We start from the raw sequence: 72,089 nt of genomic DNA, 5'->3' as shown, positions 1-72,089 counted from the left end.
AGCCTCAAACTCCCTGACCTGACCAATGGGTGAAATTCCCCTGCCGGATTTACCAAAATGTCCTCTTTGACTGGCAACCGGATAGGAGTCTCGAACGACAACTCCAGAAGATCTGGAAACCAAGCCTGGCCTTTCCAATCTGGTGTAATCAGAATCACTGTTGCTAGCTGACGCCTGACCTGCGCCACTGTGCGGGCTATTAAAGAGAACGGGGGAAACGCGTACTCCCTTGCTGGACCCCAGACCTGGAGAAAAGCGTCTGTCGCTGCCGCTTCTGGATCCGGCCTCCAACTGTAAAACCTGGAGAGTTTCCTGTTCAACCTGGAAGCGAAGAGATCCGTCTGACAGGGATCCCTGTGACGCATGATCTCTTGGAATACCGAGTCATCCAGCCGCCAGTCGCTGGAATCCCTTAGGTATCTCGAGTTCCAATCTGCCACCAGATTGAGATCCCCTGGCAAATGTTCCGCTTTCACGTTTATTCCTCTCTGGAGACAGATCTGCCAAAACCCTTTGGCTATCTCCGTCAGCTTCTGAGATCTCGTTCCGCCCAGTCGATTGATGTATCGGACTGCTGAAACGTTGTCCATCTTCAAGAGAATGGACGATTTTGCACCTTTCTGTGTCCAGCAGTGGACCGCGAAGGAGCCCGCTAGAAGCTCCAGGCAATTGATGTGGAGACCCAACTCTTCTCTCGACCATCTCCCGCCGAATATCGCCCGGCCATTCCAGGCTTCCATGTGGCAGTACCACCATTCTAACTCCAGCTTCGCTTCCTGGGATAGCTTGACTTTCTGTTCGTAAGAAAAACCTCTCCTGAGATGGCTGATCTTCAGCCTCTGCAGTGCTCTGTAATGCAGTGGCCCTGGGAATATCGCCTGTATCGATGATGACAGACGTCCTATAAGTCTTGCTATCTCCCTTAAAGAAATTTCGCGCTTCCTTATCATCCCTTTGATCTCCTTCTTGACAGAGTTGACCTTGGCTAGAGGTAACTTGAGAATACCCTGGGTTGTCTCTAAGTTGAACCCCAGAAATTCCATATCCTGAACTGGCTCTAATTGAGATTTCTCCCAGTTGATCAGGAAGCCCAACTGTTGTAGCAACCCCGTAGCTAGCTGGACCTGTTGGACTAACACTTCCCTGACCTGGCACATCAGACATATGTCGTCCAGGTAAATAATCAGTCTGATCCCCTGCTCTCTCAGATGTGTTACCACTGGCTTCAAAAGTTTGGTGAAAGCCCATGGCGCCGACGCTAACCCAAAGGGAAGACACTTGAACTCCCACCTCCGTCCCTTCCAAAGGAACTGAAGGAGCTTTGTCTGTTCTGGCCGAATCGGAATCGTTAGATACGCATCCCTGAGATCTATTCTCGCTAACCAGTCTCCCTGCTGGAGAACATCCCTTAGGAGGTGGATGCCCTCCATCTTGAAGTGTCTGTACACCAGAAAGTAATTCAAACTCCTCAGGTTTATTACTGGTCTGCCCTGGTGTCGCTTCTTGACTAAAAACAGATTGCTCACGAAACACCCTGACCTTTCTAAAGCTGGACCGATTGCCTTTTTTGCCCTTAGTAATTCTACCTCCTTGTCTAGAAGGTCCTCGTCTTCTCTGCTGAACTTTATCTGTCTCGGCCACACTTTCTGATAAGGCTCTTGCCAGAACTCTAACAGAAACCCTCTTACGGTCTGCCTTATCCAAGCATCTGAAGACAATTCTTCTTCAAGGAAGACTGGGCTCTGTCCATCGACACATAAGTACTGGCGAATTTTGCCATGACCTTTATGAACAGGTCCCTGAAGAGCTTGCCTCTCGCTGCTGTGGCCTGCTCTGACGTCGCCATCTCTCCCAGCCTGGAGTCCAGCTTCATCAGAATTGACCTTCTCCTTTCGGTCGCTAACGCTGTATTCGCGTTACCAAGCAGACAGATAATTCTCTGAGCCCAGCCAGATATAATATCCGGGTCCATGGGCTCTTTTTTGGCCTTCGCTTCCTCGGCTAGCTGCCAGATCTTGGTGACCGGTCCTAGTATGTCTAGTACCTTGTCCTGACAGGACCGCCAGGATCTGTCGATGCCCCTCTTTACGTCCCTGCCATACCGGCCCAGGAACGTCAAGATCCTCTCGTCGATCTCCGGGGTCTCCGCTACTCCGTCCGGGACCCTTGGTCTTGGGCATTCAGATTTCAGTTTGAACCTGGCCTGTTTGCTTAACGGTGCCTGCAGGCGCCTTCTAAGGTATTCTGCGATCTTCTCCGGTGGGTCCCATTCATTGGACCTGGGGTGGATAAGATCATCGGGATCGAACTCCCCCTTGAGCAGATCCTCTTCTTCCCTCCTGCCTTTTTTCTTAGGACGGCTTTCCTCCTCCTCCGGGGAGGTTTGGTCTTCTGAGCAGGTCTAAAATTCGGACCTCGAGCTGCTCCTACAGTAGTCGTCGTCCGACTCGCTCGAGCTAGAGACCTTTCTCTCGTGGGATCTCGCCTTCCTTTTCCCCGATCTGTGGGGTGAACCCGGGGGGGTATGGCCGCTACGGTCCCTGCGGGTTTTGTGTTTGCTTCCCCCTCTCTTTTTGCGAGCCTTACCCTGGGACAGATCCGCTAGGCTTCGCAAAATGCCCCTCTCTTCCCGGGGCCTTTCGGCACTCTGCAGAATCTGCACCGCCTCGGTCATACGGCGCCCGCTGACATGGGGGCCGTCCGAGTCGTCGGTGTAGTCGCTCATGTTTTGGTGCCCCTGTAGCACTGTTAAGGTGCCTTGTGCAGTTTGCTTGGGCTGCCCCCGTCAAAGATATGTATTAGTAGCTAGGCAAGACCTTGTGGTAATAACAGTCTTACCTGGGACTGAGCCTGTCAAGCAGAGGTGATAGCCTCTGCTCACCTCCTCCCCAGTGGCAGAATGAGGGGTTAGTGAGTTTGTGCTGTTCTCCCAGCTTACAATTTTCTGAGCAGGTTTGTAGCCTGCGATATCAACTTCAGCCACTAGGTGGCGTTCCAGTCTAGGCAAAGAGCCGTGCCTCTTCAGTCCACACATGGCTGCCCGTTCCGAAGACGGAGTTTGATGGGCTTTTCAAAAGTCGGGCTTGGAATATATTATCCTTTACGAGCTCCGTGAAACTCTGCTCGTACTTTTCTCCCAATACGTAAGTTCGCAGAGGTCCCGTCGCGCCGTTGCGAACTTCCGTGCCTGCAGTGCCTCCTAGAGGGAAACCGACGCCGGAACGAGAGTCCCGTCGCGTCTTCCTACGCGCTCGCCTGCAAACGCGCGCGTTATCAGCTTGTTAACAATACAGCATCAAAGTAAACATTTATCAATAAAATAAAGGTACTTATCTCGCTGCTCGAGCAGCAAAGAAAGAGGAAGGACTTTAGGAACATGGAGGTTTATAGGAGAGAACAGATGCTGATTGGAGGAATGGATCACATGTTTATCTATGGAAAACGGACTACAAATGTTACCCGGGTGTCGTTGGGATTTGTAGTTTATTTTGTTTTCCATGTTTGTTTGTTTCTTTTGGTTGCTGCACGAGTCTAGTAAAGAGAAGTTCAGAGCATAATCTGAGCCTCCGAGTCTTGACATAGAATCCCCTGTGATGAACCCGATAGAATCATCACTGATTTCCTGGTGGTGACCTCCTCCCATGTTGCCAGGGGACGGCAGCCACTACCTGATACTGACCCTGGAGGTGGCTATATGACGGAGGATCACATGGGTGGAGACAACCTCCAGGGAGATCACATGGCTTCATCAGGTGAGACATAGTGTCCCCCATTTTCTCTTGAAAAAAACCTTCATCTACCCAATTCCCTTGTGGCCTATTGTTATCGATCCACCCCTTCTACCATGAAGAATAGGGAAATCCTGCCTATCCAATTCTACCAAGGACCAAGATACTGGGATGAGGAACAGGGATTGAGCAGTGCAGAGCACAGGAAGCAACAACTACAGCAAGCACTGTATTGGTTATACCCTTACACCAGCACCCCAGAACTTTAAAAAGCACTTGAAGCAAAGAATAATGGTTGACTGCAGCTAGCTGGAGAGAGCTAAGTCTCTCTGTGAGGCTGAAACCGAAAGATGAGTGGCGGAGCCAGGAGGCTTGCCAACGAAGAGGGCAGAAGCTGCTGCAAAGCTAAGGCATGTCACACGAACAGATCACAACGAGGGACTGTTGGTCATTCAAAGGTGATTGCAAGCAGCCCTTTACCTACCCATGCCTGGAGCAGAGCTGCTGTGGCCAAGAGAAGCTGCAAGAGAGGAGAAACCCAGAAGGAAGCAGTTGGGAAAGAAAATCTAACTGAGACATGTCTGTGGTTGACCGCTGAACTTCACAACCATGCTAGCGAATACAGGAGAGTCTGCCTAGAAGCAATGGGGACCCCTGGGCCTATCAGTGGCCATACCGAATGAAAGCAAATGAAGCGCAAGAAACCAGAATGGAAAGAACAAATTAACTAAATATAACAAATCCTTACAAGCAGGCAAAAAACTTTTTTGAAAATGCGAAAAGGAACTCGAAATGGATAATATATCCAAAGGACATAGTGAACGACAAAGTGTACATGCAACTTTGTGAAAGGCTCAGATAACCTGTTCAACTACAAGTGTGTGGGATTCAGAACCCCTGGCAGGAGACTTCAACTGGCAGTCAAATGTATTAAAATGAGAAGTACTGGCAGGGGAATATACGAGGTAGTCACAGGAGTGTGAAAACAAGAAGAGATATATTCAAGAAGACAAATTTTATAAAATTCGAAAGGGGAGTTTTTGATAAAATGTGTTGCAAATTGTTCATTTTAAAGACTATTTATTGAGCAAAACTGGTCCAAACTACTAACCGCATAGTGAAGTAGCACATCAAACTGCTCCACATTGGCTAAACAAGTTGCCCAATTTGACCAAATACACTAGCACACACCAACATTTTGCATTTTTAGTTCAGGCCTGTGGGTCTAGTTCAAGCCTTTGGGTCACATGAGACCTAAAGACTTGTTATATGCAAAACTTTAAAGAGCAAGGAAGAATACAGGTTAAAGGAGTCACCTCTGGAGCAGAGACTTCTTATCAGCAAAGAGCATGTGTGTTGGAACCAGTTATTCTTATTTTGTGAACACTTTTCAAAACCTCCCAGAGGTTAAAGTCCTTTCCCGTTTCACCTTAGAGTTTAGTTTTAGTGTGAGGGTCAGCATAGAGGTTTGGACACAGGAGAGTATTATTTTGGACATTCTAACACTGACAGACCCTTAATTTTGGTTTAGTCAGGGACATTCTCTTATAGCAGGGTCTAAGAGGCATTTTCCTTTTCATTTAAATAAAAATATTTAACCAAAAACATGGCAAACTTGTGTCTGAGCTTCCTTCCTGACTCCTCAAAACTAAGATTCAGAATCCACAACCTTATGATAGTCAGCGCTTTTAATCAAATAAGATATAGGGCCTCATTACACGGTAGGCAGTAACCATGGCGCAATTAGCGCCATGGTTGCCGCCGGTATTTTACTGTGTCCGCCTTGGTGGATGGCGGAATTACCGCCCTACTCCAAGGTGAGCGGGGGCGGTAATTCCCCATTCACCAATGCACTTTCTCATTCCCATTTTTGCCCCCATAGGACATAATGGGAATGGGGAAGGCGCTAATTACGGTACCGCAAATTGCGGTACCGTAATTAGCTCCAAGGTCCCTTTGCGGCACCCTACTTTAACGGCTGGTAAAACCAGCCGTTAAGGTCGGGTCCCGCAAAGGGAACTCGTAGTAAGGCGGTAAGGGTTTACCGGTACCGGTGCCCTTACCGGTACCGGTAAACCCTTACCGCCTAATGTGTAATGAGGCCCATAGATTCGTTTTCAGGATTTTATTTCGGTAGATTGATTTCATCCCAATAGAAAAGAGAAATTCATGTTACGCACACCATCTCAATGTTAAAAATGGATGCAATATTGTTACAATGTTGCAGTTTTGCATGTATTTAGAACAGTTAAAAGAGGTTTTTTAAAGGTTACTCTTAGTGTTATCAAAATCAGGATGGAAATAGATCTATCTTGCCAAAGACTATGGTTGGATTTACCTACCAAACCCAAACTAAGGAAAGTCAAAGTCCAAGAGTTCAACTTTAATCTGGCTGTGTCCAAAAAAGCTATACTTTCCCTCACAACTAATATAGACAAAGTGTAGGGATGTCAGCAACCAATAAAACAGTGTTCAACACAAAGTTTGGAGCACTGTCCAGCTCACAGCTTTCTTTCAGCTCCCTAAAGAAGTTCCATCAACATTCTCAGGATTTCCTTAAAATCAGGATGATAGAGAATGAATCAGTACTCGAGGTTCCCTTCCCCAGGTTCCAAAACACAGTTTAAAACACAAACTATCTTGGGGCTCCATCCCTCAAGTCAATCAGTAGTACCAACCTCGGGGTTCCCTTCCCCAAGATGCACTTTCAATGTTATTGTTGTTTCCCAGTTTTTTAAAGTTCTGAGCCATGCTTGCACCTTTGTATGTTGTTAGTCTTCATTTCACAATGTGTTGACGGTAAGTTGCAGTTCATTTGGGTTCAGTTTAAAGTTCATCTCCAAAGTTCCATTCACTTTGGAGTCTAATACACATTGGGTTAACTTGCATTATTTAAGTTCTATTCACTTTGAGGTTCAATATGTATTGGTTTCTTTGATTCAAAGTTTGATAGATTTGCAGATTCAACGTACATGAACCTTGCTTGCATTAGAAGTTTCACTCACTCTTTAGCTTGCACACAATGGGTTTATTTAAATTGTAAAGCTTCACTCCTTTATAATCTTCATAGGTAAAGGTTTTCTTTTAGAGCGGTATTCAATTAAGTAGGAAGATACAGCTTTGCATTTGGTTCGACATTCAACATTTGTTTTCATTTAAATCACTTTGTTGTTATTTTCAGTTTATTTTGTTGTAATATGCTTTTGTGGTTTGCCTTTAAATGTGTCCAGCACTCAGAGACTTTTGAACATGTGTTTTGTGTATACATGAACACTGTGTAACAAAGTATTCTCAATTGTTCAATGATTAACAAGTTCTGTTATTCATTGGTTAGCAAGAAGGAGGATCAGAGACCTTCGACAATGTGTCTCACTATTCAAGCGACCACTCTGATACAAAATAACCTTGCGTGTAAGATCAAACAATCGCATTCCGGTTTTCTGCTCTCATAGAATCTCACTGTTTGCTTTATTGTGAGTTCTTGCAGCACAAATCCCTTAACCTTTGGATCTCAGCCTCAGGGCTCTGCCTGCTGCCCCTCAGGCACCCCTGGGTCAGCTTCTGTCCCCAGGAGAACAAGCATTTCAAAAAACAGAAAAAGTGGAAGCCTCCCTGCATGGATCCCCTTTCATTGTTCATTCGGTTCAACAGAGTGCCAGGGCCACTCCTCGCTGAACCGTTGGCATACTCCACATGTCCAGCTCCCCGCTGATTCTCTCGAAATCTCTGCTGCAATTCCACCTTCTCGGAACTCCAGCACTGCTTCCCCCATGAAATCACTTGACTGGGATTTTTATAGACCTGCAGCCCTATAACAGGCTGCAGATGCAAATGTACAATTAGCCCTGCCTGACCGTCATTAAGGAGACAGGCCTGACCTCTAGTACTGTAAGCAGGCCTCGTCCTCATCCCAGTACCAGAGTAGTAAAAGCGCCTAATCTTCATTACTTCCTGTTGCCTCTTCTTTGTCCCAGTACTGTTAGGAGTTATACATGAGGAAGTCAGGGGAGTTGACTCATAATACCCCATAAAGGTCGGGGAAGGGTTCGGTTGGTGATTAGCAGGAGAAGGGGGATACCATGTCTCTTACAAGGGCATCCAACTCCCAATCCCAAAAGACCCTGCACCCATATCACCCTCCCTCCCTTGTCGACCCCCATGGTCGGGATCCAAGAGCGATGGCCTTTCCCTGGCCACCTGCACAGAGGATCCATGGGGAATAAGAGTGAGAATATCTTCAGGTTTCTCATATGCACTTCCGCAATGTGGGTTGTACTGAGGTGATTCACATTGGAACCGGGAGAGAAAGTCCACATTACCTTGCTCTCAGCCCTTCTGCTGTTCCACTGTGAAGCAATATGGATGAATGTCCAAGACCCACTGCATTTCTCGAGGGTTAGATCCAAACTAGTGGAGAATGAACTGTCACCAGGTGAAACCTGCTGCCTAAGAGATAATACTTCAGGTAAATGATGGCCCTTTTAATGGACAGTGCCTCTAACTCAATGACTGAATAGTTGTTTTCTCTCTGGGGAAGAGCTTTCTACTGATGTATAAATCGGGATGTTCAAACCCATCATCATTTTGTTACAAAACAGCTCCTACAGCCGTTTAGGAAGCATCAATAGCAGAATGATTTTTTGCGAGAAGGCGGCTATGCCTACAATGGGGGTCTGGCATAAGGCCTGTTTCAGGGTAATATAACAGATCTCATCCTTTTGTTCCCATCTGACCTTTTAGGGCTCAGCATTTTTCAATCTCTGTCCGAGTTTGGATGTTTTACTAGAAGAATTTGGGATACATCTGCAGTAGTACCTGATTAAAACCAAAAAATATCTTAGATCTTTGTTTTTGGGGGTGGTGTTTCCTGGACGGCCCTTACATTCTCCTGTAGTGGTTGGACAGTGCCATTTTCCACAAAGAACCCTGGATATTTTACTGCTGATATGGACAGTTTACACTCTCTTGGATTCACGGTCAGCCCCAGTTTTCTTAACACTCTCATGATGGTATAGAGGTGGTATAGATGATCTTCTCATGTCTTGCTATGAATTACAATGTAATTTTGTAGGCTGTAAGATTGTATCCATAAGTCTCCGAAATGTTTCAGGAATACCACGTAGCCCAAAAGGTAGGACCTTGAATTGAAACCACCCTAAGGGAGTGGCAAAGGCAGTTTTTTCTTTATCAGGTCCATATAGAGGAACTTACCAATATCCCGTGTTGATAAATAGACAGCATTACCCAGGCAATCTATTAGATCATCAATACGAGGCATTGGGTAAGGATGAAAAGCAGAAATGGCATTCAATTTATGGAAGTCTATACAAAATCTCAAACCTCCATCAGGTTTGAGCACCAGCACGATAGGGGAAGACCAAGGGTAGGTTCTAGCATGGTTTTAACTTCCTGAATTATGGTTACCTTCCGGGCCTCAGGTAACTGGTACAGTATTAAATGTATGACTTTACCTGCGGGAGTGTGGATGTGATGAGAAACATCCTTCACTCTCCCAGGTACTTTCCGGAATACCTCAGTATAATGTCTTATAAGCTCATATAGATCTTGTTGCTGATTATTATTGAGGTCAGATGAAATGAGGGCCTACCTTTCTGTGTCCCCGGGTAAAAGATAAGATAATATTATGGACAGAGACACCATGGGATGTACTTTCCATTGTTAAAATGATAGATTTGTGTTTTAAGGCTGCAATCAGGTTGTGAGGTATCATAATTACACAGGCCCTATTGCTCTATCACTTCGTATGGTCCAATCCCATTCACTTTGAGGTTCAATATGTATTGGTTTCTTTGATTCAAAGTTTGATAGATGTGTAGATTCCACATATATGAACTTTGCTTGCATTTGAAGTATCATTCACTTTTGTGCTTGGCACACAATGGATTCATTTAAATTGTAAAGCTTCATTTGTTTATAATCTTCATAGGTAATGGTTTTCTTTCAGTGTGGTATTCAATTAAGTATGAAGATACAGTTTTAAGCTCTGCATTTGGTTCACCATTCAATAATTGTTAAAGGTTTTCATTTAAATCACTTTGTTATTTTCAGTGTATTTCATATGTGATATGCTTTTGTAGTTTGCATTTAAACGTGCCGAGCACCTTGAGACTTTTGAACACATTTTGTGTATACGTGACCTCGCCGCAACAAATTATTCTCAATTGTTCAATGGTTAACAAGTTCTATTATTTGCTGGTTAACAAGAATTCAGACCAGAGACCTTCAACAACATGTCTCATTATTCACGTGACCACTCTGATACAAAATAACCTTGCACGTAAGATCAAAAACTTGCATACTGGGTTTCTGCTCTCATGTAAACTCACTGGTTGCTTTGTTGCGAGTTCCCGCAGTGCAGATCTCTATGCCTTTTGGTCTCCATCTCAGAGCTCTGCCTCCTGTGCCACAGGTACTCCGGGGTCAGCTTTTGTCCCCAGGAGAATGAGCATTTTGAACACCAGAAAAAGACGCAGCCTCCATGCACAGCTCCCCTTTCAATGTTTATTCAGTTCCACAGAGCACCAGCTCCCAGTTCACTCTTCCATGAACCATTGTCATGCTGAACACATACAGCTCCCTACTGCTTCTATTGGCCTCTCTTCTGCTGCTCCACTTTCACCCATTCTGCTCCCCCATGACATCGCTTGATTGGGCTTTTTATACTCCTGCAGCCCTTTAACAGACTGCAGGTGCAAATGTACAATTAGTCCAACCTGACCATCATTAAGGGGACATGCCTGACCTCTATTACTCTCAGCAGGCCTCTTCCTCGTCTCAGTACCAGAGTGCCAAAAGCACCCAGTCTTCATTATTCCTGGTTGCCTCTTCTTCATCCCAGTACTGTTAGGAGTTATACATGAGGAAGTCAAAAGAGTTGACTCGTAATACCCCATAAAGGTACAGGAAGGGTTGGGTTGGTCATTAGTAGGAAATGGGAGATAGCATGTCTCTCCCAAGGGCATCCCACTCCCAGTCCCCAAAGACCCTGTACCCAGGTGATCCCCCCCTTGCTTGTCCAAGGTCAGGATCCAAGAGCAATGGCCGTTTTCTGGCCACCTGGGCAGAGGATCCATGGGGAATAGGATTGAGCATACCTTCAGGTTTCAAACAATACATTTGGCAACATAAATTGTGGGAATAGAATATGGGAGCACATTGTGCAACTTAGCACAATGAGATTTAAAAGCACAAATGTATGCAGTAGTATTGAACACACATATACATGCAAATAGACATGCATGCATACGTGTTTGGGAAAACTAAGTGGCTGGGGAAGAAAGTATCAGTTTGCATTAGGAACAGCTGAAACCTCATGGAAACGGCTATTTGGATCTGACATAGAATGAAGAACATGGGCAAAGGGTTTTCAGCTTAGAAATTGTTAAGCAAATGGCCGAAGAAGTTTTGCCCACTTGTCACTGTCAATCAAGGGGTAGTAGTTCAATTGGTAACAGGGTGACTGTTAAATGAATTAACAGGGAAATATTATAATGAAAATGGAGGCTCGATGAGTTGAACTGGTTGTAGTGCACAATGAAAAGGCGAGAGAATGCCAAGATTCAATATCTAGAGTGTAAGAATTCTTGGAGAATTGAGTAAGTGCTTGATCAAAATATCTTTTTGTTAACTCTCTGTAGCCTCATAAACGGTCCACACATAAACCATGCATGTCAGATCTAGCATTACAGGTCCATTACCAAGTCAAAGCTGTACTAAAAGTGTAGTATATACCATGCAAGGATTGGGTGACTTGCAGGAAGAAACCAAAGAAAAGGATTGGGCTTGCATCTGTAATGTCATGAGCATTGTATGTTCAAGGGGATGGTGCCATAGTGTAAGGCATCCAATGAGATTGTGGGAATTAGTATTCCTTGTATAGGCCCAACCCATTTGTATTTTAGGTAATGACTTATAAGGGAATATGAGGGAAATGTGAGAGTGTGTTAAGTCTTCTGGAAATGTATATCTCCAAGGAGTTGTCTAGCCTCTCAGCCAGCAGCCGTTCTAAAATGAACTTGGTTTAATGACAATGTGCATTCACTTCTTAAGAAATGGGCTATTTTAAGAGTACATAGTACAGTGATCCGAGGTCAGCCCTGCCATTTGGTGACCACTGGCGCAACCTCCAGCCCCCCAAGAAGTTGTGATTCTCCTGCCTGCGCATATTGGCTGCAGCACTTTTCAGAAGGGACCAGTTATTGTGCACATAGAAAATGAGTGGTTTGCAACCACCATATTGGTTAAAAGCTTGTCAGATTCTTAAAGCTTAAGGCAGGATGATTAAGAGGAGCACCTCAGAGGATGCATAGTTTCTGTGAGTGCACTTTGGCAGGAAACCGTGTTTTTTTTTTGTAGGGCCATGTATTTTATCATTTAGGGAATAATAATTGGGGATGAGTCAGATAGGGTGGTTGTTTCCGATGAGTGTTTGGCAGGAGTGAATGAATTGTTATATGAGTATTAGATTTTCACTGTTTTCTATTTTTTACTTAGTTTATTTAACGTATTGATGGGAATATTTCTGTAGTAAAAAAAAGAGTGTTGTAGTCAAGGGCACTGTAAAAGAGAGGAAAAGTTAAAAGAGGAATTTTGGGCCATGGCAGTGTAATAACATGCTGTCTTTTCTGTATTAACGTCTTGAGAAGGACTAGGGGAAAGGGATAGTGACCCAATTGTGGTATGACTAGGAAGTATATAAATGATTGGGGGACTTTTTTTTAAGAAATGTGGAAGGAAAAATTGGCCGATTAGGTTTTTGTGTTGCAGGTCAGCTGTAAGTTTTGGTACCACTAGTTTGTTGTATCTTGATTAGTTTAAGTATGGAGACTCCGCTCGATCATTTGTGCCATGTGCTTCCAGAGCATAAAGCAAACTTTTTAAAGTACTACAGGGAATGAGTACAAGTAACTAAGGGGAACATGTTTAAATCATGGCCAGAGGAAGTGACATTTGATAAAAGGATGTTAGAAAATATGCATACCTTTTTAGTTACGCAGTATAATATTTAGAATGATACAACAAATATGATGAGAAAAAGGGGATCCACAAGGGATATGGAAAGGAGGTCAACTATGATAGGTGCAGAAGGTTCCTCTGCGCCACCACCATATGGGTGCTATCCTTTGGTGCCCACCAAAGGATACTCCATTTCAAAGTGTGAGCCCCCAGCAACTATTGCAGTGGCTGTGGATAGACAAAGGCAAGAACCAACGCCTTTAGAGAGGGGCTATGGGAGATTGAGATTTGGGGGTTAGAGAAGAAATGCTGCATTTGTCAGCCCAGTTAGCAGAGAGGTTACAATTAAAAGAAAAGGAGAGGGTTACACCCCAAAAGGGAAGTTTACGGATAAAACCAATTGGAGAGAATGTCGAGGGGCCGACCAAAAGGTTAGTCGAAAGAGAGAAGGCTGACATTCTCAACAGGTAGGACTGATGAAAGAGGGCTGCAAGGGCTTTCAACAGCAAGCATAGAACATAGGTTGAAAAGGGAACTTGAAAACAAGAGGAAGAGATTGGGATGAAACTAAGTCATGAAGAGAGGAGGGGGAACTGGGACTACAACAGCAAGCCATGAAAGAATGTAAAAGACAAAAATTAGAGGTTCGATTTGAGAAATGGAAATAAGGGCAAGTACTTTTAAGACTGGATAAACGTCCACCAAGTATGCTCAGGTAAACTATGATGAGAATAGTGCTGCTTTAGTTCTAGGATTTGAACAAAAAGGGAGAGACATGGTTGCAGCAATAGAAGAGGAAAAGGAGGATTTGGAAGATGTGAATGGAGAGGGAGATCAGGGCGCTGAAGCCCTGACATTCCCCATAGCAGTGATCACCGAATCCACACCATGCGGTGGACACACCATGGTTACCGCATGGCGGTCATAACTAAACATGCAAGAATGCGAAAAATAAGAGCAAGTAAACTTCAGTTGCTTCAGAAACTACAAGGAAAAGCTATATTCCCTGGTTGCAGATGTACTGGAATAATGTAATGAAGATACTGCCCTCACTCACGGTAGGAGCAGGAAATTAGATCTACGATATAGGAAAACATACTACTGGGGTCATGTTAGCTATTGGGGACATGAAAAGCTTATTTCCAGCTTTAATTGTGGAACAATCAGACGACCTGTTGAGGAAAGAAGGTTACCCCAAATGTAGATTAGAATCAAATGAATATGATGGACCACCTTTAAATAATGTTAGGCCAGATGTGTGGAAGGGACTACAGGTAATGTACCCCGATACGCCAGATATAATGCAATTTTAGCTAAAACAATGAAATTGGAAGATTGGTGCTATACCTATACATATTCAGATAATTCAGAAAATGTGGACAGTAGAAACAGGAGAAGCATGGGATACAAACATAGCAATTCTTTATTATATGTTGAAAAAGGGGTTTCCTACATAGGTCCAGTATGATTTGAACAATGTTGTAGGGATATAGGCCAAGGAGTGGCCAGAGATACAGGAGCATATTATTTATTTTTCTAAAAGAAGATTGGAATGAGAAAAAGAGAATTCTGAGCAGACACAAAAAGCAGAGGCTAAGCTTGTCCAGAGGAAATGAGCTAAGATTAACCTGGAAGGAACAGTGACTACAGGGTCCGTGGATGGACAGCAAGGACTATCACAACAACCAGTTCAGTTTAATCAGGGTGGATGGATGGGTATGCTCCTGAGATAAGGCAGGGGGAGCATTCATAATGCTTAGAGGTGATTTGTCAAGAGGAGGGGGTGTATTTGGCTGGTTTGGTGGGATAAGGCCCCGGATGATTGGGTCAATGGGATGTCAGTATGGAGGGTTGTAAGGAGTGCAATGCTGGTCTTTTGGGAAAAAAGGACATATGTCAAGAAATGGTCAGAATAGATATATGGTTTTTCTTCCGACCCACATGCTAATCCAGGGGGGGCGTTGTTGGCTGATATACATGCAGTCCTTCACAACAGATGCAACCCCCAGCCCTGTCATATGACCCAGGATCTGTGCAAACATAGCAGGTTTGGGTTGGTCAGAACAAAATGACTGAACTTTCACTGAACTATATACCTCAGTCGGTCAAGCCAGCACAGGCATCAGTGCAGACATGGGATAAAAAAAAAATTACTTCAAGGAACAATGGAGCATTACTCTGGGGTGAGTTTTTTTGGAGGGAATCATTTCCCCCTCCCAGGGACCAATGTTTATCCATATTAGGAAAGCCCATAGAAATATCTAGCATGTCCATTCATGTCTGTTACTACTGATCTGGAAGAGGAACCCCATGTAGGTGTGAAAATAGGAAATCAAACTATTTGTCTATGATAGACACCAGAGTTGCATGCAAGGTGAATTTCTCTTATCAGGTAAAGCAATGTGCATGCTGGGACTTTCTAGGGCAGTCCCGGTGGTTCCAGATACAGAGGATCTTTGTATTAAGGGCGGTAATCAAAATGTATCTGCTACCTTGGTACATCATATGGATATATCAGTGAATCATTTGGATAGAGACATTCTCAGAAAACTAAATGTGGCCATCACATTCAACGGGAAAGGTATCGTATGCTTAACTGCAGGGTTGAACCCAGTAAAAAAAACAGTGCTTCTGCATGCATGTTACAGTGATAGGTGGGATGCCTGTGCATTCAGCTCTGTTCTTTTATGGGGTCATGGTTGTACAAATATAGGTCCCTGGGATTCAAGACAGTACTTGTCAAATAACATTTGAACTTTTGTTTCAGCCTGCAAATTCACAAGAGATAACACCAGGTACTGTTGTTACTATAACATTAGAGGTAGTGATTATCAAAAAAGGGGGAAAAAGGCAGTGAGGTTCTCTGAGGTTTCTGTGAGGACGGTGAAGCATGTTGCACAGGTCTCTACATTGATAGTCACAGGGCATATGATGAGCACGTCACTGTAAGGAAGTCATGGTATTAAACAGTGAAGACAGACACAAGTGATCAGAGTTCAAGGGTTTTATTGAACTTCAATGGATTGGTAGAATGCCTATCTAAACCTAAATCTAAAAATTGGAGCAAGCTTTGACCATCAAATAATAATAAAGCAGTCCTAGTGGAGTCTGTCAAAGATAAAAAGGCCTATACTAATAAACCTATTGCCAATCCTTACTTCTAAATACAAAATAGTGTGGGATTACAATGTATGCAAAAGAAAAGTGTTCAAGAAATGAAATGTCAGAATAATTGAGCAGTTGGATTCACTTCCCAACATTTTCAGCATGGGGAAGGCGGTATGTGCGGGCTTCACACACACTCTGGCTTCTTGGCCACCAGATAACAATTCAACACATAGGCATCAGGGCCTTCCGCCAAAGTCTCTCTCATAATGACAGTCTTGTATTTACAGCGGGCCCGATGTAACAAGCAAAATACAGAAGTTCCTCTCCTTTGTCAGGGTTTTCACTTTGACAATTTCAAGACTGGTCACTCTACTACCGGCTTGGACCATGGGTCCCCCTCGTTCAGTCTCAGAAACATTTTCTACAATATTCACAATTTGGTCCCCCTCTTTCAGTCTCAGACCATGGATTCACTGGGCTGGGCTCAGATCTTCTTTTCCACAATGTTCGAAACTTTTTCACCCTCATTCAGGCTTGGACATTGGATCCCCCTTGTCCAGGCTCAGATCCTTTTTGATATCCGAACTGAAGACTTTCGAATGTGTGATGGGTTTTGCTTAAACCGTTGCAGGACCACTTCGATTTACTTCACACAATTTACACTTCACATCAACCTTCTACTTGTGTTTCTCTTGTCAGGATACTGTACGGAGACCTTTGACTGAGCACATTCACAGTGCCGGACCACTCTGTCAATGGTATCGCATCTTTCCTTTTAATGTTCAAATATTCACCAGCAATTTAGCTTTACTCGTGTCTTTCATCACACGCATTTAACAGTTTTCATTCCAGTCCTCTTTTAACAATGTTGCTATTTGCAACCTTGACTTTAACAGAGACCGGTCTGGCATCGGTCTCCCCAACTCACTGGCTATTTTGTTCTCTGTTGCTTCTTTGTTCTTCGATCCAAGGATGATACCCTGGCATCTGCTGCTTCTCCCCGCCTTTGTCAGTTATGTGGGAGGACCCTCGGTATCTCAGAGTCACAATGCAGGATTGTTTAGCCTGGTTTCCTGGTCTTACGTTTTCTGCCTTGAAGGTTTCTTAAATGTAATGGATTCCTGCCAACAAGGTCAAGGGTGTTGCCTCTCTCACAAACCTCTTGTGCCTGACTGTCTTTCTCCCCTCGTTCAGCTGCCAACTCGAAAATGCTGTACCTTTGTGTGTTTTTCCTCACTCAGAGTGTGCTCTCATGCTCTGCCTTAAATCTGTGTGGGGATGTGTAATGGAAGTCAGGTGTGAGTGATTGTCGATAATTGCCTGACCTCACCTGACCATAGTATTGGGACATGTCAAGTTCATGCCTCAGTGTGAGTCTGTTTTCTCCCAGAGTGGATTGTCTGTGTAAAAGTGTTCATGCAAGAAAAGGGGGTGGGGGGTTCTTGTCATGATCACTGCTTCCAAGGGGCTAGGACCAGCCCAACGTCCTTGGAAGCAGGCCTCTAACCTTCATCCTAGGCACCAGCCGGTTCCCATTGGGACCTTTTGGACCCTGTCCTGGCGCCGGTGGCACCAGGCTCATCAAAATCACTGGTCCCGGCACTGGAAGCGCCGGGCTCATAACATGTATAAAGATGCTTGGGTGGACTTACCTGCAGCAGACCATGCTGCTTACTTACCAGCCATATGGGAATCCTCTACGAGCCGGGACTAGTTTCTTACCTGGGTGGGGCAGGCTCCACTCCCTGGATACAACACTGGAACTCTTCTAGAACAGGAACTCTTTTCTTTCCTGGGCGAGGCAGTGGAGGAAGACGCCTCATCACTCCAAGGCTATTTAAACCACACCCGATTGATGCAACGTGCTTCGCGTTATTCTGCATCTGCAGCAGAACGCTCACCGTGTCGGTTCCAGTCTTCATTCTTCCGATCCTGAACCTGTGAGAACAAAAGCTTACCTTTCTTGTATCCAGCCTTCAGAAGCACCTGCAAAGACAAAGAAACAACAGGTTAGCACAGCAACCTTCACTCGCAGTGCTTTCCTCACCTGATCCATCAGCAGTTACCAACTCTTCGCGCTGCTCCTCCGCCATTATAAAAGCCTGTGAAGACAAAAGCATAATTATTCCTGTGGGGAATTTACTTACCGGCACCCCTCGAATTCCGGTTTTCTTCAACGCTGCATTCCTGCACCTGAAAGAGTAAAGGAGAGACATTAGGCAGGCTATTTACTCACGCGCCATCGCGCCCTCCACAATTAGGCGCCTGCAAATACCCCGGCGTTTTCCAGAGTCTCTTCAGCATCCGAACTCATACCTGCAAAAGAAAAGAGACAGTTGGAGTGCATTTCGAAAGCAGGCAACAGGCACTTACTTACGCACTCCCAAGCGCTTCATTCCTATGCGCTGGCTCGAACTCCGGCTCTCTTCAAACCACCATCTTCCGCCTCAAGAGCCCTGCAAGACAAAAGGCACCATTTGAAAAGAACATTATACAGAGCCCTATTCCATACTAACGTGCCCACGCACCTAAAGACTGTAAGGACATTCAAGGTGCCCGGAAACTCACCGTTCGTGCAGTTAACGACGGTTAGCAATCCTCTGAAGTCAAGAGGCCTACGTTTCAACCCAGTGAAGGAACTGGTAACGGCACCCTGCACCAGACGCAGATGGAGAGTCCAGCATTCACCTATCTAAGGTGAGCACGTTGACCTTGGGGCTCCACGGAAAAGTGAGAGGGGGAGAGAGAGAGACACCCGACAATCCCAGGTCATTAACCCCATATTCTTTCACCTGCAGACATCTTACTCTTCGAGTTAGACACACAGTGCGAAGAGGCCCAGCCCCGGAAGCCAATCGAGTCCTGCACTTCACTTTTCAAGATACAGTTACCACCCTGCCAAGACCAGCGCCTCCGTGGGAATCAGGTGAGCGTTACAGAACGCGAAGCCCACCGCAAAACTCCTACCGAGGCGCAATGGAAACCTCAGATACCGATCAATTGGCCCAGTTACTTGGGGAACTAAAAGCGGAAGTACATGCAGCTCGTCAGGAAACGAACGCTCTAAGAAGAGAGCTGATTATATCCAAGGAGCGAACAGATGACCTCGCTAGGCAATTGCTACAAACGCAGGCAGGACAAACACCTCTGCCCGCTTCAGGAGGAAACTATCCTTCAGCATCCTCCACAAACCCAGTGCAAATCAATCTACCCGGTAATGTGCCCTTGACTCCGCCCAAACGCTTTTCTGGTGACCCAAAGAGATTTGCAGTGTTCATTAAACAGTGCCGCTTACACTTCTTATGTAGGCCAGCCGCCTTCCCAACAGATCAGGCCAAGGTGGCCTTCGTGCTTTCTTATCTCAGTGGCAGTGCCCCAGATTGGTCGATCCCTTTAGTCACTCAGGATGATCCGGTTCTTCATAATTTCCAGGCTTTCCAGTCCAGCATGGAGAAACTGTTCGCAAGACATTCACAAGGGCAGGCCTTGGACAATGAACTCCTTTCGTTACGACAGGGTAATCAAGACCTTTTGACTTACATCGCATCATTCAACAGACTTATAGTGGAAACTCAATGGCCTGAGGATAAGAGAATTACGCTTTTCTACAGAGGCCTGCGTGGAGAGCTCAAGGATGTGTTAGCTCAAGTTGTGAATCCTCCACAAGACTGCTCACACTATATTGACCTAGTTGTTCAATTGGACCACAGATTACAGAACAGGAAGGCTGATCGTTCCAAATTTGATACCCGAGTGTTTTCCAAACCGCAGACCTTAGCTAGGGGAGTTGACACTGTGGAACCCATGCAAATAGGGGGCATGAAAGGACCATTAACCCAAAAAGAGCGAGAAAGGAGAAGACAGCTGCAATTATGCCTCTATTGCGGAAACTCGGGGCACTTTCTTCGAGACTGTCCAGTGAAACCAGCTAAGAAGGCTGTAGGAGCTGCAGTTACCTGTACCACAAATTCTGAGCAGGGAAACGACCTAGCCCGACAAGTGTATAGGTCCTCTTGCCGAGCGTTAAAATCTGTTCCGTGACCTCGCATTTCGTGGTGCCTATGGTCCTCATTAGCCCTGAACGTCCGGATCGTTTGCATGCAATTGAAGCTTACATCGACAGCGGAGCAATCGGCAATTATGTGGACCGTGAAATGGTATCAAGGATGAATCTACCTCTTTGTCCTAAGGCAGTAAAAGACGTCATTACTACAGTGGATGGCACGGAGATAGCCTCCGGACCAGTAACTCACACCACCGAGGAAGTGACGTTAGTGAGCCAAGATGGACACCGGGAGAAAATCGTGTTCGATGTGATCAAGGCCCCTCAGTTCCAGATCATTCTAGGAATTCCTTGGTTAGAGAAGCACAATCCTCAGATCGATTGGCGAGCACAGACGGTTCAGTTTCCTGAATGTATCCCCACTTGTTATCCTCGGCCCGACGTTTCACTGGCAGCAATCTCTTCTGAGGTTCCCCATCTACCTCCTGAATACCAGGAATTCCAAGACGTCTTTCAGAAGGACCAAGCTAACTCCCTGCCTCCTCATAGGTCTTACGACTGTCAAATAGACCTGATACCCGGATCTACTCCTCCTTGCAGTAGGATTTATGCCCTCACCAAGCCAGAGAATCTCCACCTCAGACAATATCTGGACCAATACCTAGCTAACGGGTTTATCCATCCTTCAAGATCCCCAGCTTCTTCGGCTTTGTTCTTCGTTCCGAAAAAGGAAGGAGACCTTAGAACTTGTATAGATTACCGCGCCCTGAACCAAATCACCGTTAAAAACAGATACCCGTTGCCTTTGATCCCTGAACTCCTGGACCAAGTAAAAAACGCATGTATATATACAAAGTTGGATCTCAGAGGAGCCTACCATTTGGTACGAGTAAAAGAGGGCGATGAATGGAAGACGGCCTTCCGCACCAAGTATGGGCTGTTTGAATATCAAGTTATGCCCTTTGGACTATGCAACGCTCCGGACGCCTTCCAGTATTTTATGAATGACGTCCTCAGAGAACTCATAGATGTGTGTGTAGTTGTCTATATTGACGACATCCTCATCTATTCACCATCTGAAGAGGAACATCGGAAACACGTTAAAGATGTCCTCGAGAGATTTCGTCAACATAACCTTTTTGCTAAGCTTGAAAAATGCGTTTTCAACGTAACTGAAGTTGAATTCCTGGGATTCATACTGTCGCCTAACGGAGTCCATATGGATTCAAAAAAGGTCGATGCAATCATCAAGTGGCCTTCACCAACCTCTGTAAAAGGAGTTCAAAGCATCTTAGGCTTCGCTAACTTTTACCGCAGGTTCATTCCCGAATTCTCTCGAATAGTCCAGCCCATCACCGCTCTGTTAAAGAAAAACAAAAGTTTTGAGTGGTCTACAGAGGCGGAACAAGCTTTCCAAGACTTAAAAGCTAAATTCATCTCTGCACCTGTTCTGAAACATCGCCCAGAACTCCCCTACATCGTTGAAACAGATGCTTCTAGTCTTGCTATGGGGGCAGTTTTATCACAAAGGGATCCAGTTACACACCAATTACATCCTGTAGCCTTTTGGTCCCACAAATTCTCGGCTCCCGAGATCAACTATACTATTACAGACAAGGAACTTCTAGCTATCAGATCGGCCTTTAAGGCCTGGCGGCATTACCTTTTGGGAGCCAGACACACAGTCACAGTAATGACAGATCACCGCAACTTACAATATCTGAAGACGGCCAAAGCTCAGTCTTCCAGGCAGCTCCGCTGGGCTCTGTTTTTGGCTGAGTTTGACTTTATAATTACTTATTGACCAGGCAGTAAAAACGGAAAAGCAGATGCCCTCTCCCTGATGGGAATAGATGAACACTTGACCAATCCTGAACCAATACCCATAATCCCTGAACAAAGAGTTTTGGGTTTGGTCAGCGCTCAATCCCCTGAAGACATCGAGACAACGGTCAAATCACTCCTAACTCCGGCAGAATTACAGGACTGGCAACTCAAGGGGAAGGACTTCTCAGTGGATCAAGACCTACCATATTTCCGAGGACGATTGTACTTGCCCTGTGAGAAAATACAAAAACAGGTAATCTCCTGTTATCATGACTCATTAATGGAGGGCCACCCTGGCATTACCAAAACCATGGAAAAGGTCAAAAGACATTTCTGGTGGCCATCATGGAAGAAGGACATTAGAGACTTTGTAATCTCCTGCGGTGTGTGTGCTCAGAATAAAAGCCAGAAGGAGAAACCAGCCGGCCTCTTACACCCGCTTGACATCCCTCCCTGTCCATGGCATACCCTGTCCATGGATTTCATCACTGACTTACCTCCGTGCTCAGGGTATAATACCATTTTAGTAGTCGTGGATCTATTCTCCAAGATGGCTCACTTCATTCCCCTAAAGGGCCTACCTTCAGCTTCAGTGTTAGCCCGAGAATTCCTAGAAAACATTGTCCGGTTACACGGTTTTCCCTCGGTTTTGGTCTCCGATAGAGGAAGTCAATTCATCTCCCACTTTTGGCGAAGTTGCTGTCGCTTAGCCCAGATTGATGTGAGACTTTCAACTAGTCACCATCCCCAAACTGACGGACAAACCGAGAGGACAAATCAAACTCTGGAGCAATATTTACGTTGCATGCTCCAACTAACTGAAAACCCTTGGAAGGACATCCTTTGGATCGCTGAATATGCTTATAACAATTCGATCCATTCTGGAACCGGGAAGACTCCCTTCTTCCTGTTATACGGAACCCATCCTAAGACCTCTAACCTGGATCCTCCCCAAAAACTCGAAACAACTGCTGTGGATCACTTGCACTCGGTGATCACTCATGCTTTTAAAGAAGCCACTGCCCATCTGCAAAGAGCTAAAGCACTATACAAAAAAGGAGCGGATCTACACCGTAAAGAGGCCCCTCACTACTCTGTGGGAGATCAGGTCTGGTTATCCACTAAGCACCTGCCTCTAAAAGGACCCCGCACTTTCATCCCGAGATACCTAGGACCCTATCTCATCTCTGCCATAATTAATCCGGTGGCTGTCAAATTGGAATTTCCTTCTCATATGAAAATACATCCAGTAATCCATGTCTCCCTACTAAAACCAGTACAACCAGAAACCCGATTGACCAAACTCCCAGAACCTGTTCTAGTGGATGGAGAACTTGAGTTTGAAGTAAAGAACATCCTAGACTCCAAAATCTCCAAATCTAAGTTATACTACCTGGTTGATTGGAAAGGATACGGCCCCCAGGAAAGGTCTTGGGAACCCTCAGAACATGTCCATGCACCTCGTCTGGTCAAGAAATTCCATCTAAATCACCCCGACAAGCCAAAACCCCCGGAGAAGACGCGCTTGGGAGGGGCCTTGAGGGGGGGTGCTGTCATGATCACTGCTTCCAAGGGGCTAGGACCAGCCCAACGTCCTTGGAAGCAGGCCTCTAACCTTCATCCTAGGCACCAGCCGGTCCCCATTGGGACCTTTTGGACCCTGTCCTGGCGCCGGTGACACCAGGCTCATCAAAATCACTGGTCCCGGCACTGGAAACGCCGGGCTCATAACATGTATAAAGATGCTTGGGTGGACTTACCTGCAGCAGACCATGCTGCTTACTTACCAGCCATATGGGAATCCTCTACGAGCCGGGACTAGTTTCTTACCTGGGTGGGGCAGGCTCCACTCCCTGGATACAACACTGGAACTCTTCTAGAACAGGAACTCTTTTCTTTCCTGGGCGAGGCAGTGGAGGAAGACGCCTCATCACTCCAAGGCTATTTAAACCACACCCGATTGATGCAACGTGCTTCGCGTTATTCTGCATCTGCAGCAGAACGCTCACCGTGTTGGTTCCAGTCTTCATTCTTCCGATCCTGAACCTGTGAGAACAAAAGCTTACCTTTCTTATATCCAGCCTTCAGAAGCACCTGCAAAGACAAAGAAACAACAGGTTAGCACAGCAACCTTCACTCGCAGCGCTTTCCTCACCTGATCCATCGGCAGTTACCAACTCTTCGCGCTGCTCCTCCGCCATTATAAAAGCCTGTGAAGACAAAAGCATAATTATTCCTGTGGGGAATTTACTTACCGGCACCCCTCAAATTCCGGTTTTCTTCAACGCTGCATTCCTGCACCTGAAAGAGAAAAGGAGAGACATTAGGCAGGCTATTTACTCATGCGCCATCGCGCCCTCCACAATTAGGCGCCTGCAAATACCCCGGCGTTTTCCAGAGTCTCTTCAGCATCCGAACTCATACCTGCAAAAGAAAAGAGACAGTTGGAGTGCATTTCGAAAGCAGGCAACAGGCACTTACTTACGCACTCCCAAGCGCTTCATTCCTATGCGCTGGCTCGAACTCCGGCTCTCTTCAAACCACCATCTTCCGCCTCAAGAGCCCTGCAAGACAAAAGGCACCATTTGAAAAGAACATTATACAGAGCCCTATTCCATACTAACGTACCCATGCACCTAAAGACTGTAAGGACATTCAAGGTGCCCGGAAACTCACCGTTCGTGCAGTTATCGACGGTTAGCAATTCTCTGAAGTCAAGAGGCCTACGTTTCAACCCAGTGAAGGAACTGGTAACGGCACCCTGCACCAGACGCAGATGGAGAGTCCAGCATTCACCTATCTAAGGTGAGCACGTTGACCTTGGGGCTCCACGGAAAAGTGAGAGGGGGAGAGAGAGAGACACCCGACAATCCCAGGTCATTAACCCCATATTCTTTCACCTGCAGACATCTTACTCTTCGAGTTAGACACACAGTGCGAAGAGGCCCAGCCCCGGAAGTCAATCGAGTCCTGCACTTCACTTTTCAAGATACAGTTACCACCCTGCCAAGACCAGCGCCTCCATGGGAATCAGGTGAGCGTTACAATTCTTGAGTTTCTAAATATCCCACCAGTTAGGATGGGATAATGGAGCTACAGGGAACAGAGGGATACCGCGTCTCACCATCCGGTGTCCCACTACCACTCCCCGAGGACGCCTCACTCAGGTGATCCTCCCGCACTGGTCCACCCCTAGAAACTGGATCCAAAAGTGATAGCTGTGTCCAGGCCACTTGAATGACTGATCCCCAGGGACTCACTGGTGAGACACCTTCTGGTTTCTCACACCACTTACCAATGTAAGTATTGCAGCAGATGCCCAAGAATCTGCAGAGATTCTGAGCAATGAGTTTAGGGAGTCCCTTAGGGCCTTAACCAAAGCTGTCAGAATAATATCTTCAGAGGGTGGGTTCATTCATCAACAGTCGACTACAACGAAAGACAGCACCAACTGATCGGAATATCCCCTGGGATTGCAATTTCATTCAACCTTTTGTGAAACAGTGGAATGAGGGGAGATGTCACAGCCCCTGCAGGGCGATTTTTCCCACTCTGGCATCAAACAGACTCCAACACAGGAGGAGGATAAAAATGTAAGCTAAGTATGGCCTAGGAAATTCCCTTTCACGCCAGTCTACCAGTAAAAGACAGATAAAAAATGTTGAGGATATTAGATAAAAATCAGAAGAAAAACGAATACTATGATGTTTTGTTATGCAGGTTTCCTTTTTCCTTCAGTTTTCTGTTCTAACAAATCAGGAAGAACAAATTTTAATATTTATAAGTTGTCTAGGGGTATGGAGTTTAATAAAGTATTGTTACGGTCACCAAGAGACTGGCAAACAGACTCTTTAAAATTGTATGATGAACCTATTTTTCATTTTAAAAAAAGTGAACATGAATGGTTTCGCTGCAGTGAACATCTGCTATGGAAATATGACGGAAGTGGGGAGAGGGAAATCTGCAGGATCTTATATCTGCTCACTAATTCCCCATGCTTCTTGCATACCTAGGTTATTTATTCCAGATGAAAGAGAATCTAGAGTTGCACTGTATTTGGTGCATCTAGCCTGGTGTCGGTTGAGAGGGCAGTTTAAATGGCAGTCTGTTGCAGCTTCAGTAATTCCTATTGATGAAGAGGAATGTGTTAAAAAAAGATCGTAATGAACAGAAAAATACTGTACATTGTACCAAAAGTGCTCAACTGAAGGTCCTATTGTCGTAGATAACCGATGGAAGCAAGGGGTGAAGCTGGTGGAATGAAGGGCTTATCTGAAGATATGGTAGCACCGGTTGGTGAAAAGTGTGAAAATATCTACAACGGTCACATAAGACGTCTTACATGGCTCAAGGTGCCACAGAAACATGTTAAGAATCAGCTACTTAAATACTTTTCTCAGTGTTTTAAGGGCGATGGCATGGTGCCTGTGGGCACCAATGAAAACTGCAGTCACATAATACACCTTGCTGACCTGGCTGGAGGAACATCTACATTATTAAACACTGTATGCACTTGTGGAACACACTATTATCGACAATTGCCTCCAGTCTGACACAGGTGTGAACAGTTTCACTATACTGCATGTGCTCATTTACGTGGTTCCGGAACAACACTTGACATTTGGAAATATGGTGTCAAAAACTGTATAAGTGGCGACCTTGCCACCTGTGCTCCTTGCATCCTTTGAGTTTCAAGATGAAAACAGTGTGTCATTCTTTTCTGAGACTATGAATATGGAATTTTCTAGTAGGGTTACACACTCAAATTATGTTTCAGCAGCACCTACAGAAGCACTTGACAGAACTCCTGAGCAGTACAGACATTTTAGCACGGCTCAGATGGAATTTGCCTTATTCCTGGTGCTGGGTGTTCAAACCATAGCAAATGCAAAATGGCTCCAGATTACCGGATGAAACAGTGTTTGTAAGTGAATTCTTCAGAGTTAGCATTCGGTGCCATCACGGAAGAGATGCATGCTTTGAGGTTTATGGCATTACAGAATCACTATGTCCTTGACCTCCTCACTGCTCTTTGAGGCAGGGTTTGTAGCAAAATGTATAGCCCATGCTGCACCTTCACACCCACATACGATGTAGAGAATGAGACACTTGACAGACTCTTACCGCATTGCATAAACTGAAAGAGGCCTTGGAATGTGAAGCTAGCATTACATCAGATTCTTGGAATTAACTTGTAGTTTGCATGGATTGTGTCATGCATAAGCCTTGCAATGAAGATCCTGATGCCAGTCATCATTTTTGTACTGTGTATTGTTTGTTTTTGTCAAGTTTTTTTCTAGATGCTGCACCTTTAACATGCCACGGACTGTTCGTATTATGTCTTCCAACCTATCCAAGGCTAGGGCAACAGCCATTTCATGGCATGTGGGTACTAAAACTGTATATTGGGAATTGATTAGGGGTTCACATTTGAGTCTAGGAAATGTATTTGTTAATGAACTAACTAAAGGGGGAAATGTTGGGGTAGATCAATTTTATTCAATTAGAAAAGAGAAGTTCATGTGCATGCACCATTTTATTGTAAAAAATGGATATGATATTGTTACAATGTTGCAGGTTTGCATACATTTAGAATAGTTAATTGAGGTTTGTTAAAGGTTACTTGTGGTGTTATTTTGTGTCAAGTGTAATACATTTTAGATTTGTATACATGTAGCAACCTAAATTGTGTAAATATAATATGGGAGCATATTGTGCAACTTAGTAAAGGTTTCATATGCGGTAGCCTTGAACACACATACATAAACATAGACATGCATGCATTCTTGTTTGGTAAAACTGACTGGCCAGCGAATAAAGTATCAGTTGACAGAAACAACAGCTGAAACCACATGAGAACGGCTATTTGGATATGAAATCGAATGAAGAGCATGGGCCTAGGGTTCTCAGCTTGGAAATTGTTAAGCTAATGGGCAAAGAAGCTTCAGCCCCAGGGCACTGTCAATTTAGGGGTAGTAGCTGAATTTGTAACAGGATGACTGTTAAATGGATTAGCAAGAAAGATTATTATGGGAACAGAGATCAGATGAAGTGTACTGGTAGTAGTACACAATGAAAAGGCAAGAGAATGCTGAGAATAAATATCTAGAGTGTCAGAATGCTCGGTGAAATTAGTTAGTGCCCGATCAAAGGAGCTTTTTTGTTACCTCTCCATAGCCTCATAAAGTATCCATAAATAAACCATGCTTGTCAGATTTAGCATTTCAGTTCCTTGACCAAGTGGAAGCTGTACTAGAAATGTGTTGTATGCCATGTTAGGATTGTGTTTCTTGCAGTGAGAATCCAAAGAAGAGGGTAGGGCTTGTATGTGGGATGCCATGAAAATTGTATATTCAAATGGATGGTGCCACAATGCAAGACAGTCAATGGGAGTGTGTGGATTATATTTTCTTGTATAGGGTCAACCCATTTGTATTTTGGGAGTGACTTGTTAGTGAACATCAGGGAAATGTGGCAGTGTGTTAAATGCTCTGAAAATGTATACATACTATATCTGTTCTGTGGTTCAGGGAGAGCCTCCGGTTAGTTTAATCTCCAAGGAGTTGTCTAGATTCTCTCCTATTGGCCGTTCTGAAATAACCTTGGTTTAATTATAACGTTTGTTCACTTCTTGAGAGGTGGGCTATTTTAGAGTACAAATAGACAAGTCAGCCCTGACAAATGCTGTTTTATGCTCGGAGCCAGAGGAGGATTCCAAAAAGACCAAGCTAGAGGATATATGTGCCATTCCATGATGACTGGGTGCTAACCACAGGTTTGATACTGGAGGTAGGATCTTAGCTAGGTTCATGTTAGAATATGCAATGGTTGAGTTAAATGAAAGGTTTAAAGATGTCAGAATAGCAACATGCACCTTCAGGAGAGGGGTAAATCACGAAGTGATCGATTATGTGTTGGAAGTTTGTTTCTTTTTTAAGAACACATGTCAATTTAAAATAGAACTGAGAGCAACCACTTTCCCCTTGAGCAAGGAATTGGCTTGCAGAGTAAGAACTATAATTTCAATGTAGATACAGCCAAACAAGGATTGTGACACTGGCACAAATCAACTAAAGTGGATATTATGGAATTAACAAGTGAAAATGGTATAAAACAAGGGGCCTGGAGTGTGACAAATAATGAAGGTAACTATTATGATTGTATTAGTCTGTTTGAAGATCTACTTAAAAACTATCGAGTTGTCATGAGGCAGAAGGTTCCAGCAATAGTATCAATGTGCCAATATTTGTATGATGCACCATGGCTCCCCTCAGCTTCCTCTTCTCCCATTCTCACCCCGGATTGTCTGTCTGCAATGCAGGAGCGGTGTACAAAGTTCAAAACCCTCTGCATTGTCCACAGGGCCTTCTGGGGCCTGGGGCCTCAATACCTTCAACTCTCTCTTCCTAAATATCTTCCTTCTCAAGTTCTTCACTCATCCGCCTCCAACTGCCTCAGGGTCAGTCACTTCTCCAAGAAACACATTGGTGGTAGATCTCTTTCTTCGGCTGGGGCCTCCCTCTGCAACAGCCTCCCTGCCTCTCTGAAAATTGAGGAGAACCATCTCTGGTTCTGGAGGCACCTCAAGACCTTCCTGGTTGAAACTGAAACTGGCCTTGGTATAAGGGCGGAAACCCGGTAGACTGCTGTCCAACTATAAATTGGCAGGGTCTACTCTGTCTAAATCCAGGTGGATCAGTATCAATTTATAAATGAGAGAAAGAGGTACATGTACAGGTGCTGGTCACAAAATAATTTGACCTACAGAAGGGACCTGACACATATAAAACATTACCACACAATTAATAATAAATCGATAAGTTAAAATACATGATTAAATTCAGTGGTCCACAATACAAAGATTAAAAAACTAAAAAGAAAAACATAGGAATACATAATAGGCAATCAATTGCTAATAAAAACTAATTAAAGAAAATAATTGTATACACTCCGGGCAACCTGTTGTGTATCAAAATCCAATTGGATTAATATGCCATTTTTATAACATCTCTGTTTTCAATCCAGAGGGCTGTCTCGACATGTTTCTGTTCACAAACACAAGTGATGAACATTCATTAGGAGAAAACTGTTTCAATGGAAAACCTAGTTCTTATGGATTCACAGACTTGATCTGAGTCAATTTCATAGCACCTGTAGGTTAAAAATATAAAGACAAAGTGGAAGCTGACGAATAGCTAATTTAATTTGTAGAGTTCAAACTTAATGAACTAGAGAACCAAAATAGGTGGATTACCTTATGGTATACTCGTGGGGGTTCACAACTTCAAAAAAATTCAGTTGAAAGTAGGGGGCAGAATCAATCCTACAAAGTATTAGAATATAAGAAAAGCAGCTCAGTCAACTTTTACTGAAAAGCAATATCCGTGCTCACAATACTAAAGCTGAACGCATAAACAACAACACACAGTGAAATGCTGGCGCTCATGAGTGTCTGGAAAATCACTCACCTGCCAGTTGAACTATGAGGCAGGTCAAGAGAGGTTAAGCTCAGGAAGAATATCGAGTGTCATCTCGAAGTATGGCGCTCCACAAATATTAAGTAGGCCAATCAGCGAACACAATAGGTGTCCTGCAAAAAGATGGGATCACAGGCTTGACAATAGAGACATCAGTGACTAGCCCACCAGGTGAATCGACGGATGGATAAGGGGAGAAAAAGTGCAAAAATTAAGTGCCAAAATTAGGGGCGGTGGAGAATGACGGTTTTAAGCAAATATGCCAGTGTTGGAGGCGGATGAGTGAAGAGCTTGAGAAGGAAGATATTTAGGAAGAGAGAGTTGAAGGTATTGAGGCCCTAGGTCTTGCAGTCCTGTTCTGGATGTACACCGCTCCTGGATTGCAGACAGCCAATCCGGGATGAGAATGGGAGAAGAGGCGGCTGAGGGGAGCCATGGTGCATCATACAAATATTGGCACATTGATACTATTGCTGGAACCTTCTGCCTCATGACATCTCGATAGTTTTTAAGTAGATCTTCAAACAGACTAATACAATCATAGTAGTTACCTTAAAAAATAAACAATCTTCCAACACATAATCGATCAGTTTGTGATTTACCCCTCTCCTGAAGGTGCATGTTGCTATTCTGCCATCTTTAAACCTTCCATTTAACTCAACCATTGCATATTCTAACATGAACCTAGCTAAGATCCTACCCCCAGTATCAAACCTGTGGTTAGCACCCAGTCATCATGGAATGGCACATATATCCTCTAGCTTGGTCTTCTTGGAATCCTTCTCTGGCTCTGAGCATAACACAACATTTGTCAGGGCTGACTTGTCTATTTGTACTCTAAAATAGCCCACCTCTCAAGAAGTGAACAAACGTTATAAATAAACCAAGGTTATTTCAGAACGGCCAATGGGAGAGAATCTAGACAACTCCTTGGAGATTAGACTAACCTGAGGCTCTCCCTGAACCACATAACAGATATAGTATGTATACTTTTCCAGAGCATTTAACACACTCCCACATTTCCCTGATGTCCACTTACAAGTCACTATCCAAAATACAAATGGGTTGACCCTATACAAGAAAATATAATCCAGACAATCCCATTGACTGTCTTGCATTGTGGCACCATCCATTTGAATATACAATTTTCATGACATCCCAAATACAAGCCCCACCCTCTTCTTTGGATTCTCACTGCAAGACACACAATCCTAACATGGCATACAACACATTTCTAGTACAGCTTCCACTTGGTCAAGGAACTGAAATGCTAAATCTGACAAGCATGGTTTATTTATGGACACTTTATGAGGCTATGGAGAGGTAACAAAAAAGCTCCTTTGATCGGGCACTAATTTCACCAACCATTCTGACACTCTAGATATTTATTCTCAGCATTCTCTTGCCTTTTCATTGTGTACTAATATCAGTACACTTCATCAGATCTCTGTTCCCATAATCATCTTTCTTGCTAATCCATTTAACAGTCATCCTGTTACAAATTCAGCAACTACCCCTAAATTGACAGTGCCCTGTGGCTGAAGCTTCTTCGCCCATTAGCTTAACAATTTCCAAGCTGCGAACCCTAGGCCCATGCTCTTCCTTCTGTGTCATATCCAAATGGCCTTTCTCATGTGGTTTCAGCTGTTGTTTCTGTCAACCGATACTTTATTCGCTGACCAGTCAGTTTTACCAAACAAGAATGCATGCATGTCTATTTTCATGTATGTGTGTTCAAGGCTACCGGATATGAAACCTTTACTAAGTTGCACAATATGGTCCCATATTATATTTACACAATTTAGGTTGCTACATGTATACATATCTAAAATGCATCACACTTGACACAAAATAACACCACAAGTAACCTTTAACAAACCTCAATTAACTATTCTAAATGTATGCAAACCTGCAACATTGTAACAATATCATATCCATTTTTAACATTAAACTGGTGCATGCAACATGAACTTCTCTTTTCAATTTTAATAAAATTGATCTACCCCAACATTTCCCTCTTTAGTTAGTTCATTAACAAATACATTTCCTAGACTAAATGTGAACCCCTAATCAATTCCCAATGTACTGTCTCTCATTTATATATTGAAACTGAAACTGCACTGGTCACCTGGCTACCCTCTGTTCTCAGGTCCAGGTCCCCTCCCCACCAATTGCACACCTGCACAGCCCCCTTCCAGCACTTGACACCTGATATCTGCACTTACCCTTGCACCTGCCACCAGCAGGCCGCACTTCATATTTATTGTTCCTATTTATTGTTTCTATTTATTACTGTTTATCCTATTTACTGCACTTCCTCTCCCCTTACACCTTTCCCTTTGCCCCTCCGCTGAAATTGCGGCGATCTCAATGTCACCTGGCCAAGTAAGATCGTTGTCTCTGTCTTCCCTCTGTTCCCCTCCGTAGCCTCGTCGCGCCTTGAAACACTTGTGTATGGGCACGCTACAAATGCATTATCATATCATATTATATCAATGATCTCTGCCTTAATGGCAGTAAAACAAAGATCCTCCTCTTCGGCTCTGCAGCACCTTCATTTCCTTTCTGTCTGTGGCCGCCCACTCTGGGCCCTTTTCCTTCTCCTCCCTTTAAGGCTAGGAACCTTGGGGTCATCTTCGACTCCATACTCTCCTTCTCTCCTCACATCTCTATCAGCCCGATTCATGAAATTAATGTGAGCTGAAAATTCCCGCGCAAGCGTGCGAAACCGTGCGAATCGCAGTGCAGGTGCATAAATCGCAGCAAAACCCGCGCACATCGATTCATGGAAGTCCGTGCGCGAGTAAAATGTGGGATGTGCGCTGAAAATCTGCGTGGTGCACGCCGGCGCACAGGTCATCTAACGGCATGCGCTACGGCCACAGCGAAAGTGCACATAAGAAAAAACTAGGCGTAACACAGGGCGTGACACACGGAATGGGGAACAACGCGTGAAAATGTGGGCGTCACGGGGGAAGTACAGGAGGCAAGTGCGCGGAAAGGCCACACGCTCGCCTACAACACGTATTCATGGAATGGAATAGGGCAAACCAGCGCACCGGCGAAGACGCGCACAGGCCTAAACACGTACGCCACACGAAGGCAGGCGGTAGCGTCCCTGCGCATGAAAAAAATGTGCGACAAAATGTGTGCTAACAAAAAGCACGTATATACAGCTCTGATGATTGTCCCATAATGTGGCCCTCTATGACAAATGATGTGCAAAGGGGTACGCAACAAACACAAACACCCGCTGTGTCAAAAATAACGTGTGCGTGTATTTCGGGGGTGCACGGGAAGTTTCACACGCGAGTGGCCTTGGGCGAGCGGGGTACGTGTATTTCGGGGGTGCGCAGGAAGTTTCACACGTGACAGGCCCTGTGCGAGTAGGGTATGTGTATATCTGGGGTGCAGGGGAGTCCTACACGTGAATTGGCAGTGTGGGTCCTCCCATCCACCATGGGCATGCCCCCCAAAAAAGCCACATGTCACCTTGCACTACTGAACCCCAACACATGACCCCCTCCACCCCCACCCCTCAGCAGTGCAGTGCACCTGCCAGCAGGCCCCCACTCATGTCCCACTCATGTCCCCTTGCACCCCCAACCCCCAGCAGTGCAGGGCACCTGCCAGCAGGCCCCCACTCATCTCCCACTCATTTCCCCTTAAACCCCCACCCCCCAGCAGTGCAGGGCACCTGCCAGTAGGCCCCTACTCATGTCCCATTGCACCCCCACCCCCCAGCAGTGCAGGGCACCTGCCAGCAGGCCCCCACTCATGTCCCATTGCACCCCCACCCCCCAGCAGTGCAGGGCACCTGCCAACAGGCCCCCACTCATGTCCCACTCATGTCCCATTGCACCCCCACCCCCAAGCACTCAGGAGCACCTGCCAGCAGGCCCCCACTCATGTCCCCTTGCACCCCCAGCAGTGCAGGGCACCTGCCAACAGGCCCCACTCATTTCCCACTCATGTCCCATTGCACCCCACCCCCCAGCAGTGCAGGGCACCTGCCAACAGGCCCCCACTCATTTCCCATTGCACCCCCACTCCCAGCAATGAGGGGCACCTGCCAGCAGGACCCCATTCATGTCCCACTCATGTCCCCTTGCACCCCCACCCCCCAGCAGTGCAGGGCACCTGCCAGCAGGCCCCCACTCATGTCCCCTTGCACCCCCACCCCCCAGCAGTGCAGGACACCTGCCAACAGGCCCCCACTCATGTCCCATTGCACCCCCACCCCCCAGCACTGAGGGGCACCTGCCAGCAGCCCCCCACTCATGTCCTCTTGCAACCCCACCCCCCAGCAGTGCAGGGCACCTGCCAACAGGCCCCCACTCATGTCCCCTTGCACCCCCACCCCCCAGCAGTGCAGGGCACCTACCAGCAGGCCCCCACTCATGTCCCATTGCACCCCCACCACCCAGCAGTGCAGGGCACCTGCCAACAGGCCCCCACTCATGTCCCATTGCACCCCCACCCCCCAGCAGTGCAGGGCACCTGCCAACAGGCCCCCACTCATGTCCCCTTGAGCCCCCACCCCCCAGCAGTGCAGGGCACCTGCCAACAGGCCCCCACTTATGTCCCACTCATGTCCCATTGCACCCTCACCCCCAGCAGTGCAGAGCACCTGCCAACAGGCCCCCACTCATGTCCCATTGCACCCCCAGCACTGAGGGGCACCCGCCAGCAGGGCCCCACTCATGTCCCAATCATGTCCCCTTGCACCACCACCCCACAGCCAGCACTGAGGGGCACCTGCCAGCAGGCACCCACTCATGTCCCACTCATGTCCCCTTGCACCCCCACCCCCCAGCAGTGCAGGGCACCTGCCAGCAGGCCCCCACTCAAGTCCCCTTGCACCCCCACCCCCCAGCAGTGGAGGGCAACCAGCCAGCAGAGGCCCCCACTCATGTCCCACTCATGTCCCCTTAAACCCCCGCCCCCCAGCAGTGCAGGGCACCTGCCAGCAGGCCCCCACTCATGTCCCATTGCACCCCCACCCCCCAGCAGTGCAGGGCACCTGCCAGCAGGCCCCCACTCGTGTCCCATTGCACCCCCACCCCCCAGCAGTGCAGGGCACCTGCCAACAGCCCCCCACTCATGTCCCCTTGCACCCCACCCCCCAGCAGTGCAGGGCACCTGCCAACAGGCCCCCACTCATGTCCCCTTGCACCCCCACCCCCCAGCAGTGCAGGGCACCTGCCAGCAGGCCCCCACTTATGTCCCATTCATGTCCCATTGCACCCCCACCCCCAGCAGTGTAGGGCACCTGCCAACAGGCCCCCACTCATGTTCCCTTGCACCCCCACCCCCCAGCAGTGCAGGGCACCTGCCAACAGGCCTCCACTCATGTCCCATTGCACCCCCACCCCCCTGCACTGAGGGGCACCTGTCAGCAGGCTCCCACTCATGTCCCACTCATGTCCCCTTGCACCCCCACCCCCCAGCAGTGCAGGGCACCTGCCAGCGGGCCCCCACTCATGTCCCCTTGCACCCCCACCACACAGCACTGAGAGGTACCTGCCAGCAGGCCCCACTCATGTCCCACTCATGTCCCCTTGCACCCCCACCCCCCAGCAGTGCAGGGCACCTGCCAGCAGGCCCCCACTCATGTCCCCTTGCACCCCAACCCCCCAGCAGTGCAGTGCTCCTGCCAACAGGCCAACACTCATGTCCCACTCATGTCCCATTGCACCCCCAACCCCCAGCACTCAGGAGCACCTGCCATCAGGCCCCCACTCATGTCCCCTTGCACCTCCACCCCCCAGCAGTGCAGGGCACCTGCCAACAGGCCCCACTCATTTCCCACTCATGTCCCATTGCACCCCCACCCCCCAGCAGTGCAGGGCACCTGCCAACAGGCCCCCACTCATTTCCCATTGCACCCCCACCCCCAGCAATGAGGGTCACCTGCCAGCAGGACCCCATTCATGTCCCACTCATGTCCCCTTGCACCCCCACCCCCCAGCAGTGCAGGGCACCTGCCAGCAGGCCCCCACTCATGTCCCCTTGCACCCCCACCCCCCAGCAGTGCAGGGCACCTGCCAACAGGCCCCCACTCATGTCCCATTGCAGCCCCACCCCCCAGCACTGAGGGGCACCTGCCAGCAGGTCCCCACTCATGTCCTCTTGCAACCCCACCCCCCAGCAGTGCAGGGCACCTGCCAACAGGCCCCCACTCATGTCCCCTTACACCCCCACCCCCCAGCAGTGCAGGGTACCAGCCAGCAGGCCCCCACTCATGTCCCACTCATGTCCCCTTGCACCCCCACCCCCCAGCAGTGCAGGGCACCTGCCAACAGGCCCTGACTCATGTCCCATTGCACCCCACCCCCCAGTACTGAGGGGCACCTGTCAGCAGGCCCCCACTCATGTCCCACTCATGTCCCCTTGCACCCCCAACCCCCCAGCAGTGCAGGGCACCTGCCAGCATGCCTCCACTCAAGTCCCCTTGCACCCCCACCCCCAGCAGTGCAGGGCACCAGCCAGCAGGCCCCCACTCATTTCCCACTCATGTCCCCTTAGACCCCCACCCCCCAGCAGTGCAGGGCACCTGCCAGCAGGCCCCCACTCATGTCCCCTTGCACCCCCAACCCCCAGCAGTGCAGGGCACCTGCCAGCAGGCCCCCACTCATGTCCCATTGCACCCCCACCCCCCAGTAGTGCAGGCCACCTGCCAACAGGCCCCCACTCATGTCCCCTAGCACCCCCACCCCCGAGAAGTGCAGGGCACCTGCCAACAGGCCCCCACTCATGCCCCCTTGCACCCCCACTCCCCAGCAGTGCAGGGCACCTGCCAACAGGCCCCTACTCATGTCCCCTTGCTCCCCCACTCATTTCCCACTCATGTCCCATTGCACCCCCAGCCCCCAGCAGTGCAGGGCACCTGCCAGCAGGCCCCCACTCATGTCCCCTTGCACCCCCACTCCCCAGCAGTGCAGGGCACCTGCCAACAGGCCCCTACTCATGTCCCCTTGCACCCCCACCACCCAGCAGTGCAGGGCACCTGCCAACAGACCCCACTCATTTCCCACTCATGTCCCATTGCACCCCCAGCCCCCAGCAGTGCAGGGCACCTGCCAACAGGACCCCACTCATGTCCCCTTGCACCCCCACCACCCAGCACTGAGGTGTACCTGCCAGCAGGCCCCCACTCATGTCCCACTCATGTCCCCTTGCACCCCCACCCCCCAGCAGTGCAGGGCACCTGCCAGCAGGCCCCCACTCATGTCCCCTTGCACCCCCACCCCCCAGCAGTGCAGTGCTCCTGCCAACAGGCCAAAACTCATGTCCCACTCATGTCCCATTGCACCCCCACCCCCCAGCAGTGCAGGGCACCTGCCAACAGGCCCCCACTCATGTCCCCTTGCACTCCCAACCCCCAGCAGTGCAGGGCACTTGCCAGCAGGCCCCCACTCATGTCCCATTGCACCCCCACCCCCCAGCAGTGCAGGGAACCTGCCAACAGGCCCCCACTCATGTCCCCTTGCACCCCCATGCCCCAGCAGTGCAGGGCACCTGCCAACAGGCCCCCACTCATGTCCCCTTTCACCCCCACCCCCCAGCAGTGCAGGGCACCTACCAGCAGGCCCCCACTCATGTCCCATTGCACCCCCACCACCCAGCAGTGCAGGGCACCTGCCAACAGGCCCCCACTCATGTCCCACTCATGTCCCATTGCACCCCCACCCCCCAGCAGTGCAGGGCACCTGCCAACAGGCCCCCACTCATGTCCCCTTGAGCCCCCACCCCCCAGCAGTGCAGGGCACCTGCCAACAGGCCCCCACTTATGTCCCACTCATGTCCCATTGCACCCTCACCCCCAGCAGTGCAGAGCACCTGCCAACAGGCCCCCACTCATGTCCCATTGCACCCCCAGCACTGAGGGGCACCCGCCAGCAGGGACCCACTCATGTCCCACTCATGTCCCCTTGCACCACCACCCCCCAGCCAGCACTGAGGGGCACCTGCCAGCAGGCACCCACTCATGTCCCACTCATGTCCCCTTGCACCCCCACCCCCCAGCAGTGCAGGGCACCTGCCAGCAGGCCCCCACTCATGTCCCATTGCACCCCCACCCCCCAGCAGTGCAGGGCACCTGCCAGCAGGCCCCCACTCGTGTCCCATTGCACCCCCACCCCCCAGCAGTGCAGGGCACCTGCCAGCAGGCCCCCACTCGTGTCCCATTGCACCCCCACCCCCCAGCAGTGCAGGGCACCTGCCAGCAGGCCCCCACTCGTGTCCCATTGCACCCCCACCCCCCAGCAGTGCAGGGCACCTGCCAACAGCCCCCCACTCATGTCCCCTTGCACCCCACCCCCCAGCAGTGCAGGGCACCTGCCAACAGGCCCCCACTCATGTCCCCTTGCACCCCCACCCCCCAGCAGTGCAGGGCACCTGCCAGCAGGCCCCCACTCATGTCCCACTCAAGTCCCCTTGCACCCCCACCCCCCAGCAGTGCAGGGCACCTGCCAGCAGGCCCCCACTCATGTCCCATTGCACCCCCACCCCCCAGCAGTGCAGGGCACCTGCCAGCAGGCCCCCACTCGTGTCCCATTGCACCCCCACCCCCCAGCAGTGCAGGGCACCTGCCAGCAGGCCCCCACTCGTGTCCCATTGCACCCCCACCCCCCAGCACAGTGCAGGGCACCTGCCAGCAGGCCCCCACTCGTGTCCCATTGCACCCCCACCCCCCAGCAGTGCAGGGCACCTGCCAACAGCCCCCCACTCATGTCCCCTTGCACCCCACCCCCCAGCAGTGCAGGGCACCTGCCAACAGGCCCCCACTCATGTCCCCTTGCACCCCCACCCCCCAGCAGTGCAGGGCACCTGCCAGCAGGCCCCCACTCATGTCCCACTCATGTCCCCTTGCACCCCCACCCCCCAGCAGTGCAGGGCACCTGCCAGCAGGCCCCCACTCATGTCCCATTGCACCCCCACCCCCCAGCAGTGCAGGGCACCTGCCAACAGCCCCCCACTCATGTCCCCTTGCACCCCACCCCCCAGCAGTGCAGGGCACCTGCCAACAGGCCCCCACTCATGTCCCCTTGCACCCCCACCCCCCAGCAGTGCAGGGCACCTGCCAGCAGGCCCCCACTTATGTCCCATTCATGTCCCATTGCACCCCCACCCCCAGCAGTGCAGGGCACCTGCCAACAGGCCCCCACTTATGTTCCCTTGCACCCCCACCCCCCAGCAGTGCAGGGCACCTGCAAACAGGCCTCCACTCATGTCCCATTGCACCCCCACCCCCCTGCACTGAGGGGCACCTGTCAGCAGGCTCCCACTCATGTCCCACTCATGTCCCCTTGCACCCCCACCCCCCAGCAGTGCAGGGCACCTGCCAGCGGGCCCCCACTCATGTCCCCTTGCACCCCCACCACACAGCACTGAGGGGTACCTGCCAGCAGGCCCCACTCATGTCCCACTCATGTCCCCTTGCACCCCCACCCCCCAGCAGTGCAGGGCACCTGCCAGCAGGCCCCCACGCATGTCCCCTTGCACCCCCACCCCCAGCAGTGCAGTGCTCCTGCCAACAGGCCAACACTCATGTCCCACTCATGTCCCATTGCACCCCCACCCCCCAGCACTCAGGAGCACCTGCCATCAGGCCCCCACTCATGTCCCCTTGCACCTCCACCCCCCAGCAGTGCAGGGCACCTGCCAACAGGCCCCACTCATTTCCCACTCATGTCCCATTGCACCCCCACCCCCCAGCAGTGCAGGGCACCTGCCAACAGGCCCCCACTCATTTCCCATTGCACCCCCACCCCCAGCAATGAGGGTCACCTGCCAGCAGGACCCCATTCATGTCCCACTCATGTCCCCTTGCACCCCCACCCCCCAGCAGTGCAGGGCACCTGCCAGCAGGCCCCCACTCATGTCCCCTTGCACCCCCACCCCCCAGCAGTGCAGGGCACCTGCCAACAGGCCCCCACTCATGTCCCATTGCACCCCCACCCCCCAGCACTGAGGGGCACCTGCCAGCAGGCCCCCACTCATGTCCTCTTGCAACCCCACCCCCCAGCAGTGCAGGGCACCTGCCAACAGGCCCCCACTCATGTCCCCTTGCACCCCCACCCCCCAGCAGTGCAGGGTACCAGCCAGCAGGCCCCCACTCATGTCCCACTCATGTCCCCTTGCACCCCCACCCCCCAGCAGTGCAGGGCACCTGCCAACAGGCCCTGACTCATGTCCCATTGCACCCCACCCCCCAGTACTGAGGGGCACCTGTCAGCAGGCCCCCACTCATGTCCCACTCATGTCCCCTTGCACCCCCAACCCCCCAGCAGTGCAGGGCACCTGCCAGCATGCCTCCACTCAAGTCCCCTTGCACCCCCACCCCCAGCAGTGCAGGGCACCAGCCAGCAGGCCCCCACTCATTTCCCACTCATGTCCCCTTAGACCCCCACCCCCCAGCAGTGCAGGGCACCTGCCAGCAGGCCCCCACTCATGTCCCATTGCACCCCCAACCCCCAGCAGTGCAGGGCACCTGCCAGCAGGCCCCCACTCATGTCCCATTGCACCCCCACCCCCCAGTAGTGCAGGGCACCTGCCAACAGGCCCCCACTCATGTCCCCTTGCACCCCCACCCCCCAGAAGTGCAGGGCACCTGCCAACAGGCCCCCACTCATGTCCCCTTGCACCCCTACTCCCCAGCAGTGCAGGGCACCTGCCAACAGGCCCCTACTCATGTCCCCTTGCACCCCCACCATCCAGCAGTGCAGGGCACCTGCCAACAGACCCCACTCATTTCCCACTCATGTCCCATTGCACCCCCAGCCCCCAGCAGTGCAGGGCACCTGCCAGCAGGCCCCCACTCATGTCCCCTTGCACCCCCACTCCCCAGCAGTGCAGGGCACCTGCCAACAGGCCCCTACTCATGTCCCCTTGCACCCCCACCACCCAGCAGTGCAGGGCACCTGCCAACAGACCCCACTCATTTCCCACTCATGTCCCATTGCACCCCCAGCCCCCAGCAGTGCAGGGCACCTGCCAACAGGACCCCACTCATGTCCCCTTGCACCCCCACCACCCAGCACTGAGGTGTACCTGCCAGCAGGCCCCCACTCATGTCCCACTCATGTCCCCTTGCACCCCCACCCCCCAGCAGTGCAGGGCACCTGCCAGCAGGCCCCCACTCATGTCCCCTTGCACCCCCACCCCACAGCAGTGCAGTGCTCCTGCCAACAGGCCAAAACTCATGTCCCACTCATGTCCCATTGCACCCCCACCCCGCAGCAGTGCAGGGCACCTGCCAACAGGCCCCCACTCATGTCCCCTTGCACTCCCAACCCCCAGCAGTGCAGGGCACCTGCCAGCAGGCCCCCACGCATGTCCCATTGCACCCCCACCCCCCAGCAGTGCAGGGAACCTGCCAACAGGCCCCCACTCATGTCCCCTTGCACCCCCACCCCCCAGCAGTGCAGGGCACCTGCCAGCAGGCCCCCACTCATGTCCCCTTGCACCCCCACCCCCCAGCAGTGCAGGGCACCTGCCAACAGGCCCCTACTCATGTCCCCTTGCACCCCCAGCAGTGCAGGGCACCTGCCAGCAGGCCCCCACTCATGTCCCATTGCACCCCCACTCCCCAGCAGTGCAGGGCACCTGCCAACAGGCCCCCACTCATGTCCCCTTGCACCCCCACTCCCCAGCAGTGCAGGGCACCTGCCAACAGGCCCCCACTCATGTCTCCTTACTCCCCCACCCCCCAGCAGTGCAGGGTACCTGCCAGCAGGCCCCCACTCATGTCCCATTGCACCCCCACCCCCCAGCAGTGCAGGACACCTGCCAACAGGCCCCCACTCATGTCCCACTCATGTCCCATTGCACCCCCACCCCCCGGCAGTACACAGCACCTGCCAACAGGCCCCCACTCATGTCCCCTTGCACCCCCACCCCCCAGCAGTGCAGGGCACCTGCCAGCAGGCCCCCACTCATGTCCCCTTGCACGCTCACCCCCCAGCAGTGCAGGGCACCTGCCAACAGGCCCCCACTCATGTCTCCTTGCACACCCACCAGTGCAGGGCACCTGCCAGCAGGCCCCCACTCATGTCCCATTGCACCCCCACCCGCCAGCAGTGCAGGGCACCTGCCAACAGGCCCCCACTCATGTCCCCTTGCACCCCCACCCCACAGCAGTGCAGGGCACCTGCCAACAGGCCCCCACTCATGTCCCACTAATGTCCCATTGCACCCCCACCCCCCAGCCGTGCAGGGCACCTGCCAACAGGCCCCCACTCATGTCCCCTTGCACCCCCACCCCCGAGCACTGAGGGTCACCTGTCAGCAGGCCCCCACTCATGTCCCCTTCCACCCCCACCCCCCAGCAGTGCAGAGCACCTGCCAGCAGGCCGCCACTCATGTCCTCTTGCACCCCACCCCCCAGCAGTGCAGGGCACCTGCCAGCAGGCCCCCACTCATGTCCCTTGCACCCCCACCCCCCAGCAGTGCAGGGCACCTGCCAACAGGCCCCCACTCATGTCTCCTTGCACCCCCACCCCACAGCAGTGCAGGGCACCTGCCAACAGGCCCCCACTCATGTCCCACTAATGTCCCATTGCACCCCCGCCCCCAGCAGTGCAGGGCACCTGCCAACAGGCCCCCACTCATGTCCCCTTGCACCCCCACCCCCGAGCACTGAGGGGCACCTGTCAGCAGGCCCCCACTCATGTCCCACTCATGTCCCCTTCCACCCCCACCCCCCAGCAGTGCAGAGCACCTGCCAGCAGGCCGCTACTCATGTCCCCTTGCACCCCCACCCTCCAACAGTGCAGGGCACCTGCCAACAGACCCCACTCATGTCCCACTCATGTCCCATTGCACCCCCAGCAATGCAGGGCACCTGCCAACAGGCCCCCACTCATGTCCCCTTGCACCCCCACCCCCCAGCATTGCAGGGCACCTGCCAACAGGCCCCCACTCATGTCCCATTGCACCCCCACCCCCCAGCACTGAGGAGCACCTGCCAGCAGGCCCCAATCATGTCCCCTTGCACCCCAACCCCCCAGCAGTGCAGGGCACCTGCCAACAGGCCCCACTCATGTCCCACTCATGTCCCATTGCAACCCCACCCCCCACCAGTGCAGGACACCTGCCAACAGGCCCCCACTCATGTCCCCTTGCACCCCCACCCCCCAGCAGTGCAGGGTACCAGCCAGCAGGCCCCCACTCATGTCCCACTCATGTCCCCTTGCACCCCCATCCCCCAGCAGTGCAGGGCACCTGCCAACAGGCCCCGACTCATGTCCCATTGCACCCCACCCCCCAGTACTGAGGGGCACCAGCCAGCAGGCCCCCACTCATGTCCCACTCATGTCCCCTTGCACCCCCACCCCCAGCCGTCCAGGGCACCTGCCACCAGGCCCCCACTCAAGTCCCCTTGCACCCCCACCCCCCCAGCAGTGCAGGGCACCAGCCAGCAGGCCCCCAATCATCCCCCACACATGTCCCCTTGCACCCCCACCCCCCAGCAGTGCAGGGCACCTGCCAGCAGGCCCCCACTCATGTCCCCTTGCACCCCCAACCCCCAGCAGTGCAGGGCACCTGCCAGTAGGCCCCCACTCATGTCCCCTTGCACCCCCAACCCCCAGCAGTGCAGTGCACCTGCCAGCAGGCCCCCACTCATGTCCCCTTGCACCCCCACCCACCAGCAGAGCAGGGCACCTGCCAGCAGGCCCCCACTCATGTCCCCTTGCACCCCCACCCCCCAGCAGTGCAGGGCACCTGCCAGCAGGTCCCCACTCATGTCCCATTGCACCCCACCTCCCAGCAGTGCAGGGCACCTGCCAACAGGCCCCCACTCATGTCCCACTCATGTCCCATTGCACCCCCACCCCACAGCACTGAGGGGCACCTGCCAGTAGGCCCCCACTCATGTCCCCTTACACCCCCAACCCCCAGCAGTGCAGGGTACCAGCCAGCAGGTCCCCACTCATGTCCCACTCATGTCCCCTTGCACCCCCATCCCCCAGCAGTCCAGGGCACCTGCCAGCAGGCCCCCACTCAAGTCCCCTTGCACCCCCACCCCCCCAGCAGTGCAGGGCACCAGCCTGCAGGCCCCCAATCATGTCCCACACATGTCCCCTTGCACCCCCACCCCCCAGCAGTGCAGGGCACCTGCCAGCAGGCCCCCACTCATGTCCCCTTGCACCCCCAACCCCCAGCAGTGCAGGGCACCTGCCAGTAGGCCCCCACTCATGTCCCCTTGCACCCCCAACCCCCAGCAGTGCAGGGCACCTGCCAGCAGGCCCCCACTCATGTCCCCTTGCACCCCCACCCACCAGCAGAGCAGGGCACCTGCCAGCAGGCCCCCACTCATGTCCCACTCATGTCCCATTGCACCCCCACCCCACAGCACTGAGGGGCACCTGCCAGTAGGGCCCCACTCATGTCCCCTTGCACCCCCAACCCCCAGCAGTGCAGGGCACCTGCCAGCAGGTCCCCACTCATGTCCCATTGCACCCCACCTCCCAGCAGTGCAGGGCACCTGCCAACAGGCCCCCACTCATGTCCCACTCATGTCCCATTGCACCCCCACCCCACAGCACTGAGGGGCACCTGCCAGCAGGCCCCAATCATGTCCCCTTGCACCCCCAACCCCCAGCAGTGCAGGGCACCTGCCAACAGGCCCCCACTCATGTCCCCTTGCACTCCCACCCCCCAGCAGTGCAGGGTACCAGCCAGCAGGCCCCCACTCATGTCCCACTCATGTCCCCTTGCACCCCCACCCCCCAGCAGTGCAGGACACCTGCCAACAGGCCCCCACTCATGTCTGTTAGGGAGAATTCTCTGTTTAGGCTAAATTTCCTAACCTAGTGAGTCCCCCAGCAGCTTTGCTGGATTTCGGGAGTTTGTTTTTTTCCATCCTGCCAAGAGTGAGACTCTTTTCTCCCACTCTTGGACATGTATGTGTGTAATTCCTTTGAATGTCAATGTGTTCTATGGGCTATGGGGTCTTTTACTCCATAGGGTCTCATATGTTTTTCTATGTGTGTTACAGCGCTCCCTATGTGCCGTAGCACTGGGGCTTCCTAGCGGACCCCCACCATATACTCCATACCCGGGGACTGACTACTGTCTCCCCGGGGATGTAAAGTCACCATTGGCTTTACTAGACCTAAATTTACTAACAGAACTAGTACAAACCATTTTATTGTGGACGTACTAGTAGGGGTAATTTGATTACTCCTGGATCTGTTACTCGAGGGGGCACTGTCCCGTCCCCCCTCGTCGAGTTTTGTCTGCTAGCAGTGGAAACTACTTGTTATGTTCGACCCCGAACCTAACCCTATGGGATTCGTCCCATTGTTGGAGATTGATACTTTTCCTCGTTAATCTCTAATGTACCACCGGTCTACTTATCGTAAATAAGTTTATCGGATGGTATTTTCTGCCAGAACTCGGTTTTTAAAATGGCATCTGTGTTCGTCTCTGTGACTCCTAAACCAAAGGTTGAGCCCTTTGTTCCACTTTTGGCGGGCTCTGTACAGAGACCCTCCAAAGTGGTGCCATTCTGTCTGGGTTACCACAGGGGTGTGGGGGGTGGTTTAGGCACGCTGGACCAAGTTGCCTTGCCAACTCTGGTCGCAATCTGGAGTGATTGGCCCAAGTGGTGAGCCTCCCCGCTCACCACTTAGCATGTGTTGATTGACAGCTAGGCTGAATGAATGGGGATTTTCTGCATAAAAGCAGGGCTTTTGGGACTGGATCTTCAGAAGTCGCCACAAGACTTAAGAATCCGACGAGGGTAACGCTGAGCCGACCTGCAACGACGACACCTCCGATGGAGCCCTGCTGAGCCGACTCACCACTTCCCGACGACAGAGGAGATCTCCTTGCCGGAGTGTCTCTTCCCCTGACTGGTGGGAACAACCAGTCCCCTTTGCTTTTTATTCGCCTCAGGACGCAGTGGTCGAATTGCCCGTGCAGCGCACCTCGGCAACCGGTTAGCCACTACCCCTGTACCGCGACCAAAAGGTGGTGCCTTGTGATGGAGCACTCCGCGGCTGGTCTCTTCCCTGGTGGTGCATCGGACTTCACTTTTCTTCGACAACGAGAACCTCTCTACTCTTGGCAAAGACCCGACGTGCATCCACCACCAGGAACAGCTGCCCCCGCCAGAGCTGCCCTCCACAACAAGGTACCGTGTCTGCCTGGCTTCCCTTTCGATCGGTTCGAGTGAGGTGTCTTAATCCTCTCCTTTGCGTTGGGTCGTCTCTAAGCTTTTCTCATTTATTGTTCTGAACTGGTTCAATCTGCCGATAACAATTTGCTACAAAGACTTGAATGCATCTCCACTAGAGACGTTTTGGGACATATCGCCTTGCCTCTCTCCGAGTGGGCCTGGCCTCTGAACTTTATGATCTATTGTGGTTCTTGCCTTCTTACCGTACATTTTGCCCGTGAAGTATTGAACTGTGTTGATTTCGTAACCTGCCTATCTTTTTCTCTCCCGTCCTAAGTAATATTAGAGTGCCATCTAGGTTGAGGTATACACCTCTGTCTGTAAATAAGTGGTGCCGGTAGAACCTAGACTTGTCGAAATATTGCTAGGGGGATTGATCGTTTCTTCTTTGTAGAGTAATTGTGTTTGATCTGTTTGCCGTGAAAGTGCCATAGTGTTTTTCATAGATGTTTCGTTATAAATAAATACCTTAAAATCTTTACACTAAGCCTTGTTGCGTGTTTGCTTGTCTTGCTGGGAAGAATTGCCCTATTTTGTATACTCCACATACTGCTCAACTCTTCTTGAGGGAAGTCTGACTGCTCAGCCACAGCTACCAAGTGAATCTGTGTGGTGCAGACTGCTACCAAGTGGGTTCACCGCCACACACCTGTAGTCCTAAATCTTTTGCAGTGGTCCTAGAGGGAACTGAACAGGTTTCCGCCTAACAATGGTGTACAGCGGTGGGATTTGTATCAAGTATGCAGTTTAGAGTGCTTTTCGACACTGTAGGATAACTAACCACAAAACTTTGCACAAAAAGCAACTTTCAAAAAACATGTCTACGATGGAAACTTACAGTCAAGAGCCCTTGTCAGGTGAAAATACTGAGAGTTTGCGAGCTCTCTGTAGGCAAGAGAATCTTTCTGTAAGAGGCAAGAAGTTAGAACTAATCGAGAGATTGCTGGCCAAACAAAGTCTGGGTACTGGTTCAGAGGAACCAAGCTCTCCAGCAAATGTAGATAACAGTAATGGTGTTGATCTAAATCATAATTCTGATGATAGCGATGAAGAGGCTGACGAGGACGGCGAAGCTAACGAAACTGTCTCCCCTGCTCCTCTACCCGCCTTACCAGCTGTGCCTACGGGGCCCATACCAGGTCCCACGAGTAACCCTGCTTATTTTGAACTTGAAAAAATGAAGCTCGAATTAGAATACAAACGGTTCTTGGCTCAATCTGAACGAAACCAAGAGCTCGAGTTCAGACGGATGAATGCCCAGGCTGAGCAGAAGCAAGCTGAGTTAAGACTCAGGGAAATAGAACTTAATCACGAGTTAGAGATGAAAAAGTTGTCTATGGAAAATGCTTCTCTCTCCTCTGGTTCCTCTAGGAGCTCCAGTCCCAAAAGACCCCGGATGCCGAAGGAATTAGTGGGTATGTATGAACCGAGATTGGATGTGTTGGATTGGTTGAAACTGTTTGAATACAATCATGGGCTCCAGGACATCACCGGGAATGCTTTACTTCCCTGGTTGTTCTCTAGGCTCCCTCCTGTTGCGAGTGATGTGGTAATGGAGTTGGGGGAGTCGGATAAGACGGATTACGAAAGTGTGAAACTAGCTTTAATAGCTAGATTCGGGAAGACCCCTTCCCAGTATCTTAAGAGGTTTAGAACCCTCAAAAAGCATGATGGTACCCCTTGGGCTACCTGGGTGAGTGAAGGGTTGAAGAACATAGAGGGATGGATTAAGGGTTACAAAGTGAACACTTATGAGGGTATGAGGAATCTTTTTATGTTGGAGTCTATTTATGATGCCTGTTCTCCTGAGCTCAGACAGCAGTTGGCTGATTCGAAGGAATTGGATTCCCGGGAGCTAGCTAAGGCTGCTGACTTATGGGTTGCCAACCGGGCTACTCATTAGGATTCTGGGGCAACTCAGAAAAAGGATGAGGGAAAACAGCCTAAAAAAGACTCAAAAGAGAATTCTAATAACTCACATTCCAAAGAGGGACCCAAACAAAACCAGAAGGGTAAGCCACAAGGAAAACCAATGCAGAATAGTGGGCCTTCTGGTGCCAAACCGGAAGGAGGTCAGAACAAGCCACCATTCCAGAAAGCATTCGGTAAATGCTTTGTTTGTGGCTTGACTGATCACGTGAAAGTAGATTCCAGATGTAAGGGTAAACCTTCAGGGGTCCAGCTTGTCTCCTTAGCCTTCGCTCCAGAGGAGGAAGTCCAAATGGCAAGTGGAAACTTTCTACTGCTAGCTGACGAACCCATTGGAGTCTCAGCCAGCGTTTCTTTAGTATCTCTGGGGTTGTGGGAACAACAGAATTTAGATGTCTATAATTCTATCCCCGATAATACTAAAGAGTATTATAAGGACAGTGTCCAGGTGAATGGTCAGGAGACTCCTGCCATTAGGGACACTGGGGCCAGCATAACTGTGGTGGATAAATCGTTTTTTTCAGGCTGAGGATGTTGCTAAGGCACCCAAACGCCTCACCAAGTTAGCTGGAGGGCCTGTGCAGATGCTTCCCCAATTACCAGTTCTCATCCAGTGTAACGACATGACTGTGAAGATACCTGTCAGCATACAGAGTGAGGTACCAGGACGCGTACTGTTGGGTAACGATTTGAAAACTCTCGGAGTTGTATCGCATACTCCCAGACCTCCTAGTAAACGGTTACAGGAGCTAACCAGACCTGCAAGAGAGAGGACCATGCGCGGTACTCTCTAGGAGATGATGAAGAAAGAAATCACTCCTGCTCCACTGGAATTGTCGGCCGCTGTCTCCAAGAAATCAGAAGCGAAAGGGAAACCTAAGCCTTCTGTCCCAAAAACAGCAGCCAGCATTCCAGTGCAGCCCACACGGACTTCCCCGCGGTTGTCCAAAGTTACACCCGTAACTCCACCTCCAGCCGAGGCTGAGAGGGAGGTACAACCCTGTGTGGTAGAATTAGACTCTGAGGAAGAGCTAATGGAGGGCCAGGAACTCATTGGAGATCTGGATCCTGTTGACCATCCTGAGCTGCAGTCTTTACTGGCAGAAGGTGGATCCAGCAGGGCAGACTTCAGTAAGGGACAGAGAGAATGTCCAACTCTGGAAGGTCTTCGCCACCAGGCAGAAGCTCAGGCTGAAGGGCAAGAGCCTGGGAAATACAGGTTGCACTGGGAAGATGGCCTCTTCTACAGTGAACCGACCGAGTCTGCACCTGGAGACTACAAACGACTTGTAGTACCCCAAGAGAACAGACCACAGTTCTTGCAGTTAGCCCACGAGATTCCTTTGGCTGGTCACTTGAGTTTCAAGAAGACTAAGGAAAGGCTCTCTCTCTACTTCTATTGGCCGAAGATGGGGGCCGAAGTAGAAAAACACTGCAGGAGCTGCCACACCTGCCAGATCTCTGGTAAGGTTGGCTCCAAGAATGTGGCACCTTTAGTGCCTCTCCCAGTTGTGGGAGTCCCATTTGAGAGAGTAGGGATTGACATTGTTGGTCCCCTTGATCCTCCAACCTCCTCAGGCAACAGCTTTATACTTGTTGTAGTAGACCATGCTACTAGGTATCCTGAGGCAATTCCTATGAGGACTGTTACAGCTCCGGCTGTGGCTAAGGCCCTCCTTGGTATTTTTACTAGGGTCAGGTTTCCTAAGGAAGTAATCTCTGACAGGGGGTCAAACTTTATGTCCAACTACATGAAAGCCATGTGGAAAACCTGTGGAGTTACTTACAAGTTCTCAACAGCTTACCACCCACAAACCAATGGGTTGGTAGAACGGTTCAACCGAACCATGAAGAGCATGATAGGTGCTTTAGAGGAACCCCTTAAGTGTAAGTGGGACCTTCTACTGCCATGCCTTCTCTTTGCTTATAGAGAAGTCCCTCAGGAGGGCGCAGGTTACTCGCCCTTAGAACTACTCTATGGTCATCCCGTCAGAGGTCCATTGGCCCAGATTAAGGAGGGGTTGGAGAGTGCTCCTTCCCCCAAGCCAGTAAGAGTGACTGACTACGTGATAGGTCTCCGGAGGAGAATGTCGCACATGATGACGGAAGCAAGCGATAACTTGAAAGCTGGACAAGCATTGGTCAAGCACTGGCACAATCAAAAGGCTAATATGGTTGAGTTCGCTCAAGACCAGCTCGTTCTCGTTATGATCCCAACAAGGCAGAGGGCCTTGCACGATAAGTGGATGGGACCCTTCAGAGTTGTGGGTAAACTCGGAGAGGTTAACTATCTGGTGGACTTGGGCAATCCCAAGGAGGCTCTGACAGTCTTTCACACCAACCGACTTAAAGCGTATGTCTCGCGACCTGATGTAGGAGCGTTGCTTCTAGCGTCATCCGAGGAAGAAGAAGAGAGTGAAGCTCTTCCGGATCTCCTCAGAGGCTTACCTTTAGATGAAAAAATTGAAGGAGTAAATCGCTCCTCCAATCTGACACCCGAGCAACAAGAAGAGTGCAAATCTATGTTGAATCAGTTTGCCTCTCTGTTCTCGCTTTCACCAGGCTTGACCCCTTGGGGCCAGCACGACATACTCACTGGTGACTGTCTGCCAGTCAAAAGCAGAGGATACTGCATGTCAGAAAACGTACGAACCCACATTAAAGGTGAGGTCAGCAAGATGCTTGATCTCGGGCTAATAGAGCCCTCTACTAGTCCATGGTCTAGCCCAGTTGTGTTAGTACCAAAGGCCGGATCTAAAGAACTTAGATTCTGCCTGGATTATAGAGCTCTTAATGCAGTCACCAAGACTGATGCCCACCCTTTGCCAAGAACAGATGAGTTGGTGGATAAACTTGGCGCCGCCAAGTTCCTCAGCACATTTGACTTGACGTCAGGCTATTGGCAAATAGCCCTGACATACCATGCCAAGGAGAAAACTGCATTTTCTACCCCCGTTGGCTTATACCAGTTTAAGGTAATGCCTTTCGGATTGAAGAATGCACCTGCTACGTTTCAACGGATGGTAAACCAGGTTCTGAATGGGATGGAGGACTTCTGCATGGCATACTTGGATGACATCGCAGTGTTCAGCAATTCCTGGGAAGAATATGTAACCCACCTGAGAGATGTTTTGCAGGCTCTTGGACGAGCCAATCTGACCATAAAGGCGAGCAAATGCCAAATTGGACAGATTAAGGTAGTCTATCTTGGGCATGAGGTAGGCGGTGGAGAAATAAGGCCTTTGCTCAGTAAAATTGAAGCTGTGCAAAATTGGACAACACCGACTACTCAAACCCAGGTGAGAGCCTTCCTAGGCCTCACTGGGTATTACAGGAGTTTCATAGAGAACTATGGGACCATAGCTTCTCCACTGAATGTCATCTCCTCGCCCAAATTTCCTAAGAAGGTTAGATGGAACGAGGAGTGCAATCAGGCTTTTGAAAACCTGAAAAAGGCTCTTTGCCAAGCCCCAGTACTCAGAGCTCCTGATTACCGCCAACACTTCATTGTGTAGACCGCTGCTTCAAATGTAGGAATAGGTGCCGTACTCAGTCAACTGGATGGGAAAGGTAGGGAGCACCCTGTTTGCTTCATCAGCCGCAAGCTGAAGGATCCTGAAACAAGGTGGGCAACAATCGAAAGAGAGTTCTTTGCTATCGTGTGGGCTCTGAAGAAGTTTAGGCCGTACTTGTATGGTTCTACTTTTGTCATTCAGACTGACCACCAACCCTTGAGATGGTTAATGCAAATGAAAGGGGAAAACCCAAAACTATTGAGATGGTCGAGCTGCCTGCAAGGGTTTGATTTCACCATTGAACACAGGTCAGGATGTCCCACCAAAATGCTGATGGTCTCTCTAGGATGTATGTCATCGACTAGAGGTATGAGATTCATCCAGGAGTGGATTAAATCCTCCTGTCCCTTAGTCTGGGGGGGGGCGAGTGTTAGGGAGAATTCTCTGTTTAGGCTGAATTTCCTAACTTAGTGAGTCCCCCAGCAGCTTTGCTGGATTTCGGGAGTTTGTTTTTTCCATCCTGCCAAGAGTGAGACTCTTTTCTCCCACTCTTGGACATGTATGTGTGTAATTCCTTTGAATGTCAATGTGTTCTATGGGCTATGGGGTCTTTTACTCCATAGGGTCTCATATGTTTTTCTATGTGTGTTACACCGCACCCTATGTGCCGTAGCACTGGGGCGTCCTAGCGGACCCCCACCATAGACTCCATAGCCGGGGACTGACTACTGTCTCCCCGGGCATGTAAAGTCACCATTGGCTTTACTAGACCTAAATTTACTAACAGAACTAGTACAAACCATCTTATTGTGGACGTACTAGTAGGGGTAATTCGATTACTCCTGGATCTGTTACTCGAGGGGGCACTGTCCCGCCCCCCCTCGTCGAGTTTTGGCTGGTGGCAGTGGAAACTACTTGTTATGTTCGACCCCGAACCTAACCCTATGGGATTCATCCCATTGTTGGAGATTGATACTTTTCCTCGTTAATCTCTAACGTACCACCGGTCTACTTATGGTAAATAAGTTTATCGGATGGTATTTTCTGCCAGAACTCGGTTTTTAAAATGGCGTCTGTGTTCGTCTCTGTGACTCCTAACCCAAAGATTGAGCCCTTTGTTCCACTTTGGCGGGCTCTGTACAGAGACCCTCCAAAGTGGTGCCATTCTGTCTGGGTTATCACAGGGGTGTGGGAGAGGGTTTAGGCACCCTGGACCGAGTTGCCTTGCCAACTCTGGTCGCACTCTGGAGTGATTGGCCCAAGTGGTGAGCCTCCCCGCTCACCACTTAGCATGTGTTGATTGACAGCTAGGCTGAATAAATGGGGGTTTTCTGCATAAAAGCAGGGCTTTTGGGACTGGATCTTCAGAAGTCGCCACAGGACCTAAGAATCCGACGAGGGTAACGCTGAGCCGACCTGCAACGACGACACCTCCGGTGGAGCCCTGCTGAGCCGACTCACCACTTCCCGACGACAGAGGAGATCTCCCTGCCGGAGAGTCTCTTCCCCTGACTGGTGGGAACAACCAGTCCCCTTTGCTTTTTATTCGCCTCAGGACGCAGTGGTCGAATTGCCCGTACAGCGCACCTCGGCAACCGCATAGCCACTACCCCTGTACCGCGACCAAAAGGTGGTGCCTTGTGACGGAGCACTCCGCGGCTGGTCTCTTCCCTGGTGGTGCACCGGACTTCACTTTTCTTCGACGACGAGAACCTCTCTACTTTTGGCAAAGACCCGACGTGCATCCACCACCAGGAACAACTGCCCCCGCCGGAGCTGCAATCCACAACAAGGTACAATGTCCGCCTGGCTTCCCTTTCGATCGGTTTGAGTGAGGTGTCTTAATCCTCTCCTTTCCGTTGGGTCGTCTCCAAGCTTTTCTCATTTATTGTACTGAACTGGTTCAATCTGCCGATAACAATTTGCTACAAAGACTTGAATGCATCTCCACTAGAGACTTTTTGGGACATATCGCCTTGCCTCTCTCCGAGTGGGCCTGGCCTCTGAACTTTATGATCTATTGTGGTTCTTGCCTTCTTACTGTACATGTTGCCCGTGAAGTATTGAACTGTGTTGATTTCGTAAACTGCCTATCTTTTTCTCTCCCGTCCTAAGTAATATTAGAGTGCCATCTAGGTTGAGGTATACACCTCTGTCTGTAAATAAGTGGTGCCGGTAGAACCTAGACTTGTCGAAATATTGCTAGGGGGATTGATCGTTTCTTCTTCGTAGAGTAATTGTGTTTGATTTGTTTGCCGTGAAAGTGCCATAGTGTTTTTCATAGATGTTTCGTTATGAATAAATACCTTAAAATCTTTACACTAAGCCTCGTTGCGTGTTTGCTTGTCTTGCTGGGAAGAATTGCCCTATTTTCTATACTCCACATACTGCTCAACTCTTCTTGAGGGAAGTCTGACTGCTACCAAGTGGGTTCACCGCCAAACACCTGTAGTCCTAAATCTTTTGCAGTGGTCCCAGAGGGAACTGCACAGGTTTCCGCCTAACAATGTCCCATTGCAACCCACCCCCCAGCACTGAGGGGCACCTGCCAGCAGGCCCCCACTCATGTCCCACTCATGTCCCCTTGCACCCCCACACCCCAGCTGTGCAGGGCACCTGCCAGCAGACCCCCACTCAAGTCCCCTTGCACCCCACCCCCAGCAATGCAGGGCACCAGCCAGCAGGCCCCCACTCATGTCCCACTCATGTCCCCTTACACCCCAACCCCCCAGCAGTGCAGGGCACCTACCAGCAGGCCCCCACTCATATCCCCTTGCACCCCCAACCCCCAGCAGTGCAGGGCACCTGCCAGCAGGCCCCCACTCATGTCCCATTGCACCCCCACCCCCCAGCAGTGCAGGGCACCTGCCAAAAGGCCCCCACTCATGTCTCCTTGCACCCCCACACCCCAGCATTGCAGGGCATCTGCCAACAGGCCCCCACTCATGTTTCCTTGCACCCCCACCCACCAGCAGTGCAGGGCACCTGCCAACAGGCCCCTACTCATGTCCCCTTGCACCCCCAGCAGTGCAGAGCACCTGCCAGCAGGCCCCCACTCATGTCCCATTGCACCACCACCCCCCAGCAGTGCAGGGCACCTGCCAACAGGCCCCCACTCATGTCCCCTTGCACCCCCACCCCCCAGCAGTGCAGGGCACCTGCCAGCAGGCCCCCACTCATGTCCCCTTGCACCCCCACCCCCCAGCAGTGCAGGGCACCTGCCAACAGGCCCCCACTCATGTCTCCTTGCACCCCCACCCCCCAGCAGTGTAGGGCACCTGCCAGCAGGCCCCCACTCATGTCCCATTGCACCACCACCCCCCAGAAGTGCAGGCCCCCACTCATGTCCCACTCATGTCCCATTGCACCCCACCCCCCAGCAGTGCAGGGCACCTGCCAACAGCCCCCACTCATGTCCCCTTGCACCTCCACCCCCCAGCAGTGCAGGGCACCTGCCAACAGGCCCCCACTCATGTCCCATTGCACCCCCACCCCCAGCACTGAGGGGCACCTGTCAGCAGGCCCCCACTCATGTCCCACTCATGTCCCCTTGCACCCCCACCCCCCAGCAGTGCAGAGCACCTGGCAGCAGGCCCCCACTCATGTCCCCTTGCACCCCCACCCCCCAACAGTGCAGGGCACCTGCCAACAGACCCCACTCATGTCCCACTCATTTCCCATTGCACCCCCAGCCCCCAGCAGTGCAGGGCACCTGCCAACAGGCCCCCACTCATGTCCCCTTACACCCCCAACCCCAGCACTGAGGGGCACCTGCCAGCAGGCCCCCACTCATGTCCCACTTATGTCCCCTTGCACCCCCATCCCTCAGCAGTGCAGGGCACCTGCCAACAGGCCCCCACTCATGTCCCCTTGCACCCCCACCCCCAGCACTGAGGGGCACCTTCCAGCAGGCCCCCACTCATGTCCCACTCATGTCCCCTTGCACCCCCACCCCTCAGCAGTGCATGGCACTTGCCAACAGGCCCCCGCTCATGTCCCCTTGCACCCCCACCCCCCAGCAGTGCAGGGCACCTGCCAACAGGCCCCCCACTCATGTCCCACTCATGTCCCATTGCACCCCCAGCCCCCAGCAGTGCAGGGCACCTGCCAACTGGCCCCCACTCATGTCCCATTGCACCCCCACCCCCCAGCACTGAGGGGCACCTGCCAGCAGGCCCCCACTCATGTCCCCTTGCACCCCCATCCCCCAGCAGTGCAGGGCACCTGCCAACAGGCCCCCACTCATGTCCCATTGCAGCCCCATCCCCCAGCAAGGAGAGGCACCTGCCAGCTGGCCCCCGCTCATGTCCCACTCATGTCCTCTTGCACCCCCACCCCCCAGCAGTGCAGGGCAACTGCCAGCAGGCCCTCACTCATGTCCCATTCCACCCTCACCCCCCATCAGTGCAGGGCACCTGCCAACAGGCCCCCACTCATGTCCCATTGCACCCCCACCCCCCAGCACTGAAGGGCACCTGCCAGCAGGCCCACACTCATGTCCCACTCGTGTCCCCTTGCACTCCCACCCCCCAGCAGTGCAGGGCAACTGCCAGCAGGCCCCATGTATGTCCCCTTGCACCCCCACCCCCCAGCAGTGCAGGACACCTGCCAGCAGGCCCCCACTCATGTCCCACTCATGTCCCCTTGCACCCCCACCCCCCAGCAGTGCAGGACACCTGCCAGCAGGCCCCCACTCATGTCCCCTTGCACCCCCAACCCCCAGCAGTGCAGGACACCTGCCAACAGGCCCCCACTCATGTCCCACTCATGTCCCATTGCACCCCCACCCCCAGCAGTGCAGGGCACCTGCCAACAGGCCCCCACTCATGTCCCCTTGCACCCCCACCCCCAGCACTGAGGGGCACCTTCCAGCAGGCCCCCACTCATGTCCCACTTATGTCCCCTTGCACCCCCACCCCTCAGCAGTGCATGGCACCTGCCAGCAGCCCCCCACTCATGTCCCCTTGCACCCCCACCCCCCAGCAGTGCAGGGCACTTGCCAACAGGCCCCCGCTCATGTCCCCTTGCACCCCCACCCCCCAGCAGTGCAGGACACCTGCCAACAGCTCCCCACTCATGTCCCACTCATGTCCCATTGCACCCCCAGCCCCCAGCAGTGCAGGGCACCTGCCAACTGGCCCCCACTCATGTCCCATTGCACCCCCACCCCCCAGCACTGAGGGGCACCTGCCAGCAGGCCCCCACTCATGTCCCCTTGCACCCCCATCCCCCAGCAGTGCAGGGCACCTGCCAACAGGCCCCCACTCATGTCCCATTGCAGCCCCATCCCCCAGCAAGGAGAGGCACCTGCCAGCAGGCCCCCGCTCATGTCCCACTCATGTCCTCTTGCACCCCCACCCCCCAGCAGTGCAGGGCACCTGCCAGCAGGCCCTCACTCATGTCCCCTTTCACCCTCACCCCCCATCAGTGCAGGGCACCTGCCAACAGGCCCCCACTCATGTCCCATTGCACCCCCACCCCCCAGCACTGAAGGGCACCTGCCAGCAGGCCCACACTCATGTTCCACTCGTGTCCGCTTGCACTCCCACCCCCCAGCAGTGCAGGGCAACTGCCAGCAGGCCCCCATGTAAGTCCCCTTGCACCCCCACCCCCCAGCAGTGCAGGACACCTGCCAGCAGGCCCCCACTCATGTCCCACTCATGTCCCCTTGCACCCCCACCCCCCAGCAGTGCAGGACACCTGCCAGCAGGCCCCCACTCATGTCCCACTCATGTCCCCTTGCACCCCCACCCCCCAGGAGTGCAGGGCACCAGCCAGCAGGCCCCCACTCATGTCCCACTCATGTCCCCTTGTACCCCCACCCCGCAGCAGTGCAGGGCACCTGCCAGCAGGCCCCCACTCATGTCCCCTTCCACCCTCACCCCCCAGCAGTGCAGGGCACCTGCCAACAGGCCCCCACTCATGTCCCATTGCACCCCCATCCCCCAGCACTGAAGGGCAACTGCCAGCAGGCCCACACTTATGTCCCCTGCATCCCCACCCCCAGCAGTGCAGGACACCTGCCAGCAGGCCCACACTCATGTCCCACTCGTGTCCCCTTGCACTCCCATCCCCCAGCAGTGCAGGGCAACTGCCAGCAGGCCCCCATGTATGTCCCCTTGCACCCCCACCCCCCAGCAGTGCAGGACACCTGCCAGCAGGCCCCCACTCATGTCCCACTCATGTCCCCTTGCACCCCCACCCCCCAGCAGTGCAGGACACCTGCCAGCAGGCCCCCACTCATGTCCCCTTGCACCCCCAACCCCCAGCAGTGCAGGACACCTGCCAACAGGCCCCCACTCATGTCCCACTCATGTCCCATTGCACCCCCACCCCCAGCAGTGCAGGGCACCTGCCAACAGGCCCCCACTCATGTCCCCTTGCACCCCCACCCCCAGCACTGAGGGGCACCTTCCAGCAGGCCCCCACTCATGTCCCACTTATGTCCCCTTGCACCCCCACCCCTCAGCAGTGCATTGCACCTGCCAGCAGGCCCCCACTCATGTCCCCTTGCACCCCCACCCCCCAGAAGTGCAGGGCACTTGCCAACAGGCCCCCGCTCATGTCCCCTTGCACCCCCACCCCCCAGCAGTGCAGGACACCTGCCAACAGGCCCCCACTCATGTCCCACTCATGTCCCATTGCACCCCCAGCCCCCAGCAGTGCAGGGCACCTGCCAACTGGCCCCCACTCATGTCCCATTGCACCCCCACCCCCCAGCACTAAGGGGCACCTGCCAGCAGGCCCCCACTCATGTCCCCTTGCACCCCCATCCCCCAGCAGTGCAGGGCACCTGCCAACAGGCCCCCACTCATGTCCCATTGCAGCCCCATCCCCCAGCAAGGAGAGGCACCTGCCAGCAGGCCCCCGCTCATGTCCCACTCATGTCCTCTTGCACCCCCACCCCCCAGCAGTGCAGGGCACCTGCCAGCAGGCCCTCACTCATGTCCCCTTCCACCCTCACCCCCATCAGTGCAGGGCACCTGCCAACAGGCCCCCACTCATGTCCCATTGCACCCCCACCCCCCAGCACTGAAGGGCACCTGCCAGCAAGCCCACACTCATGTCCCACTCGTGTCCCCTTGCACTCCCACCCCCCAGCAGTGCAGGGCAACTGCCAGCAGGCCCCCATGTATGTCCCCTTGCACCCCCACCCCCCAGCAGTGCAGGACACCTGCCAGCAGGCCCCCACTCATGTCCCACTCATGTCCCCTTGCACCCCCACCCCCCAGCAGTGCAGGACACCTGCCAGCAGGCCCCCACTCATGTCCCACTCATGTCCCCTTGCACCCCCACCCCCCAGGAGTGCAGGGCACCAGCCAGCAGGCCCCCACTCATGTCCCACTCATGTCCCCTTGCACCCCCACCCCGCAGCAGTGCAGGGCACCTGCCAGCAGGCCCCCACTCATGTCCCCTTCCACCCTCACCCCCCAGCAGTGCAGGGCACCTGCCAACAGGCCCCCACTCATGTCCCATTGCACCCCCATCCCCCAGCACTGAAGGGCAACTGCCAGCAGGCCCACACTTATGTCCCCTGCATCCCCACCCCCAGCAGTGCAGGACACCAGCCAGGAGGCCCCCACTCATGTCCCACTCATGTCCCCTTGCACCCCCACCCCCCAGCAGTGCAGGGCACCTGCCAGCAGGCCCCCACTCATGTCCCACTCATGTCCCCTTGAACCCCCACCCCCCAGGAGTGCAGGGCACCAGCCAGCAGGCCCCCACTCATGTCCCACTCATGTTCCCTTGCACCCCCACACCTCAGCAGTGCAGGGCACCTGCCAGCAGGCCCCCACTCATGTCCCCTTGCACCCCCACCCCCCAGCAGTGCAGGGCAGCTGCCAACAGGCCCCTACTCATGTCCCCTTGTACCCCCAGCAGTGCAGGGCACCTGCCAGCAGGCACCCACACATGTCCCATTGCACCCCCACCCCCCAGCAGTGCAGGGCACCTGCCAACAGGCCCCACTTATGTCCCCTTGCATCCCCACCCCCAGCAGTGCAGGACACCTGCCAGCAGGCCCCCACTCATGTCCCACTCATGTCCCCTTGCACCCCCACCCCCCAGCAGTGCAGGGCAACTGCCAGCAGGCCCCCATGTATGTCCCCTTGCAAACCCACCCCCCAGCAGTGCAGGACACCTGCCAGCAGGCCCCCACTCATGTCCCACTCATGTCCCCTTGCACCCCCACCCCCCAGCAGTGCAGGGTACCTGCCAGCAGGCCCCCACTCATGTCCCCTTGTACCCCCACCCCCCAGGAGTGCTGTGCACCAGCCTGCAGGCCCCCACTCATGTCCCACTCCTGTCCCCTTGCACCCCCACCCCGCAGCAGTGCAGGGCACCTGCCAGCAGGCCCCCACTCATGTCCCCTTCCACCCTCACCCCCCAGCAGTGCAGGGCACCTGCCAACAGGCCCCCACTCATGTCCCCTTGCACCCCCTCCCCCCAGCAGTGCAGGGCACCTGCCAGCAGGCCCCCACTCATGTCCCACTCATGTCCCCTTGAACCCCCACCCCCCAGGAGTGCAGGGCACCAGCCAGCAGGCCCCCACTCATGTCCCACTCATGTCCCCTTGCACCCCCACCCCCCAGCAATGCAGGGCACCTGCCAGCAGGCCCCCACTCATGTCCCCTTGCACCCCCAACCCCCAGCAGTGCAAGGCACCTGCCAGCAGGCCCCCACTCATGTCCCATTGCACCCCCACCCCCCAGCAGTGAAGGGCACCTGCCAACAGGCCCCACTAATTTCCCCTTGCACCCCACACCCCAGCAGTGCAGGGCACCTGCCAACAGGCCCCACTAATGTCCCCTTGCACCCCCACACCTCAGCAGTGCAGGGCACCTGCCAGCAGGCCCCCACTCATGTCCCCTTGCACCCCACCCCCCAGCAGTGCAGGGCACCTGCCAACAGGCCCCTACTCATGTCCCCTTGTACCCCCAGTAGTGCAGGGCACTTGCCAGCAGGCACCCACACATGTCCCATTGCACCCCCACCCCCCAGCAGTGCAGGGCACCTGCCAACAGGCCCCCACTCATGTCCCCTTTCACCCCCACCCCGCAGCAGTGCAGGGCACCTGCCAGCAGGCCCTCACTCATGTCACCTTGCACCCCCACCCCCCAGCAGTGCAGGGCTTCTGCCAACAGGCCCCACTTATGTCCCCTTGCATCCCCACCCCCAGCAGTGCAGGACACCTGCCAGCAGGCCCCCACTCATGTCCCACTCATGTCCCCTTGCACCCCCACCCCCCAGCAGTGCAGGGCACATGCCAGCAGGCCCCCACTCATGTCCCACTCATGTCCCCTTGAACCCCCACCGCCCAGGAGTGCAGGGCACCAGCCAGCAGGCCCCCACTCATGTCCCACTCATGTCCCCTTGCACCCCCGCCCCCAGCAGTGCAGGGCACCTGCCAGCAGGCCCACACTCATGTCCCACTCGTGTCCCCTTGCACTCCCACCACCCAGCAGTGCAGGGCAACTGCCAGCAGGCCCCCATGTATGTCCCCTTGCACCCCCACCCCCCAGCAGTGCAGGACACCTGCCAGCAGGCCCCCACTCATGTCCCACTCATGTCCCCTTGCACCCCCACCCCCCAGCAGTGCAGGACACCTGCCAGCAGGCCCCCACTCATTTCCCACTCATGTCCCCTTGCACCCCCACCCCGCAGCAGTGCAGGGCACCTGCCAGCAGGCCCCCACTCATGTCCCCTTCCACCCTCACCCCCCAGCAGTGCAGGGCACCTGCCAGTAGGCCCCCACTCATGTCCCATTGCACCCCCATCCCCCAGCACTGAAGGGCAACTGCCAGCAGGCCCACACTTATGTCCCCTGCATCCCCACCCCCAGCAGTGCAGGACACCTGCCAGGAGGCCCCCACTCATGTACCACTCATGTCCCCTTGCACCCCCACCCCCCAGCAGTGCAGGGCACCTGCCAGCAGGCCCCCACTCATGTCCCACTCATGTCCCCTTGAACCCCCACCCTCCAGGAGTGCAGGGCACCAGCCCAGCAGGCCCCCACTCATGTCCCACTCATGTTCCCTTGCACCCCCACACCTCAGCAGTGCAGGGCACCTGCCAGCAGGCCCCCACTCATGTCCCCTTGCACCCCCACCCCCCAGCAGTGCAGGGCAGCTGCCAACAGGCACCTACTCATGTCCCCTTGTACCCCCAGCAGTGCAGGGCACCTGCCAGCAGGCACCCACACATGTCCCATTGCACCCCCACCCCCCAGCAGTGCAGGGCACCTGCCAACAGGCCCCCACTCATGTCCCCTTGCACCCCCACCCCCACAGCAGTGCAGGGCACCTGCCAGCAGGCCCCCACTCATGTCACCTTGCACCCCCACCCCCCAGCAGTGCAGGGCACCTGCCAACAGGCCCCACTTATGTCCCCTTGCATCCCCACCCCCAGCAGTGCAGGACACCTGCCAGCAGGCCCCCACTCATGTCCCACTCATGTCCCCTTGCACCCCCACCCCCCAGCAGTGCAGGGCAACTGCCAGCAGGCCCCCATCTATGTCCCCTTGCAACCCCACCCCCCAGCAGTGCAGGACACCTGCCAGCAGGCCCCCACTCATGTCCCACTCATGTCCCCTTGCACCCTCACCCCCAGCAGTGCAGGGCACCTGCCAGCAGGCCCCCACTCATGTCCCCTTGTACCCCCACCCCCCAGGAGTGCTGTGCACCAGCCTGCAGGCCCCCACTCATGTCCCACTCCTGTCCCCTTGCACCCCCACCCCGCAGCAGTGCAGGGCACCTGCCAGCAGGCCCCCACTCATGTCCCCTTCCACCCTCACCCCCCAGCAGTGCAGGGCACCTGCCAACAGACCCCCACTCATGTCCCCTTGCACCCCCACCCCCCAGCAGTGCCGGGCACCTGCCAGCAGGCCCCCACTCATGTCCCACTCATGTCCCCTTGAACCCCCACCCCCCAGGAGTGCAGGGCACCAGCCAGCAGGCCCCCACTCATGTCCCACTCATGTCCCCTTGCACCCCCACCCCCCAGCAGTGCAGGGCACCTGCCAGCAGGCCCCCACTAATGTCCCCTTGCACCCCCAACCCCCAGCAGTGCAAGGCACCTGCCAGCAGGCCCCCACTCATGTCCCATTGCACCCGCACCCCCCAGCAGTGAAGGGCACCTGCCAACAGGCCCCACTAATGTCCCCTTGCACCCCACACCCCAGCAGTGCAGGGCACCTGCCAACAGGCCCCACTAATGTCCCCTTGCAACCCCACACCTCAGCAGTGCAGGGCACCTGCCAGCAGGCCCCCACTCATGTCCCCTTGCACCCCACCCCCCAGCAGTGCAGGGCACCTGCCAACAGGCCCCTACTCATTTCCCCTTGTACCCCAAGCAGTGCAGGGCACCTGCCAGCAGGCACCCACACATGTCCCATTGCACCCCCACCCCCAGCAGTGCAGGGCACCTGCCAACAGGCCCCCACTCATGTCCCCTTTCACACCCACCCCGCAGCAGTGCAGGGCACCTGCCAGCAGGCCCTCACTCATGTCACCTTGCACCCCCACCCCCCAGCAGTGCAGGGCTTCTGCCAACAGGCCCCACTTATGTCCCCTTGCATCCCCACCCCCAGCAGTGCAGGACACCTGCCATCAGGCCCCCACTCATGTCCCACTCATGTCCCCTTGCACCCCCACCCCCCAGCAGTGCAGGGCACCTGCCAGCAGGCCCCCACTCATGTCCCACTCATGTCCCCTTGAACCCCCACCGCCCAGGAGTGCAGGGCAGGAGCCAGCAGGCCCCCACTCATGTCCCACTCATGTCCCCTTGCACCCCCGCCCCCCAGCAGTGCAGGGCACCTGCCAGCAGGCCCCCACTCATATCCCCTTGCAAACCCACCCCCCAGCAGTGCAGGGCACCTGCCAACAGGCCCCCACTCATGTCTCCTTGCACCCCCAACCCGCAGCAGGGCAGGGCACCTGCCAACAGCCCCCACTCATGTCCCATTGCACCCCCACCCCCCAACAGTGCAGGGCACCTGCCAACAAGCCCCCACTCATGTCCCACTCATGTCCCATTGCACTCCCACCCCCCAGCAGTGCAGGGCACCTGCCAACAGGCCCCCACTCATGTCCCCTTGCACCCCCACCCCCCAGCAGTGCAGTGCACCTGCCAACAGGCCCCCACTCATGTCCCATTGCACCCCCACCCCCCAGCAGTGCAGGGTACCTGCCAACAGGCCCCCACTCATGTCCCATTGCACCCCCACCCCCCAGCACTGAGGGGCACCTGTCAGCAAGCCCCCACTCATGTCCCACTCATGCCCCCTTGCACCCCCAACCCCAGCAGTGCAGAGCACCTGCCAGCAGGCCCCCACTCATGTCCCCTTGCACCCCCACCCCCCAAAAGTGCAGGGCACCTGCCAACAGACCCCACTCATGTCCCACTCATGTCCCATTGCACCCCCAGCCCCCAGCAGTGCAGGGCACCTGGCAACAGGCCCCCACTCATGTCCCCTTACACTCCCACCCCCCAGCACTGAGGGGCACCTGCCAGCAGGCCCCCGTTCATGTCCCACTCATGTCCCCTTGTACCCCAACCCCCCAGCAGTGCAGGGCACCAGCCAGCAGGCCCCCACTCATGTCCCCTTGCACCCACACCCCCCAGCAGTGCAGGGCACCTGCCAACAGGCCCCACTCATGTCCCCTTGTACCCCCACCCCCCAGCATTGCAGGGCACCTGCCAACAGACCCCCACTCATGTCCCACTCATGTCCCATTGCACCCCCCAGCAGTGCAGGAAACCTTCCAACAGGCCCCCACTCATGTCCCATTGCACCCCCACCCCCAGCACTGAGGGGCACCTGCCAGCAGGTCCCCACTCATGTCCCCTTGCACCCCCACCCCCCAGCAGTGCAGGGCACCTGCCAACAGGCCCCACTCATGTCACACTCATGTCCCATTGCACCCCCACCCCCAGCAGTACAGGGCACCTGCCAACAGGCCCCCACTCATTTCCCATTGCACCCCCATCCCCCAGCACTGAGGGGTACCTGCCAGCAGGCCCCCACTCGTGTCCCACTCATGTCCCATTGCACCCCCAGCAGTGCAGGGCACCTGCCAACTGGCCCCCTACTCATGTCCCATTGCATCCCCACCCCCCAGCACTGAGGGGCACCAGCCAGCAGGCCCACACTCATGTCCCCTTGCACCCCCACCCCCAGCAGTGCAGGGCACCTGCCAACAGGCCCCAACTCATGTCACACTCATGTCCCATTGCACCCCCACCCCCCAGCAGTGCAGGGCACCTGCCAACAGGCCCCCACTCATGTCCCATTGCACCCCCAACCCCCAGCACTGAGGGGCACCTGCCAGCAGGCCCCCGCTCATGTCCCACTCATGTCCTCTTGCACCCCACCCCCCAGCAGTGCAGGGCACCTGCCAGCAGGCCCCCACTCATGTCCCCTTCCACCCTCACCCCCCAGCAGTGCAGGGCACCTGCCAACAGGCCCCCACTCATGTCCCATTGCACCCCCACCCCCCAGCACTGAGGGGCACCTGCCAGCAGGCCCACACTCATGTCCCACTCATGTCCCCTTGCACTCCCACCCCCCAGCAGTGCACGGCAACTGCCAGCAGGCCCTCACTTATGTCCCCTTGCACCCCCAGCAGTGCAGGACACCTGCCAGCAGGCCCCCACTCATGTCCCACTCATGTCCCCTTGCACCACCACCCCCCAGCATTGCAGGGCACCTGCCAGCAGGCCCCCAATCATGTCCCATTGCACCAGCACCCCCCAGCAGTGCAGGGCACCTGCCAACAGGCCCCCACTCATATCCCACTCATGTCCCATTGCACCCCCACCACCAAGCAGTGCAGGGCACCTGCCAACAGGCCCCCACTCATGTCCCCTTGCACCCCACCCTCCAGCAGTGCAGGGCACCTGCCAACAGGCCCCCACTCATGTCCCACTCATGTCCCATTGCACCCCCACCTCCCAGCAGTGCAGGGCACCTGCCAACAGGCCCCCACTCATGTCCCATTGCACCCCCACCCCCCAGCACTGAGGGGCACCTGTCAGGAGGCCCCCACTCATGTCCCACTCATGTCCCCTTGTACCCCCACCCCCCAGCAGTGCAGCAGTGCAGAGCACCTGCCAGCAGGCCCCCACTCATGTCCCCTTGCACCTCCACCCCCCAACAGTGCAGGGCACCTGCCAACAGACCCCACTCATGTCCCACTCATGTCCCATTGCACCCCCAGCAGTGCAGGGCACCTGACAACAGGCCCCCACTCATGTCCCCTTGCACCCCCACCCCCCAGCATTGAAGGGCACCTGCCAACAGACCCCCACTCATGTCCCATTGCACCCCCCAGCAGTGCAGGGCACCTGCCAACAGGCCCCCACTCATGTCCCATTGCACCCCCACCCCCCAGCACTGAGGGGCAACTGCCAGCAGGCCCCCACTCATGTCCCCTTGCACCCCCACCCCCCAGCAGTGCAGGGCACCTGCCAGCAGGCCCCCACGAATGTCCCCTTGCACCCCCACTCCCCAGCAGTGCAGGGCACCTGCCAGCAGGCCCCCACTCATGTCCCCTTGCACCCCAACCCCCAGCAGTGCAAGGCACCTGCCAGCAGGCCCCCACTCATGTCCCATTGCACCCCCACCCCCCAGCACCGAGGGGTACCTGCCAGCAGGCCCCCACTCATGTCCCACTCATGTCCCCTTGCAACCCCACCCCCCAGCAGTGCAGGGCACCTGCCAGCAGGCCCCCACTCATGTCTCCTTGCACCCCCACCCCCCAGCAGTGCAGGGCACCTGCCAGCAGGGCCCCATGCATGTCTCCTTGCACCCCCACCCCCCAGCAGTGCAGGGCACCTGCCAGCAGGCCCCCAACCATGTCCCCTTGCACCCCCAACCCCCAGCAGTGCAAGGCACCTTCTAGCAGGCCCCCACTCAGTTCCCACATCACCCCCACCCCCAGCAGTGAAGGGCACCTGCCAACAGGCCCCCACTCATTTCCCATTGCACCCCCACCCCCCAGCACTGAGGGGTACCTGCCAGCAGGCCCCCACTCATGTCCGACTCATGTCCCCTTGCACCCCCACCCCCCAGCAGTGCAGGGCACCTGCCAGCAGGCCCCCACTCATGTCCCATTGCACCCCCACCCCCCAGCACTGATGAACACCTGCCAGCAGGCCCCCACTCATGTCCCACTTATGTCCCCTTGCACCCCCACCCCCCAGCAGTGCAGGGCACCTGCCAACAGGGCCTCACTGATGTCCCCTTACACTCCCACCCCCCAGCACTGAGGGGCACCTGCCAGCAGGCCCCCACTCATGTCCCACTCATGTCCACTTGCACCCCCACCCCCCAGTATTGCAGGGCACCTGCCAGCAGGCCCCCACTCATGTCCCCTTGCACCCCCACACCCCAGCAGTGCAGGGCACCTGCCAACAGGCCCCCACTCATGCCCCTTGCAACCCCACCCCCCAGCATTGAAGAGCACCTGCCAACAGACCCCCACTTATGTCCCACGCATGTCCCATTGCACCCCCCAGCAGTGCAGGGCACCTGCCAACAGGCCCCCACTCATGTCCCATTGCACCCCCACCCCCCAGCACTGAGGAGCAACTGCCAGCAGGCCCCCACTCATGTCCCTTTGCACCCCCACCCCCCAGCAGTGCAGGGCACCTGCCAGCAGGCCCCCACGCATGTCCCCTTGCACCCCCAACCCCCAGCAGTGCAAGGCACCTGCCAGCAGGCCCCCACTCATGTCCCATATCACCCCCACCCCCCAGCAGTGCAGGGCATCTGCCAGCAGGCCCCCACGCATGTCCCCTTGCACCCCCACCCCCCAGCAGTGCAGGGCACCTGCCAGCAGGCCCCCACTCATGTCCCCTTGCACCCCCAACCCCCAGTAGTGCAGGGCACCTGCCAACAGGCCCCCACTCATGTCCCCTTGCACCCCCACCCCCCAGCATTGAAGGGCACCTGCCAACAGACCCCCACTCATGTCCCACTCATGTCCCATTGCACCCCCCAGCAGTGCAGGGCACCTGCCAACAGGCTCCCACTCATGTCCCATTGCACCCCCACCCCCAGCACTCAGGGGCAACTGCCAGCAGGCCCCCACTCATGTCCCCTTGCACCCCCACCCCCCAGCAGTGCAGGGCACCTGCCAGCAGGCCCCCACGCATGTCCCCTTGCACCCCCACCCCCCAGCAGTGCAGGGCACCTGCCAACAGGCTCCCACTCATGTCCCATTGCACCCCCACCCCCAGCACTCAGGGGCAACTGCCAGCAGGCCCCCACTCATGTCCCATTGCACCCCCACCCCCAGCACTCAGGGGCAACTGCCAGCAGGCCCCCACTCATGTCCCCTTGCACCCCCACCCCCCAGCAGTGCAGGGCACCTGCCAGCAGGCCCCCACGCATGTCCCCTTGCACCCCCACCCCCCAGCAGTGCAGGGCACCTGCCAGCAGGCCCGCACTCATGTCCCCTTGCACCCCCAACCCCCAGCAGTGCAAGGCACCTGCCAGCAAGCCCCCACTCATGTCATACATCACCCCCACCACCAGCATTGAAGGGCACCTGCCAACAGGCCCCCACCCATTTCCCATTGCACCCCCACCCCCCAGCACTGAGGGGTACCTGCCAGCAGGCCCCCACTCATGTCCCACTCATGTCCCCCTGCACCCCCACCCCCCAGCAGTGCAGGGCACCTGCCAGCAGGCCCCCACTCATGTCCCATTGCACCCCCACCCCCCAGCACTGAGGAACACCTGCCAGCAGGCCCCCACTCATGTCCCACTCATGTCCCCTTGCACCCCCACCCCCCCAGCAGTGCAGGGTACCTGCCAGCAGGCCCCCACTCATGTGCCCTTGCACCCCTACCCCCCAGCAGTGCAGGGCACCTGCCAACAGGCCCCCACTCATGTCCCCTTGCAACCCCACCCCCCAGCAGTGCAGGGCACCTGCCAACAGGCCCCCACTCATTTCCCATTGCACCCCCACCCCCAGCAGTGCAGGGCACCTGCCAACAGGCCCCCACTCATGTCCCATTGCTCCCCTACCCCCCAGCACTGAGGGGCACCTGCTAGCAGGCCCCCACTCATGTCCCCTTTCACCCCCACCCCTCAGCAGTGCAGGGCACCTGCCAACATGCCCCCACACATGTCCCACTCATGTCCCATTGCACCCCCACCCCCCAGCAGTGCTGGGCACCTGCCAATAGGCCCCCACTAATGTCCCATTGCACCCCCACCCCCAGAACTGAGGGGCACCTGCCAGCAGGCCCCCACTCATGTCCCACACATGTCCCCTTGCACCCCCACTCCCCAGCAGTGCAGGGCACCTGCCAGCAGGCCCCCACTCATGACCCCATGCACCCCCACCCCCCAGCAGTGCAGGGCACCTGCCAACAGGCACCCACTCATGTCCCATTGCACCCCCACCCCCCAGCACTGAGGGGAACCTGCCAACAGGCCCCACTCATGTCCCACTCATGTCCACTTGCAACCCCACCCCCCAGCAGTGCAGGGCACCTGCCAGCATGACCCATTCATGTCCCCTTGCACCCCCAGCAGTGCAGGGCACCTGCCAGCAGACCCCCACTCATGTCCCATTGCACCCCCACCCCCAGCACTGAGGGGCACCTGCCAGCAGGCCCCCACTCATGTCCCCTTGCACCCCCACCCCCCAGCAGTGCAGGGCACCTGCCAACAGGCCCCACTCATGTCCCACTCATGTCCCATTGCACCCCCATCCCCAGCAGTACAGGGCACCTGCAAACATGCCCCCACTCATTTCCCATTGCACCCCCATCCCCCAGCACTGAGGGGTACCTGCCAGCAGGCCCCCACTCATGTCCCACTCACGTCCCATTGCACCCCCAGCCCCCAGCAGTGCAGGGCACCTGCCAACTGGCCCCCTACTCATGTCCCATTGCATCCCCACCCCCCAGCACTGAGGGGCACCTGCCAGCAGGCCCACACTCATGTCCCCTTGCACCTCCACCCCCAGCAGTGCAGGGCACCTGCCAACAGGCCCCAACTCATGTCACACTCATGTCCCATTGCACCCCCACCCCCCAGCAGTGCAGGGCACCTGCCAACAGGCCCCCACTCATGTCCCATTGCACCCCCACCCCCCAGCACTGAGGAGCAACTGCCAGCAGGCCCCCACTCATGTCCCTTTGCACCCCCACCCCCCAGCAGTGCAGGGCACCTGCCAGCAGGCCCCCACGCATGTCCCCTTGCACCCCCAACCCCCAGCAGTGCAAGGCACCTGCCAGCAGGCCCCCACTCATGTCCCACATCACCCCCACCCCCCAGCAGTGCAGGGCACCTGCCAGCAGGCCCCCACGCATGTCCCCTTGCACCCCCACCCCCCAGCAGTGCAGGGCACCTGCCAGCAGGCCCCCACTCATGTCCCCTTGCACCCCCAACCCCCAGCAGTGCAGGGCACCTGCCAACAGGCCCCCACTCATGTCCCCTTGCACCCCCACCCCCCAGCATTGAAGGGCACCTTCCAACAGACCCCCACTCATGTCCCACTCATGTCCCATTGCACCCCCCAGCAGTGCAGGGCACCTGCCAACAGGCTCCCACTCATGTCCCATTGCACCCCCACCCCCCAGCACTCAGGGGCAACTGCCAGCAGACCCCCACTCATGTCCCCTTGCACCCCCACCCCCCAGCAGTGCAGGGCACCTGCCAGCAGGCCCCCACGCATGTCCCCTTGCACCCCCACCCCCCAGCAGTGCAGGGCACCTGCCAGCAGGCCCGCACTCATGTCCCCTTGCACCCCCAACCCCCAGCAGTGCAAGGCACCTGCCAGCAAGCCCCCACTCATGTCATACATCACCCCCACCACCAGCATTGAAGGGCACCTGCCAACAGGCCCCCACCCATTTCCCATTGCACCCCCACCCCCCAGCACTGAGGGGTACCTGCCAGCAGGCCCCCACTCATGTCCCACTCATGTCCCCTTGAACCCCCACACCCCAGCAGTGCAGGGCACCTGCCAGCAGGCCCCCACTCATGTCCCATTGCACCCCCACCCCCCAGCACTGAGGAACACCTGCCAGCAGGCCCCCACTCATGTCCCACTCATGTCCCCTTGCACCCCCACCCCCCCAGCAGTGCAGGGTACCTGCCAGCAGGCCCCCACTCATGTGCCCTTGCACCCCTACCCCCCAGCAGTGCAGGGCACCTGCCAACAGGCCCCCACTCATGTCCCCTTGCAACCCCACCCCCCAGCAGTGCAGGGCACCTGCCAACAGGCCCCCACTCATTTCCCATTGCACCCCCACCCCCAGCAGTGCAGGGCACCTGCCAACAGGCCCCCACTCATGTCCCATTGCTCCCCTACCCCCCAGCACTGAGGGGCACCTGCTAGCAGGCCCCCACTCATGTCCCCTTTCACCCCCACCCCTCAGCAGTGCAGGGCACCTGCCAACATGCCCCCACACATGTCCCACTCATGTCCCATTGCACCCCCACCCCCCAGCAGTGCTGGGCACCTGCCAATAGGCCCCCACTAATGTCCCATTGCACCCCCACCCCCAGAACTGAGGGGCACCTGCCAGCAGGCCCCCACTCATGTCCCACACATGTCCCCTTGCACCCCCACTCCCCAGCAGTGCAGGGCACCTGCCAGCAGGCCCCCACTCATGACCCCAGGCACCCCCACGCCCCAGCAGTGCAGGGCACCTGCCAACAGGCACCCACTCATGTCCCATTGCACCCCCACCCCCCAGCACTGAGGGGAACCTGCCAACAGGCCCCACTCATGTCCCACTCATGTCCACTTGCAACCCCACCCCCCAGCAGTGCAGGGCACCTGCCAGCAGGCCCCATTCATGTCCCCTTGCACCCCCAGCAGTGCAGGGCACCTGCCAGCAGACCCCCACTCATGTCCCATTGCACCCCCACCCCCAGCACTGAGGGGCACCTGCCAGCAGGCCCCCACTCATGTCCCCTTGCACCCCCACCCCCCAGCAGTGCAGGGCACCTGCCAACAGGCCCCACTCATGTCCCACTCATGTCCCATTGCACCCCCCTCCCCAGCAGTACAGGGCACCTGCCAACATGCCCCCACTCATTTCCCATTGCACCCCCATCCCCCAGCACTTAGGGGTACCTGCCAGCAGGCCCCCACTCATGTCCCACTCATGTCCCATTGCACCCCCAGCCCCCAGCAGTGCAGGGCACCTGCCAACTGGTCCCCTACTCATGTCCCATTGCATCCCCACCCCCCAGCACTGAGGGGCACCTGCCAGCAGGCCCACACTCATGTCCCCTTGCACCCCCACCCCAGCAGTGCAGGGCACCTGCCCACAGGCCCCAACTCATGTCACACTCATGTCCCATTGCAC

This window comes from Ambystoma mexicanum, chromosome 5q (assembly GCF_040938575.1).
Source record: "Ambystoma mexicanum isolate Mex_15411 chromosome 5q, UKY_AmexF1_1, whole genome shotgun sequence".
Taxonomy (NCBI): Eukaryota; Metazoa; Chordata; class Amphibia; order Caudata; family Ambystomatidae; genus Ambystoma; species Ambystoma mexicanum.
This window is presented reverse-complemented; position numbering follows the sequence as displayed.